Source organism: Anas acuta, chromosome 14 (assembly GCF_963932015.1).
Source record: "Anas acuta chromosome 14, bAnaAcu1.1, whole genome shotgun sequence".
Lineage (NCBI taxonomy): Eukaryota > Metazoa > Chordata > Aves > Anseriformes > Anatidae > Anas > Anas acuta.
The window spans coordinates 3583674-3655413 of record NC_088992.1 but is presented as its reverse complement, the minus strand read 5'-3'; the positions used below and the strand labels follow the sequence as shown (position 1 = coordinate 3655413).

At 46.7% G+C, this 71740-nt stretch overlaps 1 protein-coding gene across 1 annotated transcript; it reads left to right on the top strand.

Annotated features, from left to right (window-relative positions):
* The first annotated feature begins 53232 nt into the window (after nt 1-53232).
* On the top strand, nt 53233-61554 carry CXCL14 (C-X-C motif chemokine ligand 14). Its single transcript, XM_068698283.1, has 4 exons — nt 53233-53583; nt 54490-54595; nt 58657-58767; nt 60385-61554. The coding sequence occupies exons 1-4, from the start codon at nt 53520-53522 to the stop codon at nt 60398-60400; spliced, it is 297 nt and encodes a 98-aa protein (XP_068554384.1). The 5' UTR covers nt 53233-53519; the 3' UTR covers nt 60401-61554.
* Nucleotides 61555-71740: the final 10186 nt, after the last annotated feature.

Here is a 71740-nt window from a genome sequence, read left to right as displayed (position 1 = left end):
AATTCGATGCTTAAAACAGTCCAGAAATACCTCTTTTATTATTGCTTATACTTTACAGTCCTCACATCGCCAAAAGCCCACTGAACATGAAAATCCCACAGGAAGAGCCCAGAGGCATGAAATCACCCCAGGGCCACACGTGGCTGGTCCTCCACCTTCTTCACCAGTGTTACAGAGCCCATTTGAGGGACTCCCATCCAGCAACCACCAGCCAGAGAGACCCATTTGGAAGGATAAATTACAACAGAAATAGTAACAGAATCATACATTTTTTCATTTTCATACTAATCACTGCAAGACAGTGATAAGTACAAATTTGACTTTGCTGTGACCGAATAATGCTGCTTTCTTTGTTTTATAAATGTAGAAGGAAGCAGGGGAATGCTTCACTTGTGCCTTTCAAGGCACTTTCAAAAGCCATATATTTCCATACTTTAAATATATATATATATATGCTGTAAATATGTAGAAACAGACATCTACTTCCTGATAATTCACATTGAAATAGTTCTAATCTATTTTTTTCTCCATAAAGTTTTAAGATTTTTTTGCTAAGTGACAGCTGCCTTCTCTCTACTGTATCAGCGTGTATGTATTTCAGTGTTTAACTGGCAAGTGAAATAGAGTGGAGCACTTTCTCTGACAATACATTAAAAATCTCATAAATACCTGAGCAACTGAGAAATTCAGAATGAGACTCATTCCCGTATAGTGTTTGATCTATTTACCAAAATTCCAGAGCTCTAAAGCCCAGAGACGATTTTGAATGGGCTATATTATTATTCATCCCATTTATTATCCTTGTTGCTGCCTGCAGGAAAATGTGGTTTATTATAATGTGATTTCTCAACTGCATCAGGATGATATACCAGCAGCTAATGAAGTGTTCAGGCACCCAAAATCCCAGCTTCATTGAAATTCATTACCACAAAAATTCTGCCAGAACTAATTGCTGTCGGGGCTGCTTATGCATATGTCTTAGTTCCATTTCGCAAAATGACAGACCTAATGCTGGTACAAGCCAACACAAAAAATCATCAAAGGGGAGAGGAGCGGTCCCTTGGCTCCTGTGCCCGCAGCTGCCCCATTTGCGGCGCATACCCGTGCATGGTGTGGCTGGAGCATGGCAGGTTTTCCCAGTGAGCTGGCACTACTGCTGTGCCAAGAATAAGCCTGAGGACTTATTTATTTTTAATTGAAATACAGCACCTATGTGTAGAGAAAAATAAGAGAGAATAATGAGCATGGGAGGGTCTTAAGGGAAAAGTTTCTGCTGCCTCCAGCGCACCCCGAATCACCAGGCTGTGGGTACAGCATGGGTTGGGACAGAGAAGGACTCAAGTGCCTGGGATGTGAAGGCAGAAGGCAGGGGTAAGCACCGGCCCCCTGGTCCCCTTCCCTCACCCCCCCATACAAGACACAAATCCTCCCTATGCCCCCAAACTGATGCCCACGCCCTGGAAAACAGCCCCTCTGTCTGCACTGGGAATGCTCCTTTGCAAACTTGCCAGGAAGGAAGGGAGAGGAATCTGCGAGCACGGCTGAAGTCTGTGAACCCCGGGGCTGCTGGAGGAGTTGCTGCACAACTCAATTTACACGATGTTGGAGCATTCCAGTTTCAAAAGTCAGCCTAGGCGGATTTGCCTTGCCAAAATCCTTGGGACGGGGCCAAGGGAATGACCTTGACTGCTGCAGGTGGGTTATCGACCCCCTGAGAGGTGCCTGAGGTGTCGGGGAGTTCACTAATTACAGCTCATTACGGCTTTTAGGGGAAGGATGCTCTCAGCACGGTGAGGCACGGTGCTTGTAGCAGGACACCTTTTCAGATGCCTCCTGATGTGAGCAAGGTGAACAGGGTCATTTTGCCTTGCATTTTTGCTTTCTGGAGTCACATTTTGTTCCTGTGATCAGTGGGAGCAAAGCTGCCCTTTTGTGGAGCCTTTCAGCGTTTTCCGTAATGATTTCCCTCCAACTTCAGACCTCTGCGACTTGGCCAGTTCATTTCAACAAAGACAACTTTTATTATCTTACTGAAAAGCCTGGATGTGCTGCTATGTTGTGCTTGCTACATACACATTTTTAAGCATTAGTCATGCCATAACATCTGCTTTTTATTGGTAATTACACTATCCACATTTTAATAAGAGGTAATTCTTAAATTTCTCATAAAATATATATGACTCCAGGGAAAGAAGGTGAAAGGTTTCGCAAGCCTCTCACAGCCACAAGACCAAAATGAGTGGAAATAAATCCTTCCTGAGCAGAACTTGCACAGCCACTCATGACAGCACGTCCAGGGATGCTTGTGACTCGCCATCCCCATTCCTCCTAATTGTTCATGCTCTGCAGAGCAGACCTGCAAAGTCTGAGCGCCACAGCCCTTCTGGGTGCTATTAATGTGCTCAAAACCAGGGACCCGGTCCTAAAACTGCACGTCCACGGATACCCCCTCCTGGGTGTGACTTGACTGGAATTAATGTGAAGGGGGTTCTGTGAGCTCAGGTCCAAAGTGGGGACCAGTAAAAGTTTTAGGTCTGTTTCCAAGTGTTTTAGGCACTTCAGAATTGCAACTAGGTGTCCAGATTAATGGACCGTAGCTTGTTTTCCTTCTTATTTGTTGTAGATTCTGTATAAATTGAGTCAAAATGGTGTGCCTGAAAAATGAATCACAGCTAAAGCGGAAGACCAATATCCAGATAAAACATCATGAAAAAACCTTTCAGGGTCCATCAAAACCTCCCCGTTTCCTATTTCCCACTCTCTCCCTGCAGGTAAGTGCTGCTGGGCTGCTCTGCCCATGTGGGAATTTGTCTCTGTGATTCCACAACACATTTCTAGGGATTTTTTTTTTTCTGGAAAATTTGACATTTGACAAATGACACTTTTGCAAGGCCATCCTTAAAGCTTTGAAAAATGGGGAGCTTTCTCAGTTGCCCCTGCCCTTTGCTGAATGCCAGCAACCAAGCCCATATGGAGCATTGTGGTGCAAATGCACACAACTAGTTTTGATTAAAAGCAAAACGCAGAATTGACTCAAACTGCCTTTTTGTTTGAAAAGCTCGAAGCCTCTCATTATCATCAGGGTTTCTTTCAGGAAGGGAAATTGGAATTTCCATAAAATAATGCTGAAAGGCACAGGGCAAAGTCAAAGAACGATTATGTTCAAAACAAATGGAAGGATAAACAAGTACAACAAATTCGGGGACACTCAACTAAACATTTTGGAGCACGTTATGGCATGTGGATTGTTTAAATTATCCAATATCTATTAAGCAGCCACATAGACCAGCAGGACAAAGCGGTGGGCTTGAGAGGCCTTTTCCACGCACGCAGAAAATCACAGCTCTGCAGGATGTGATGATTGCACTGAATAGCCAAAAAGGGTTCGCGGCGTGGCGTGCCTGGATCACACAGATTTCATTTGAAAAAGGAGCTCGTTCCAGAGAGGAAAAAGACTTTGTGCAACCTCAAAGCTGTTCTGTGGTGTTTGGAAACGGGGGTGCCAGGAGGGACTCGCCGAGCACAGCCAGCATGCAGGTGGTCCGGCGCTGACCTTCCCGTCCATGCGATGGCCAGGCTGGTTGGAAAATCCTCGTGCCAAGGGAAACTGGAAAGCCACAACTGCTTTCTTCCCTCTTTCAGCACCAGGATGATTCTGGCCAGAAAGCGTCTTCATTTTTATGGGGGTTTAATTACAGCCAGGGCTGGCAGTGCTCCTCACAGCGCTTGGTGTTTCCCGGTATAAGACCTCATGCATGATGCTACAGGGTTTTTTTTAGTTTCTGCGAGGAAGGAAATAAAGGGAAGCACATTTTTGCCAAGAGCTATATTAAAAAGATGTATTGCAGTTACAAAGACAAGATCTCTGGAATTAGACAACCGGGGAATTTAAGTTGCTTTGTCCCTATTTCTCTGCATCCTTCCAGTGCAGACTTTAATGACAAAACCAGATATTTGCTTGTGTTTTCTGCCTGCCTTCCCAAGTCTGCAGCAAGCTCGTGGCACTCAGATTTCAGCTGTATTCAGTGGGGCTGGGGAGAAGGAGAAGGGGTGGTAAAGTGCAGTTTTGCAGAGGTTAACATGCCCATGAGTAGGAGATGGTCTGGCAGGCTTGTGGCTATTGCTTCACTCTGCTCACAGGTGGCATTACTGGAAAAGAAGTTGCTTTGAGATACTTGGGAGCTGGTGGCATGGTGCTGGGGAAGCCTTGTAGAAGAAAGCAATAACAGGACAGGAAAAAAAAAAAATCAGATTTCACTGTGATTTAAAAAAAAAAAAAAAAAAAAAAAAAAAAAAACACCACCTTCTGGTGGATTGGAAAAATACTGGAATAAATATTTTCTTCTGGTTGTTTTACTGCAAATATCACCATATCTGCGCAGGACAACCCCAAAAGAGGGAAAAGTATTACAGCTGGCAACATCTAGGAACTGTAAGAAGCCTAAGGCAGAGAGAAGAGAAGGAGGATGTGTCGGGGATTGGCACTTTAAGGCTTTCTTAAAACAAGCCTGACTCTGCCTTCACACTTGTAGGTGACAGCAGAAAGAAAACTCCATTTGTGTTTAAAAAACAGGTCATCTTCAAGAAACGTCATGGAAACTTTGGGTAGACATGAGCAAACATCCCTGAGGGGGTCATTTGTCTTTGCTGTCAAGAGGAAAATTAAGACTCCAGGGGACTCGGAGGCTGGGTTTGATGGATGCTTGCAGCAGAAGACAAGTGGGTCAGCGTTTCTGCCTGCCATGAAGTCACGTTCTTGCCCAGGAGAAAAGCAACTGCACAAAGTATAGACCTGTAGGGAGGAGAGAGGGGATGGGAAGATGAATGGTCAAAAGTCCCTAAAATGAAAAAACAAACAAACAAATAAAAATCTCTGATTGGTATTGACAGGAATGACCTTGCTTCGGAAAGGAGAACTGGCTAACCATGAGCTGGGTGCTTTCTATAGCCGGATGAGCATGTCTGTGGTTACTGACTACAACTGCATCTGTCCATGCTACGTGTTTTCAGGGGTTACCTGTCCCAGTACCAAGCATTTAGGTGAGCTGGAGCACATCACCTGGTCCAGTGTCCTCCGAAAGCCATCCAGTTCAACTCCATGGCACAAGCCAAATTGCTGCAAGTGGAGCTGATTGGGATGTTTGCTTCAAAATTCCTGATCCCTGTGACAACTACAATGTATACAATCCTGGATACAGTACCTGTGGGCTAGGAGAACATTCCTCAGCCTGGAGGGAAAAAATGTACAGTAAAATTGTGAAAGCCAGGTGGTGGTGGGTGGCTTTCACTGCTGTGCTGCTGGTCCAAAGGGACCTCTCCTGTCCTCTCCATCCTCTTGCCACCTATGAAAGTCCATGTCCTGTGACGGATGACACTGTGCAGCTGTGCAACCCCCAAAACATCCTGTATGAGACCCAGACCTCCAGAGGGAAATGAAAATGCAATTTCTGTTACAATTAAAATACAAGAAAATATTGTCCCTCTTATATCATTGTAGCTCTTCTAGATCCAGTACCTTGCCATCCTTTCAACACATTCACGTACACATGCACACACACAAAGGATATCTACTAATTAATTAATAGCCTGGATCCATTTTAAATGACACACACAAATTAATCAGCTCTGCAACACGTATATTTCTACCTGAAAACAACACTTGACTCCTGTAAGCATCCTATTTCAGCCAGTGAAGATGTGGCCATTCATGCTGTTAGTTTTACTGACTTTTTCTTTCTGTTTTCTAATCAGATTTATTTCAGCCATAAAACACAGATCCTGATGGTTAATGCTCAGCAGATTTCACCTGAGCAATACATGGGCTTGGAATACTAATATAAAAAGTAAAGTATCAAGTATTTTCTGATAATATCTCAATATTGATAACAGCCAACGCTGGAAAAAAAAGTCATAGACAGGCTCAGAATCTTGAGGATACTTTAAAAGTTGTTAAAGGTTTTCAACTTTTTAATTAAATTAGAGTTTCTCCATCTACTCTTTCTGCTACAGCACTGAGGCTGTACTGAGGTCTTTAAACAGACTTTTCTGGCAGTTCTCACATAATCACGGGCTGCGGGAGGGGGGCTGTATGGAAAGCACAACATCTAATGAGATGTGCTGGTAAGCTGCAGAGTTTGGCAGGCACGGAGCTCTCCAGGGAGACTCAAGGTGTTTATAGACATTTCAGCCGTGATAGATCAGAAGGACTTGGCTTTACAATCTCAGCATCTGCACCTGTTTCTGAGCAGGTAGAAAAGGAGAGGTGCTGGTACGCAGAGGTAGGACTGGACCTGAGAGCAGCCCCTAAACACAGCATCGCCTCCACCAGCTAATTCCTGGGGTGGGACGAGCCCCTGCCCAGCCAGAAGCCTCCTCACTACAGCATCCCTGGGAACACATCCAATTTCTGTCACATCCTTTGGCCTTGAAAGGGGAGGAAGAAAGAGAAATATTTTGGGTGTCCAGTGGTTCATGCTGATGGTCCAGTTAGCCATTCCATTTATTTTGGGGAATATATTTTTCATTTGGCATCTCCAACCAGTTCTGAACATCACCAGAGAATGGAACAACTCATGGGTGCAGCAGTTTTGTAGCTTTGCATTCACGTGAAGCTTTGGCTCTTTTGCCTCTGGCAAACTTGACGATGGAGCTGGAAAGCCAGTCCACAACTGCCTTGGTGCCTCTGGGAACATCTCACGCTGTGTTTTTTTTTTAGCACCAATGCCCAGTTCCTGCTCACTATTTACTGCAGCAGTGTCTGCAGACAGCTCAGCTCTTCCAAAAACTGGCTGCAAAGGTCTTTGCCCTCTGGTGCTGGTGCTTCTTCAAGCACCCCGTGCCTCCTGCAGAGTGCAGGCGGTGGATGCAGCGAGTGCAGGAAGCACATTCCCGGACCCTGACGGCACCTCCCGGGGGCTGGGGGCTACACGGGGAAGGAAGGACTGGGCTGGCTTTCAGGCTCCCCTCCTCGCTCGGGAGCCCAGCTCTGAATACATTTGCTAAAGCCACTTCTGTGTTTTTCCCAAATTCCCTGCTTAATACTTCCAGTATGATTCAGAAGGAAAATTAATGCTTAAGCAAGGGTTAGCGTGCAAACTGCTGGGAGATTGTGGCAGGGCCAGCAGAGCCGCCTGCCCCCCCGCCCACGTGTGTGCCCACATCTCCTTGGTCATGGTCACAGCAAGGGCAGGTGCAGCAGGACCAGAACACCCAGCATCATCTCAGCTGGATGGGCTTTGCCCAAAGTTGTGCTCAATTTTTATGGGATTAAGTTTGCCTGAAGAGGTGGCTTAAGGGAAAAAAAAAAATGAGTTCACCCACACAATGCTCAAGTGAAATTTGAATTCATTTTTCACAGTCTCCTTGATCCAGAAACCTGATTTCAATATTCGCACTTATCTGATCCAGGACTAGGAAAATCTGCCATTTGCTTTTCTCCAGTGAGCCGCGCAGGGCAACAAAACCAAACTCCTGAGTATTATAAAAAGGAGATTAATTGTTCTTAAGTCTCAGATACATCTGAACCCATATTAAAAGCAAATGACAAAATCACATATTGCTGGAGCCAAGGCAGACCTTGATCATGCTGGAATTAAGGTTTGGACACACACCTTCTGAAGAGAGGCAAGCTCCCCTGTGACGAAGGGCTTGCAAGCTTGCAGCAGTGCTCCGAGCCTGGAATTTGCTCTGAGGGAGCTGTGGTTGAGTTTCTTTTTGTCCCGGTTGTTTTGCAACGCCACAATAAGTGTTGGTGAATTTGCAAACCGTAAGAGCTTGAACCGCGGGTGGGTGCCTTCATCCAAGCACTAGAACAAACATTTTTGGTGTCAGCCCATTCCAGAGAGATTTTCAGGGTTATAAATTTAAAAATAATAGTAAAAAAAAAAAAAATACAAAAATATTTTTTAAAAAAAGCTAAACAAGCAACAGCTGTTTGGAAGCGGGCCCAAAACCCAAAGCATATAAATGGTGTTCAGACAAATGCTCAGAGACAGTGACAAGAAAATGCTCAGCGCAAGATCTGCAGGGAGATTTCTGGCTATTCTTCGCACATGCAGCCACAAGAAATTAACTATTCTCAGTGATGAGAGACACTTAACTTACAGATCCACTGCCACATCCATCTGGTGGGCTGGAGCTGTCCGAGCCCCCTGTGACGATGGGTGGCAGCTCTGGGACACGTCCCCAGTGACTTCACAGGGATGCGGCACAGCAGGTTAGGAAACCTTTAAAATCACTGAATTAGGAAACAGTACATAGAAATTCTAACATTGGTAATAACAAAGAAGAGATCAGAAGAAAATAAATATCACAAGAAACCACAGTGATGCTAGGCAGCCACTGATAGCATCCTATCAAGGAGCTGTAGACACACACGGTCCTCCAGCTGAATTATGTGTTAGCATGTTAGGAAAGGTATTTGCCCTTTGGACAGCCATATTTTTGTTTTGAGCTTCAGAAACATAAATTACAGTCATTTAAAGCCCAGGCTTACATTTTATTTCAATGACGTAAATGAGTTCCCAACTTTCAAAGGCCAGCTGTCCCTTACAGCAAGAGGTAGCAATTATATAAAATTCTTTTACTGCGCGGAGGTATTTTCAGTCCTTTAAGTTTATGTGCCCCAGGTGAAGCAATATAAACAAACTATAGCTGTCACAATCGTGTTAATAATGGAAACTGCATTTGGGAAGTTTTAGGGATAAAACCTATAACTTTATACTGCTAAGGTGTCAAACCTTTCAAATGTAAACCAGAAGTGCAGCTGCGGAAGGCTCTGGGAAGGGTTTTTGAAAAGCCAACGCTCACGGTCCCTCCAGATACACAAAGGCAGCGGCTTCCAAGCTGCGGTCATTAATAAGAATTGCTGGAAAAAAAAAAAAATAGGCTTAAGAATACATTTAAATGGCTCTGGATTTTTGGTAAACTTCAGATATGAGGTTAAATCCCCCCCTGATTCCAGCCCCACCAAAGTCCATCCTTACAGATGTGCGTGTGTGCACCAGCTCGGGTGCTGGTGCTTTCCACCGTGGATTTCTCATCCTTTGGCTTAAACTTCAAAAACCGACCACGCAAAGCGAATGTTTGAAATAGTACAGGTAGCTGGGTTTGCTTACTTTATTTTTTTCCCCTCCAACCCCTGTAGATGAATGCCCTTAACAGAGCTGTTTGAAGGTTGAATACCAACAAACCACATCAAAATGTGCCGGGTGGCTCTGGTTTGCTGCCCTGCCCACCCTGCGAGCATGGGAAGGGAAGGGAAGGGAAGGGAAGGGAAGGGAAGGGAAGGGAAGGGAAGGGAAGGGAAGGGAAGGGAAGGGAAGGGAAGGGAAGGGAAGGGAAGGGAAGGGAAGGGAAGGGAAGGGAAGGGAAGGGAAGGGAAGGGAAGGGAAGGGAAGGGAAGGGAAGGGAAGGGAAGGGAAGGGAAGGGAAGGGAAGGGAAGGGAAGGGAAGGGAAGGGAAGGGAAGGGAAGGGAAGGGAAGGGAAGGGAAGGGAAGGGAAGGGAAGGGAAGGGAATTCATATTCACCCTGCATTCAAATCTCAAGAACTGGTTTCGCATCGGGGTGGCAATCCAAGCTCTTCTCTCCTGCTGCCTTCCTGTACTTTCAGCTGCCACTTGCAGCAGCTATTTTTTAGCATTTAACATTTTCTGACCCCAAACCTTATCTCATGAAAAGGTCGGGGCTTTTACTGTAGCCTGTATTCCACCAGCTAAGGATTCAGCACGTTGGAGCTGCTGTGGGCTGATCAAAGCTCTCAGAGGTGCTGGGAAAGGACAAGGTGGAAATGCTGCAGAGCATTTGGGCAGCTGCTGGCAGGGCTGGGGCGGCGAGGTAAGGTGAGCTCTGCAAGGCAGGGCAGAGGCTTTGAGGCAGAGGGGGGAAGGCTTGGATGCAGCGCACGTCTCGTGCCTGGTGAGCTGACAAGGGGGAGAACCGAGCTTCAAAGGCCCCCATTGCACAGCTGATGACATTTAGGAAGAAAAGGAAAATCGTTGCTGTTCGAAGAGATTTACAAATGCCATCCGTGTCCATGGGTGTAATTTTCCATTAAGGAAAAAGAAGCAACATATGGACCATGCAGTAAAGATGTTACCATAGCGACCGGCCTCCTAAAAATCCCTATATATGTATACCGAAATCAAATGCATGTAATAATTATGGTTGCATGTCTAAAGTCAAATATAAGTCTCATCTTCCCGGCATTATTTTTTCCATTAAAAGTCTAATTCATGCTTCATGCAGCAGCTTACTGCGCTGCCTCTTGAACCCACAAAGTCGAAAGCATCATGAGCGACAGTCGGTGACAGCAGCCCAAAATCTAATTTAGCTAATTCAAAATATATGCTTTGTGCTTTAAGCCAAAAGAATGGCTATGGGACCAGAAAGAACTGAGCTCCGGGAATACAGCTGAGATGATGTTTAAGTTCAGAAAAATGTTAGATGATAAAAAGAAATAGATGAAAGGGTGTGAACCTCAGAAAAAATATATATATACATGTATATATAAAAAGTGATTTACCAGGGCATCCTGGAAATTTAGCAAAGATTGATGCAGCTGGCTGTGGGATGAAGGCTGTGAGGTGCCCCAGTGTTGTCTTCTGGATCCTGCTCTGAAGGATGCTGCAAGGAGCCATTTCACCCCTGCCCCTGGGGCACTCTCACGTTGTCTTGGCTGGCCAGACGTGGGGAGCATTCATCATTAATTAAAGGGAACTTTTGCAGGCTGGTGTCACGGTCTGACAATCCCTGTTAGTTGTAAAGCGGCGGTGATGAACGTCTGGCTGCAGCACCCCAAGCCCCAGGTGGGGCTCCGGCCCCATTTTGATTTATCTGCAGCCAGGAAACAAATCAATTGAATGCTAACGAATGGGTGGGCTCTCCCTGCCTCCTGGTGTCACAGAAAGACCCTCGGTGAGGTCCAGCACATGTTCTAACCTGGCAGAGCTGAGTCTGTTCTGTTAAAACCATCCCCTTCCATCACACCTCGCAGGTGGGAGCCGGCTCTGTGCGAGCTGTGCCAAAATCTGCGCTCCTGTTCGGGGGATGCTGCCTCCCCGGTGTGCAAACAAGGCTCGTGCTGTCACAGGAGCAGCCAGTTCTTTGGAAGACGCTGACATCCTTCTCAAAACAAATCATTTCAGGTGTCAGGCAAGTACCTGCTCAGTGCCGGGACATTTCGCAGCCCCTCCGCCCTGCAGCTGCTGCTCCTTTTCCTGCTCTGAGCACCGGCTGCGGCACACGCCACGCACAAGGAGATGAAACACAGCCTCTGACAGGTTTTGTGTGCGTTGCCTCCACATGCAGCCCTTTAAAGCACTTCCAACTGCTCGCTCCTTCACCATCTCAAGGCAAGTTGAGCAGTTGGAGAGAAGGCTGAGGAGGGAGAGGTCCAGAAATGTCTCTTCGGAGGGAACGTATGGCTAATGCTCTTAAACAGACATTTATCCGGCACCAAACAGTGACAGAAAGTTAATAAAAATCACATTCCTGAGTCCCCAGGGCACTTGTTCTTAATGAGAGCTATTTCCATCACAAGCTTCAGCTCTCTCCCTCTGGCTAATTTGTGGCAAAGCCACTCAAGACGAGACCCAGCCACCATTCCTCTTCCATGAGCAGTCTTATTTGTTCTCCCTGAGTGGGAAGCTGTGCTCTCAGAGACCCTACAGGAGACCTGGCTGAACTTAAATCCCTTCTGTAGTGTGGATGGGGTACACAGCAAGCTTGCTCTCAGGTATCATGTGGATATACACGATGTATGGGTTCTGCTAAATGTTTGCATGTCACAGCAAGGCCACGCCTGTCACTCACAAGGGGACCACAATTCCACCCTCGTCTCATGGGGAATTTGTGGTTTTATGGATGGCACGAAGTTATGCAAACGCTGCTTTGAAATGGCCATTCTTGCTCCTCGAAGGCATGCAAGTTTCCCAGTGCCTGGACACATAATACTTTTTCTTAATTATTCTTCTATTTAAAAAAAAATTAAAAAATTGTTTGACACAGAGGGCTCCACATGTCTTTAGGACTCAAAGTGAGTTTGAAAAATATGTATATCACTCCATCTCCTACTTTACTGTGAGACAGGAACCACGCAAAGGCACAAAGGTGCAGGAGTTGCTCAGATCCCTGTGACATGGAGCATATGGGCTGGAACAGGAGGGACCTTCTGCTCCTCAGGGAAATTGCTGCACACATGGAGACGGTGGGTTTTGTAAAGTCAGCTGCCTAAAGACAAGCTCCTCCATCTGCACGTAGCCTGCCAAAAGTCAGGCTTGAACATTTTGGTCCTGTCTGCTCTGTGTAGCCCACTTTCTCTCGCTGACGGGGAGCTTGCCAAGGCTGATGCTGTGACCTGCAGGTTGTACGCCTGGAGGGCAGTGCTCAGAACCTGCCTTCTCCTCCCGACCTGCTGGGCAGAGTCTGTCCAGCCCTGAAGCAGAGCACCCTGAGGCTACCACCAGGCTCCCTGCAGCACACGCCGTGCTCCTGCTCACCTCCCCAGCCGGGTCAGCGCAGCAATGCATGGCACCGTGCCTGGCCCCGCTCAGGGAAGAGCTCACACTCCTCTGAAACGAGATTTAAACACGTGCCCAGGTGCCTATCCTTGAGCAAAGACATCTGTGCCCATGGTGATGGAGAGGAGGTGGTACAGCTCCCCTGGCACAGACACCAAGAGGCAGGTTTCCGACAAGCTGCCATCGCATCCTCCTGGGGCCAGCACCGTGGTGCCCCAGATCCACAGATTTCCCCCTCAGGCTGAAAGAGAGGCCGTTCATGGGACACATTTCTGTGACCTTTCCAAAGCTTTCCCCAGGCTAGAGAAGCCAGGCTTAAAAAATAATAAAAATAAAAATAAAAATAAAAAAAGTCATTTGCCAAATGATTTCTTAATGTTTGTGTCTTTGGGTGAAATTTGTCATGCTTTTAATCTATTGCAGAAGAAAAGTGGTAACACAAAATGTTTTATGATTTTTTAAATGTTCTAACACTTATTTCAGTGCCTCAGTTTTTATTACAATTATGTTTGTGGCAGGGGAAGATTTTCAGGGCCAACGGCTAACATTGCTTTCAGCCTCTAACACATTTTATACATAATTAGTGTCAGGGAGCATTAAAACTCTCCTTTTGCTGCTGAAGCAGTGAAGAAAAGCCTCTGGTACCTGAATGCGCAGCACTTCCACTCCCTTTGGAAGCAAATGGTGGTGAGATACACCTTCTTTTTGTTATTGGTTTCCCTTTACACGGTTGTGATTTTCCTCAATTGTTTTTCTCTTGGGCTTACTTTCTCTCTGCAGGCTTCTTGGCGAGCATTTTGCAAGAGCCACTTAATTCTTTTCAGGGTGGTGGGTAAGAAAAAATCTGCTCTTTTCTGACCAGAAATGCTGGGTATGCATCTCTTGCGACAGCCACTCACATATCCATTTCTTCGAGCACATCTCTAAATGTCAGGTTCTCCACCAGCGTACATCAACGTAGCTCCAGTGTTGTTGGATGAACTGGATCTTGTTTCAAGGCTGCAAGTTCTTTCATATGACAATGAACCTCAAATAGAAAAATAATAATACAACCTCTTAATTCTTGAGCCTGGATGTTACGTTCTCCATCCCTAACATCTCTTCCTGATGGCTGGTTCCCTTTCCTGGCGGACAGAGCTCACGCCCTGGCTGAGGATGCTCCAACACATCTGCACATCTGCACGGGGCTTTCATCCCACCAGAGTCGGGTCGGGCAGCCCTGCCCTCCCCTTTCATCCTCCAAGGGGAGGCTCCGGAGAGCACGGATGTCAGCCTGGATGCACAACAGTCAGCACAGGGCAGGGAAACCCGCCAGTAAACAGCTTCTTCATGCTCTGTGATTACCTAGCAGGGGAGTATTTTGGTTGCCGATACTACAAATTTAGATGCGGCCGTGTAAAATGAAGCCAGTGCTTGTGGTGTTCTCAGAGATGCACAACGCAGACGCCACATCTTGATCGCATTAGGTAAGGCTCCGTGTCTGTACGGGGTGCAGTCGTTCACAGGCAGAAAGCTGGGAAGAAGCCTCCTGGACCAGGATGTGAGCTTTGCTACGAGCCTCTCTCGTGGTGCGGAGCCGCTATGTGTGTCCGGATGTGCTGGACTTGCTAAAGAAGTGTTTGTTGTTTTTTGTTTTTCCCAGGCATGAGGATTGGGATGGATGGTGGGAGGTGAAAACACCAAACGTCTTGCGTGATAAACTCGTCTTATCATATAGGTCAGGAACCTAGCGGCTGGGAGGGGGATAAAAACAGCAAGGCTCTGAAGACTAAACAGACAGGATGAGGAAAATGTATCTCATCCTGGCAGTGAGACAAACAGATTAATGTAAAAATGTAAGAAAGGCTGCAGTGGGCCAGACTGAAGGTGGAACTGTCCCAGGAGCCCGCGGCCAGCTGCAGCCAACACCACACACCCGAGGACCACAGGGACCAGACTACAGGGACAAGGCAAACCCATGCCCTGTGGTTTCTTTTCCCAGCTTAAAGGTTATTTTTTCTTATTTTAAAACTTCACACTTATTGTTCGGATTTATTCCTTTGCTCCCCAAAACCATCTAATCTCCTTCGTTCGCTGAAAACAAGTGACATTTTGGCACACAGTGGCCCCAAAAGGGAAAACCCCAGGTTGGTTATCAGCCTGACCTGGTTAAAAAAAAAAACCTGCACAGGGCAGCACATCGCATCCATGCAGTGTCCCCCATGGTCGGTCACAGAGGGAGGGAGCTGCGGGACTCGGGGATGGCAGCATTAGTCACCTCCATACCAAGGCCCCTGGAGCTGCTCTGTGTTTGTGAAATGTTTTGATGAGTGTTTGGTTTCTATTGGTGACATAAATCAATCTCCCTGCCATGGCGCCGCTTTTCCAGAACAAAGAATTCCCAGAAAAGGGGAACCCTGCTGCTGGGTTGTATAATACAAATGTAGGATCCTGCTGGCCACATGGTATTTCCTACACTGGATAGTTTTTCTTCTCCAGGATGCAACCAGGATGCTAATGAAAACAACACATGGAAGACCTCAGGATAAGCCCCAGTGTCTGGTGAGGAGTGCATAGCTCTGGTCTGGAGCCTAAAGCAAACACAGATGCATCGAAGACAATTATCAAAGATAAACAACATGTGCCTCGAGGAGGAAAGGAAGGTCTATACATGCCTGCAGACCGATTGCTGGCTGGTCTGGTCTGCTAAACTAACTTTCAGACTTCACATATGAAGAAGTCTAGCAAGAGGAACAGGAGCTGAACATACAAATGGCCACAAAGGGGGTGTTGGGAATGAGCTGACCACTCCTTCTGTGATGCTGGGTGGCTGTGCTCCTCTAGCCTGGGAGGGTTCCCTACATCCTGCCCCTAACTCTGCATGCCAAAACTCCCAACCAACAGGTAAACTCTGAGCAAAACAACCAAAAAAATTCAAGGCTCTGCTCCTCAAACTGGACCTCTTTTGGCTGGAGGCAATGAGGCAGAAACCTGTTAGTGCTGCGGGCAGCCCTGGGCTGAAGCCTCCACAGACACCATCAAAAGGTTTTGAAAACCTTTAAAGTGCAGTTTCTGCAGGGAAAAATTCCCTCTCCCAGGTTTGACTACAACAAATGGCCAACATTTTTCTCAGCTACAAAGGTGAATATTTTATGCAGCTCTTTGATGGGAAAATTTTGTTTTGATCACAGGTGATATATTACAAACACAGAAACGTGTCCAAGCAGATGGATGAGAAAAAAATGTGGCTGCTCTTTTTTTTTTTTTCTTTTTTTTTTTTTTTTCAGGCAATTCACTTGGAGGAACAGATGACTGAGCAGGAGAAAACTGCAAGAAGAAGCTGTAAAAGCAGGTCTGCAGCCTAGCAGAAACCTTTTAGAGCAGCTTCATGCTACTCAGTGTGCTGGATGGTACACCTACTGCTTGCTACGTGCTCTACAACAGTTTTCCCAAATTACTAATATGGGTCTAATTATATTTGTTGGGTTTGATTCCTGTAGTTTTTCAGTGGAAAGTACTAAGGAACTATAAGTGAATAGGAAATTATTTGGCTGGATGGCTGGGATCCTTTTTTTTTTTTCTTTATTTATTTCTTTTTTCTGTTTTTTTTTTTTTTTTTTATTTCTGTCTCAAAATATCTCTGGCAACATATAAAGGACTTTTCCAATGATATTGGCCATTCAGTAGGCTCTTATGAAATTTTGGTTTGCCTTGTGATATTTGTCAGTTTGCTCCATGGAAAAGTATATTTTTGGACAAGCTGTAGAAATACCCAAGAATTCTGAGCATAAATTTCAACATCCCCCCAGCTGGAGGAATTTCAGATTGACAGCAGATCTGTCCTCCTGTCTGCTCAGTGAGCTGAATCACCACCCTGCAGCTGGCATCTCCCTACCTCCACTCGTGTTTCTGACACAGCTATTTAGCAGAATTAAACTTCTGAAAAGAAATTAAGTGCTGGATTAATTGCTAGCACACTGGTGCCCAATTCACCGAATTTCCCCGAGCCCTGACCTGCTATGGCAGTGGCTGTGCTTTAAGGGAAATCCATTATCTTTGCTTGTTACACCAAAACTTTGGGTGCTGCCCATCATTCATCCAAATGCCGTGATCCTGCCACTTGTCCAGGCAGCTTCCCTCACCACATAAAACTCTTCTCCTCAAAGAACAGGGCTGGTGAGAAACCTGCTGGGCATCTGCATTTACCTGGGCTATGGCAGAGTGATGCATTCTGGCAAAATCCCTGCTTCCTCCCTTCCCATCTGCTCACCAGGAGACAGGTCTGGTGAGGAAATACCAAGGTGCTCAAGCAGCTACAGGTGGGTTTGGGATGAAGAGAGCCCAGGCTTTGGTTAACTTGGCTTTGGTGACTTGTTTTAGGTGACAATGAGAAGACCCTGTCCTTTCTGTGTAATCACATATCCAGCATATCTTCCCAGCCTAGCTTGGTCACTTGATTTCCATCCCACTGAGAGCTGCAGATATTTATATCAGTTATTGTTGTTTGCTTGTTTGTTACTCTTGTTTTGTTTTTGTTTTTAAAGCAGGGAAAGCTATGGTGCCTTCAGAAAACCCTCTGTATCTCTGATCTGTAGTGCCAAAGCTTTACACATCTGTTTACTCTTCTATTTCATGAAAACAGTGACCCCACCACATCTCACAGGGACTCTCATTTTCTTCAGAACTCAAAAAGAAACAAGTGGTTCTTCAAGAAGGCTGTAAACATACTGAATTAACAACATGCTTCAGAGTTTTTTCTGCTGCAGAAAGCTCTGAGTACTCCTGAATTAGCAAACCTGCAATAATTCATACCAAGTGTCATCTTATTTCCAAAGGGAAATCTGAAAAATGTGTACAAGCTCGTTCAAGTGCCATGTCAGATGCATACCCTTGAAATGATAAATTCTCATAAATTGCCTGCCTTCTGCATTGTATATTATTGCTGGATTTTATATGAAATGTAAAAAATAAAAATAAATAATAATAATAATAATAAAAGAAATCTTAATCACAACAGTGAGTGGAAAGAATATCTACAATCTACATTTGTTATTGTTGCTGGTTACAGGCAAAACAGAGAACAGTGTTGGTAAAGACCACCTCCAGCCTCCATGGTCACACTTTTTGTTGGTTGTTTGTAAGATTTCAAAGCCTCAGTTTTTGTGTTGAACATTTTCTGCATGGTGTGCCTGAGCTTTGGGGATGTTTTTCAGCTTCAGCAGAAATGGTTCAGACACAGGGTAGGACGAGAGCTCTGCTGCTGGTGGGCAACACCTTCTTGTGGAAAAAAAGTGGATTTTTTGAGGCTTCCAAAAGAGCCACTCCATCTAAATTCATGAGACTTAAGCATCCAAATCCCTGGGATTTGTTAATGCCTCAAGTGAAGACAATTTTTTCTGATGAGACTTTGAATATCTGAAATAACTAAACATGAAAGCAGGGAAGTGGATTGAATAGAGACATCCTAACCTCATAAAAAATCCCCCCCGTGTCTTTTCTACATGAGCTTTAGCACTGTATAGCTTTTCTTTTCTTTATACATATATATAAGTGTATATGTGTGTATGTGTATATATATATATGTATATCTGTTCCCATATTTAGGTTCCTCTCCTCCAGTGAATCATGCTCAGATGATTTTCAAGGACCTTTCATTCTCTCTCTGCCTCACACGTTAATCCAAATCTCCTTTCTTAATTAAACTTTTACTCTACAAGAGTCTGTAACCTCCGTTTCCAAGTGGCAAAATCAATTCCAGCTCTTCTTGATAAGGAAAACTCATTTCTGGTTGATTGACAAGTTTAATTAAATGCCAATATTTTCTTTTAATTGCTAGATTATTAGGAAGACAGCCACTTCAATGATCATTTCTTGTGCATAGGGAATGGTACCTAAAGCCCAAGCTGCACAGGTTTTTCCCATTCTCTAGTTTCCATTTCCAGCAGGGACTGCCGTCTTGGGCATGGTGCAGAGCAGCAGGACGTGGGCAGGCTCTGACCTTGGATCACACTGGAGAATCCTCAGCCATGGATCTTCCTGGGCATCCCTCTGAACGAGGTCTCTGGGTAGTCAGAAAGGCACGTCCAGAAGGTGATTCAGATCTCTGATGTCCTCAATTGCATTTGGAAGTGCCAAATTCTTTCTCCATATAGCACCTCGATGCAGATGTGGCTTTGAATTTCTGTGCTTCCACTACATGCACGAAGTTGAGCAGGATGAAGCTGAATTCTTATTTATTTCCCCACAAGGCTGCTGAAGCTTGCAGTTAACCTCACACTGAATTCAACAGCCTCCAGTTTAGGGAGGGAGTGTTTGCCGAAGTGCAGAACAGATCCTTGGCTGGTGCCGGGACCTGAAAGGACCAGGCAAGGACCTGCTCCCTCTCTCCCATCCTCCAAGCCAGCTGAAGGAATAGTCCTCACCTGGAAAAAGAGAAAATGTATACATATAGGATGCCCAGGAACAACCCCCTCTGTCCATCTGCCTGCCCATCCATCCATCCATCCATCCATCCATCCATCCATCCATCCATCCATCCATCCATCCCCAACTGCCTGCTATTGACAAGGTCAGAGACACGAACAGCCCCTTCAGCTCACCACAGCCCTCAGCCCCATCAGGCCTTCTGGTCATAGGGTTTTTAATTTGCTGAGACACAAGATGTAAGCAGCCAAGCCGTGCCAAGCCTTTTTCCATATATCTCTCTGTTTATGCTGAAAATCGCAATTAATAACCAAAAGATGGCAAGATGGAAACTGCATTATGAAAAACATCCCATCCACATTCCTGGGGCTTCTCCATGTTACAACACTCTGTGGTGTTGCAACACAGCCTGCGTTGCTGGAGAAAGTGGAAAAACCTGGTTATGGGTCTATTGCACCACTGAATGTGCCAATAGCCATTATCTTTCCAAAACCATCGAATGCCTAGAGAAAACAGTGTGGCCATCGCAAACCAGGGACTCTCTAATTAATTCAAACTTTATTCATGATGAATCACTGCTCATTTCAGTTGCAGTCTGCAAACAGGCCTAGGAATAACCATGTGCATATGCGAAACCACATTTTCAAGAATTTATTCTTGACACTGATTTTAACAAATAGGTGGTGAACAGTAAGAAACTGCAACTGTGTGGTTTTTGTTGGTGGTGTTTGCTGTTTGTGGTGTTTTGTTTTTTTTTCAGGTAAGTCCATTTTCTTTTGTTAGATTGCTACTACAGGAAACAATGAAATTATAACAGAACGTGGTTAATAGGTCTTTCCCCCACCACACAACTAAGCCCTTCTCCTGCTATAATAATGTTACTTGTGGGATATGAGTCAGACATTGGTTTTGCATGAAAAATAGAGAAAAGGAGCTGAATCACATGAAAGGTATCATGGTAATGATCTTGGTGACAGGATAGAGGTTCAAAAGCCAAGCCCGATAAACTTACCTAGGCAGAACTTCAACAGTCCTCCCTAAACCGTATAAAGCAGCTTCAGACAGCAGAGCTACCAAATAACTCCCTCAAAGAGCAATTACATCCCATGGCTCCCTATCTTGACAAAGATGTTGTCACGATGCCAAACCATTCATCATACCCTATTAAGATGTCAAAGCTGGAAATTCTTTTTAATTTGTTTATGCATCTTAGGAATCTGTTTATCATTTCCCATCTATTGAAGGAGCAGTATTTAATATGTATTAGCTGGGCTCTGGTTTTCATATGTTTTTACTGTAACTTTGATGGTATACGGAAATGAGGGATCCTGATCACTGATCAAAGAGACAGAGGGCCCTTGCTACCTTCCCTAGGCTCGTTTCTGACAGACATGCTGAAATTAAAACATCAAGCCACAAGTTCACCAAAGCAGGACCCGGGTGGTGAGTTCAAGATGACTTATGAATAAAACCAAAAGAGCTGCTCACCTTGTTCACCCTGCACAGTACTGGCAGAAAAGGGCAATGACATGTCCAAAAATATCATTTGGAGAGCCATTGCCCAACATAAACCTCCAAGATATACTTCATATTTTATGTTCTTATTTGAAGGATATCTTAGCCACAGATTTTCAGTTTTGATTCTCATTAAGCACCTTTATCCAACTTGCATCCACATGATGTTGACATATGATTATGATTAGCTTATTATTTCATCTAATCTTGCTTTTCACAATTAAACTTGATCTCAGTACTAGCAAACCATTCAGATATTACAAAGCTAAGAGGTTTACCTTTCTTCTGAAATCTTCTAAGGATTACCATGGCCTTGGGGTTATTCCTCCACATCAGTACACCCACAGTTCACTCCACATTATGTCATGCAAGCATCACAAGCCAAAAGTTTTCATGACCATATTCTTTCAAAGTTAAAAACAAAACCACTGACCACTAATAGTTCCCACAAAGAGTAACCTTGACACCCCGAGGAACATTTCCAAGGCAAAATAGGGGATTTCTGGTATAACAGTCCCATTAAAATTAACAAAAACTAAGAGACCCCTACATACATCCATCATCATGTCAGACTTCAAGATGATCCAGAGGCTCAAAATTCAGCTTTCAGTTTGGGTGATTTATTTTTTGACATGTTTCCCCATCCCATAGCTCCACTAATGTGCTGTTGGCTCTCTGTTTAACACGCGCTCTGGGCTGAGCTGTTCAGTATTTTAGAGCAAGAGCATACACGACACGAAATAGGGCAAGAGGGGTTATCCCCTCCGCGTCAGAGCAAACCCCGAGCTCTTGCTCAATACTGCAAGCGATGAGTTGTGTGAGAGCGGTATCGGATACACTAATTAGCGAAAATTGTTTCCTTTCCAACATCCTGTTATTTTACCCACACAGTGATTTACTGATGTTAGAAATTGGGTTTGGCAGGTGGAGTCCTCCTTGCTGCTGGTAACTGCCAGACAAGCAGGTGTCTTGTTTCAGGATTTAAGAGGCCTTTTGTTTTCCTTTGCCTGGATACATTTTTCTTTTTGAATATACCTTCCCCTCCTTCAAGGATTCTTTCTCTTCTTTGCAATGCATATCTTTTTTTTTTTTTTTTCTAATCTCTGATTTTGGACCATTTCCATATTTGACTGTCACTGGTATTTAAACAACTTCCTAATCTCGAGGATTTCCTTTCCTCTGTAAATCACCTTTAAAAACCCAGCAATCCCTTATTATTTCCTCTTTCATTTTCATTGTCTCTTCTATAACAAGTAACATTAAATCCAGAGAGCATTTAGGACTAATTTCAATTTCTCTATGAAAAAAAAAGTCTGAAGAAGGATTTTTGCCAGCGCAAATATTTGTTCTCTCTCTAGTAACAAGGTGACATGGTGCCAGTTCAGTCTAATTTCACATGGGGCCAGGAAAGATTCATTTAAATGACCGTAATATCCATTCAGTGCTTCTTTCAGAGTGGCCTAAATAATCTAAGAGCTGTGTGATGTCTGCTGAGTTGCTTCCTTCCTCCCAGGGAAATCGGAGGGCTGTGCTTCTTTCCACAGGTAGCAACAAAAGAGGCCATCTGCTTGGCTATTTTATAAGCAGCTTATTTATCTGCATGTGACCACTACAGGAGGCTCCAAGCATGCCCCCGAAGCTGATGGCCAGAGGGGAGCACTGGTGTCTGCATATTCTTTGGGACGAGACCAAAGTCCACCCCTGCATTTTCTACCCCATCAGTAGTCCCTTTGGCTACGCCTGTGTTTGATGGTATTTGCACACAACATTATCTGCAGAAGCTGGGCTGAGACTCAAAGCTACAACAGGTGGGGAGAAATCGGCCAAGTGGACATGGCAAGGGGATAGAAAGGGCAAGAGGGGGGTGGCAATTAGCTGTGTGCAGCCTTCATAGATGTAAGGAGCCCAGCGGTGTCAATAATTGCAGTAATCAAAGTGAATCATATCTTGCCACTTGCCTAGATGACATTTTTCTCTCTGCACATGACAACAGAGATGAATTTTCCGGTTGCATTTGAAGATGACGATTTCAGAGATTTTGCAAGAAGATTAGTTACACATTTCAGCTGGAAAAAGAGCTCATATGGAAAAGAGAAATTCAGAGCTTTTAGTAAGATTTTGAAGAGCGCTACGGAGATCTAGACGTAAGTCAGAGCAAAAACTGAACCTCATGACTGCATATCGGATTGTGGATATCCTTAAAAGAGCAATTGTGCTTTGAAGTACAATAGGAAAATAGAGATCTTTATCTCAATGAGGTATGATGATAATTGCACTCAGAAGCTTTAATCAGCATGCTTCAGATTTAGGCAGATGGATACGGAGGGCAAATCTGTGAAGGATGAATTATTTATTTTGGGCACACTAAAACTTTGTCTCTTAAAGGTCATCAAACTTTCAACAGAATTGACAAAGTCTGCTGCATATGTGAATACGATTAATCTTCTCATTAGCGAGAGGCAACATTTTCTTTTGAACTTGATATGCCTGGTAGGGGGACAAAAAAAAAATCAGAACAAAATCATTTATGGAAAAGTACAGCTGAAGTGCATCTGTTTGTCTTACATCAGTGATCCTGCTCAATTGCTTACCAAAAAATTAAACTGGAAACCTTAGGGCAGAATAATATGTTCTGTCCAGTAGGCATAAATATTTGATGGATGTATCATTTTTAATAGGATTATAAAATTAAAAGCCCCAAATCAGTGTTTATCAGTTAGCACGATACCTCTTTAGTGGCTGGCTAAGGGACTTCAGTGTCAAAGGCAATAGAAGTCATTTACACTCTGTACCAGAAATCAGCAGTGAATAAAGGAGAAAGCAATCCTATTGTTGATAATTGACTTTGAGACTGCTCGCATGGGTAAGCTTAAACACATGTGGGAATGGCTTTAAACGATTTACAATACTTTGCATTTAAATCAGGCATGGGTCAAAATCAGGCCCCCAGCTTGAGTTTGTCCATCTGGACCCTGAGCGGTGGGGAAAAATGTTTATTTTGGGGGTTGAGCTGTGTTTGAGACAACGTAGGGTCAATGTCTGCAGTGGGCAGGGGGCACAGTGAGGGAGCCAGCCCTAGCCCTGGTGGGTTTCTGGGGACCCCTGTATGAACAGAGGAGCCCCCAGGTGCCAGTGGGGTGCAGGCATCCCCACCAAACCTGGGGTCAGGCCCCATAGTGCTCAGGATCCTTGTCCTGTCAGTGTCCCAGTGACTGGGCAATTCTTGCTGCCTTTGCCCATGTGAAAAATAGGAAAATAATCTTTTCTTTTTTACAAAGCACTTTGAAATGTGCAGGAGATGCTCAAGGTAAGGTATGTGGCATGAGCTGTTCACATTGAAAATATACATATATATTATTTTTATTTATTAAAAAAAATAAATAAATAAATTCTTGAACAGACACTATTTCAAAAGCATTTTATATGATTTCTTTTGCATAAAACCCCTTTAATTCATTTGCAGCAGGCAGAGAGCCCTCTGTGATTTTTCAATCAAGCATCTCAATGAGCTAATTAGGGACAGGACAGGTATTATTCCGTCAGGCTTCTGAGCGCATTATAATAATCCCGACACTCAGCACATCTGACATTTGCAAATGCCTGAAGGAATCCTTCATGGAGGGAAGGAGGGCTGACAAAGGAGAGCTGCACACTTGTGACCATGGCTCTGCATGGAGTCTGGGGCTGGGAATTTGTTATCCTGCCCCGTAATGACCCAGCCGTGTGCCCTTGTGCCCTGCGTGCTGCAGGAGGTGCCACAACCTGGCAGAGTGCATCACTCGGTGCCCCAGGACATTCCCCTGCTATGTCCTGCAGGAAGAACCAAGTTGTATTTTATGGAAAGATATTACTCATTAAAAAACAGAGCCAGTGAACAAAAAGGAGTGTGAATTTCAATTTTATTTTCCTGCTTCATTACCCCAGAGATACAATGTTTAATCGCCAGACCCCGAAGCAGAGCTGACCTCCCCGTGTCCACCATCTCCTGCCAAACACCCACCAGCCACTGGTATGAAGGGAAAGATGAGGGCACACCATGGAATTCAGAAATGCAAACAGCACCTTCATGCTGCCGTCAAATCAAGGATGTTGTGTGACTACTGCACGTGAAGGGGGGCAATTAACTTAATCAAATAACTGAGAGCGCTTCGTAAAATTACATCTCTCCTCTTCATCTTCCCAGGTGAAAAATCAATAGGAAATTATAGCCTGATGTACCTGAATATTAAAACCTGGAAATTCATGTAGGATAGGGAAAAAAAAGCTGAGATCCTAGCAATTACTCAGATGACACAGTTATTGAATTAATGACACAGAGCTGGGATGATTTTTACTCTCAGAGTAGGGCAAGGATAATATTGATGCCTCCTTCTGTGGCTTCCATTCGTTGAGCTCAGCAAGAGGAAAACTTTTAGCCACGGGTACCTCTTTGTTCATGGCGTGGGCTGCAGCCTGCCCGCATGGAAGCACAGCACACGTGTTTCAGTGCAAGCTCCCCTCAGCTCAGGAAAGTGCTTCAAGATGCACAAAAGTACCTTTTTTGATCAAGAAGTGAGCAACATGAAAGGCCTTGGTGCTAACTTGCCTTTCATAAATAACTGCTCTGCAATGGGTCCTTAAGCACAAGAAGTGCTGCAGCTACTTTGAAAACTCTGCACCCAGCCTAAGTGCTTCCATAAAGGCAGCTTTGCCTGAAACCTGGCCTCCGAGGAGGAAAACCTCACAAAGTTTGTGGCCTTAGGCTTAAAGAAAACACTCTTGGGTGCTTTATTTGTGGTGCTAGGGTTCGTAGAGGGAACCAGGCCACAAAGCAGGGTGAGAGCGCAGCAGCCTGGGCTCGGGGCAGTCTGCTTGCAATGGGGCTGCTGGGCACCAGCTGAATCCTAGCAGTGCTCTGAGTTCAGCAGCGACACTCTTAATTTCCCCACTGTTTCTTCTTCGATTTCTTTTATTTCTTTTCCACCCTCTTTGGCAGTGCCTTGGCCACTGCGTTTTGCCACGCACCTCTGGCCACCCAGCAAGGTGCCCCCAGGGACCTGTCCATGGCTGTGTATATATCGTGGTGGCACAACCCCAGCGCAGGAACACCCAAAATTCAGCCCAGGGTGCTGTGCATCTACCAGGGACACGGTGGTGATTAAAAGTGAAAGAACTGCTGCCAGATATCCCAGCGTGGCATTATTGGCAGGGTGAGGGCTGAGCAAAGTAAGCTCCAGAGGTTATGTACTTTGAGAAGATTTTCTTTCGTAAGAGAAGGTTGTGATTAAACAGTCCTGGGAAGAAAAAGGCCTTTGAACAGCATACTTAATGAAGTACTAAATTTAAATTTAAACACACACACACACAAATCATTTCTGAATGTTTATTTCATTTCACAATGGGAAAATCCCCCTTCCTTTGGTTAGAATTATTACCTTTTAATGGGTACCAGAAGATTCGTTCATCGCCGTAATTTTTTCCAGGACTTTTCTTCCTTTGTGTGCCCACAGTGTTCCCTGCTTCCCTCTGTGCGGCGGTGCCAGGAACGTGCCCTGTGTTCAGTGGGACAAACAACGGGGTGGTTTCAGCATGCCTGAGATGTCCAGCCTGCTGCGGCAGGCAATCCACCCACAGATTTTATCCTGGAGTCTAGAACTAAAGCAGAGCAAAAAAAAAAAAAATAATGAAAGAAACAAATGCCAAAGTGCTGTTATAAACAACCTCTTGGTATAAGGTGCTGCACATAACAGGGAATGACTCCGTTATCTATCATGCGATTGGAGGTGCCACATCTGGGATGTCTGAACCTTCCAAAATAAATACAGGTTGGTGTGAGAGTTTGTGGGCTGGGGTGATGCACAGATGATGAATTTCAGCAACGTGCGGCGCTGCTGGGGTGAGCCTGCAGACCCCTGCATTGCAGAAGACTGGCAACAACCAGCCCCCGTCCCCGGGCTGTGAGCACGGCCACGTCCCCGCACCAGCGAGGGGCTGAGCATGAAGCCAGGCCGCCTTAATTTATTGCACGGAGGAGGTCTGGAAAGTGGAAAATTCCCCCGGGCTGAACAAAGAGGCTCGGCTGTAGGCAGGGGCGCACATCGAGCACCACCCAGGATGAGGGGCTGAGGGAAGAAGTGCTGCTGTACGGGGGAGCCAGCTCTGCTTTCACTGGGAAAGCGGCGTGGTTAAGGCAAGGATGGGCAGGAATTGAAGCTTTGGGTGATTTTAAGGAGAAGAAATAAGCTGCATGATGATTATCCTTCACAGCCCAAGAAGGGTTTGACCCCCGTGAATACTGCAATGCAAGGGTCAATAGGCTTGTATTTACGCACCATAAGGATGCCCAGATTTTACACAGCCCCGTAACTTTCTATAGGGAGGAAGAGCAGTAGAGAGAAGCATGTGCAGGTATGGGAAACCTGGTGTAGCAGCCAGGGCAACCTCTCCTTTCATTTAAATGAAATAATTAGCTTTCCTAAATCCCTTTCTCACCTATCTCCTGGCACAGAAAGGACATTGCCATTTATTCTGTGACACATCCAGCACGGTGATATAAAGAAAAACCAAGGATTTTTCAACATTTCAACAAAACATTTATTTTGTTGCCCCGGTCAACCCTACAGTTATAATAGGATTTTGTTGGATTGCTAAAACAATTTTATTTCTTGTTGGTAAACCAGACGTCCCTCCGCAGTTACCAGCTGTTTATCATCTGACACGGTATTTTTTCAATGAAACAATTCTTTCACAATCACTTCTTTATCACAGCTATCATTGTTTAAAAGCTGCAGTTTACAAACAGATTGTGATTACAAACACTTGGAAGTGGACAATGGGAGATTATTTATGCTCTGTAAAGGGTGAGTAAATGTATAGGAGCCTGTTAAAGCAATAGGAAATGAGGAACCATGAATACACACCCCGGCAGCATGCAGAAATTTGTACTACTCTCTTCCAGGTGGACACAAATCTGGATTTATGCAACTAAATTTGGGGCAAAGGAGGCATTCCCTGCCTGCACGAGCTCCATCCCCAAAACCAGGAGGGAAGCAGCCACCTGCACTCCAGTAGTCTGTGACCCAACGGTGAAACAGAAAAGGATAAATACAGCTTGTGTCCTGTCCGTGTGTGTTACAGGAAGGCAATAATCACATTATTTTTCTAGCTTAGCTGCTGAAGTTTTAATCATTGCTAGGAACTCAATTAGTCACTGGTTTAAACAGCAGACTGAATGTCAGAGTGGAAATATTTGACATTTTCTTAACAACTTGAAAAATTCCAAAACAAACCCTTTTGGGGTATATTATTCCTACTGAGTTGCCAAAATCTCTCAGCTATCGCAGATCTGCGGCAAGCGTCTGAGGGTTTGGGTAAGGGAATCTCAAACCCAAACACTGAAGAAAGTCCCACGTCATACCCAGGGAACCACAAAAGCCACGAACATTTGTAAGGTTTTCCACTTGCCAGAGGGTCTTGGGGTTCCAAGAGCTTAGGGAGCTCGTTCTTTGCTACCTTAGGGTGAGAGACTTACTGAGAAAATGGAAAAGCTGTTCTCAGCTCTGCCTTCTTGGGGCTGTAAGGGAAGCACCGAGCGCTGAGGGATTCCCAAAAAAAGTGAAGATCAAAGACCTGCACCGGCTGAATGAGGTGTTGAATACATGGGCTGTGCTGGCAGGGGGAGAGGGGAAAGCAAAAAGGCCCAAAGGGGCAGAGGGGCAGGGCTGGAAGTCCTGGGAACCACAGCACCCAGCCCTTGGAGAGTCAGCGTTGTTTCCCCAGCTGCATTTTTAGGAGAAACATCGCAAAAAACAGCAAGGACAGACGAGAAAAGGGAGAAACCTGCCACCTGCCCCAACCACAGGGATCTTCAGAAACACGTGCAGGCCAAGCATGGGATGCTCCTTGGCTGCGTGGCTCATAAATTCCTATTTTTTTTAATGGCCTAGGAGCTGCCTCACCTCGCAGGTTCCCTCCCCGTCCGTGGGACACGGCGTTCCCCCCACGGAGCCGGGTTTGCCAGCGCCTCGCAGAGCAGCTCGCAGCCCAGGCCGTCGGAGGAGGCGCGTTAGCGGAAGAGCTGCACTCAAAGCATATTTCCTGGAAAATGATGATTCCCACATGGTCCCGAGTGCCTGGAGGAGCTCCCACTCAAACCTTGCAGCCGTGCTCGGTGGCTTCAGCACGGGCAGTGTGGGATGCTGAGGTTCTGGTAGCACCCTGCAGGAGCAGGATGAGCCCAGGGAAAGGGCTGGTGAGGGGAAAATCAGGCTTCGGGGGTTCCTTTGAAGTGACCTCAGCTGAAAATGAGCATTTTTAGCTGAGAGGGAACCAAGGGGGAAGGTGGGAGGCAGCAGCGGGACCACACAGCCGAGAAGCCCACGCTCCTAGCACAGCTGCTGGGACGCCTCCTCGCCGGGAAGGTGACAGGGAGGAATCCGCAGCTGACACAAGCGTTTTTCTGCTGGAGGATTTCATGTCTTTTCTCAGGCACTGTGACTAATTATGCAAAGGAAAAAAAAAAAAAAAAAAAGGAGGAAAAAAAAAAGAAAATCGCAGATTTTGCCAGCAGACATTAGACTTTAAAAAAAGAACCCAGCAACCTACCAGGGGACAGTTCACATGACTGACCAGAAAAAAAATGGCAAACAGCTGTGCCTTAACATCTGTACTGCACGGTCGTGCTCCGCAAGAACGAGTAAATGGCCAGGAGAGAAATTGTTGAGAGCTCCGCTATACAAGCCCAGGTTTGGGGACAGGAGGGACTTAAACTCATGTGAAATGACACTGAGAAAAAGTCAAATTTCCAATCCAATCGCATTCGCAAAGAAGGATGCTGAATTGAAGTGCAGAACTTCAAGCTCTCCACCTCTCTGCTGATGGTCAGTCCTTGGGGACGTGGTGCTGGGAGCTGTAAGCAGAGCTGTGCCCGCTGCCCGGCCAGCCCAGCCTCCAGGCTGAGCATTCGTAATGGTTTTATTCTGAAATTACCTGGGGTGCTGGTTGATTCTCAGCCCCGATTGCAATGGTAGTTGCAATTCCCAAGAGCACATTGCAGGTGACAGCACAGGTCAGGACAGCAGCAGGGAGGCTGTGGTGCCACCTCTGTCCTGCACCCAGAAGGTCCCAGCTTGGCCAGCAGCTCTCAAAGGAAGGTACTTGCAAGCATCCAAAAGTCCCGAAGGCATATTTGTTCCCCACGCACCTTTTCTTTAATTACAGAAGTAATTAATGTCCTGCCTGTTGAGATGCACTAAGATAAATTTACTGAAAACTGCAACTTAAGCCTTTTTCAGGTGAGATGAATTAATTTAAATACTAAGTAAATCCAGGCAACAAACTCATACAGAATTCAACCGAAAGGGATGTGAAGCAGCCAGTGAAAGCCTTCTTGTTAGCAGCAGGAATAGTTTTCTTTGGTTGTTCCAAAAAGGTTTTCAAAGACAGATGAATATGTTCAAATAACATATTCATGTTCATTTGGCAATATTTCTAAAAAGAATTAAATGCATTTCCAAAATTGCCTACATATTTCAACATTTTCTAAAAGAAATAGATTACATTTTTATATGAAAAAATGCTGTTTCTTTTTTTTCTTTTCTTTTTGCAACTACTGAAAACTGGGGGAAGAGATTCTATCATTTGAAATGCCTGGAAATCATTTTTTTCAACAAGGTTTTAGATCACTCAGCTGGCTGGAAAAATTGTTATATCTTAGCTCTCTCTCTAGAGAATACACTTTGATTTCATTAATTAAAGAAAAGAGGATGAAAGACAGGCTATTGAGTTTGCCTCAGAACCCCAGCTTGCATAAATTGAAGGAGAGCCATAAAAAGGGACTCGATGGTTTACAAGAGCTGCAAATCTCTTCCATTTTTGCTACAAATATGAGCGTTGGAATGTCACGTACACTCTCACATGCTAATAGCAGAGTCGTATTAATGCTGTGAAATCACACTTGTGAGCTGCAGACTTAGATGTCACTTGGGTAAAAGGATTTCTGAACGGAGCACATAAGTTCCCCAAACTTGCTTTTGGCTGGAGGAGGAGGAAAGCGGACAGTCCCTTACACTTTTATTTTTGACTTCTCTGTCAATACCGACTAGCAGTGGCTTATCACATAATGCAGCTGGCACCCACCCAACACCGAGTGAAACCAACTGAGAAAATCGCCGTGAACATTTCTGGGCTGGAATGATGAGTTTTGGTAATGAATATTCTAAGCTCCTTTGACATTTGCAGCGCTTGATCCTGGGGCAGGGATGGATTTAAAAGACAAGTGGAGGATCCTGGAGGCTTCTGACGTCATTTGTGCGGCCGTGCTCAGCGAAACAATCTCATTACCTGGGTGCCAAAGTGGTGCACAACCACAGTCCCTGTAGGCTGGGTCCTGGGGGATGCCTCAGGTCTCTTCTTCAGATCATTTCTCGCTTTGTTTTTTGTCTGTAGTGCATTAGGCTCTATGTCTTGGTGTGCTTAATTAATTAATTACCTTAAGTGCTGCCAGATTCCCGCGGCAGGCAGAGCTGCACTGCCCTGTCCATGAGCGGTGGCAAGGCCACCAGCAGCGCTGCCCACAGGCATTGGCTTCCAGTGCATGGGGCAGCTCCTTAGGGTATGTTTTTTGGCTCTTTCTCATATTCCTTTGATCCACTGATGTACCAAGAGCAGTATTTGGACCTTGGACTTGTTCTCTCCTGCGGCATTGCCATTTGCCTTGGAAAACCTCCATTAGTCCTAAAAGGGAGACTTTTTTTGATATCCCATGGGCTTAGAGCCCAAAATTTTACCAACTGTGATTTTACATAATTTTAATTAAGGACTTTTTTTTTCCATTTGTGGTTTTGAAATTAGGCACCTGAATTTCTATAGTTTCCACATCAGTTCTCTCACCAAAAAAACAATGGCCAATGTGCCTCTACTCTCCACCTCTCTCTTGCCTTATCTGAGAGTGAAAGCAAAAGAGAAGGCAAGCAGCTATCTGTATAACAAAAGAAGGCTCAAGTAACTTTACCCTATCATCATAGACCCTTCCCCATATTGCACACCGTACCGTAACTGCCACGCTTGCATGGACTTCTCCATGCCAAACACCACACAGCCCCCAAGCCACAGGTCTGCTTGCTTATTTATGTATATAAAGCAGCAGGAAGCCTTTGGTACTTAGGCTGGTGATCCTGCCTGCTGTGTCCCCCAGAACCTGGAGCTCTGACTGGTTTGTCACAGCATGCCACCAAAATTAGCGACGGAAGAATTGGGAGTGGGCGAGGTGTTCATGTCTGCTGAGCCTTGAGCAAGGCCAAAAAAAGAAAATGAACTCGAAATAGAGCCGGAGGTGCTCCTCCCACAGAGATGGGAGATATTCCTCACTGCAGTGTGGGAATTGTTTGAGTGTGAAGAAGAGGTTCGGTATGAATCTTTAAGTTTGGAACTAATCTCATATTTCAGCTCTGTAATCTAGGACCATTAAATATTTATACTGTTGGGATCCACACAAAGAAAATTAATACCTGTTCAAATGAAAAGGATCAAGCTGGGAAGGAGGTTAAAAATAAAAGAGAACAAAATATCAAGTAGGATTTTCTTTCCAATTTTATTCTCAGCTCTCCTTCTGCTAATGTGTTATTTCACCCTCAATACCTCTGACAATACCAGCTGCTTTGATCCCAAAGGCTTATTTGCTCCCTAAGTCAGCAAGTTGGCAATAGCTTAAATAAACTCCTAGAGGTTCAAAGCCCAGTAGAGAGAGATAAAGCATACTTTAAAAAGACATGAAGTCAGGAAGGCATGTGTTTCTTAATGACTTTCCTGGAGGCTATCTCTCTTCTCCCCCCTCTCCTCCTCCTCATCTACCTTCCTTCTGTTTCCTGGCTTAAATTAGACTGTAAGATCTTCTGGATAGAGAATGCATCCTTCCTGTGTGTGAATGCAGTGGGCCATAATCTTCACTGGAGCCCCTGCTCGATACAGGGACTAATTTTCCATCTGTTGTCAAGGGCACCTCTTTGCTCCACTGACAAACAGCAAACCAAAGAAAGCAAAACAGGACAGTCCACACATAATGTGTTATTTCTCATCGTTGCTCGTTTCTCATCTCCAAAGGCTTCTTTTAAAATGCAAAGGGTATTTTGCTCTCGTGTTGATGCAGTGGGGAGGCTGTGGACAACCATAACAAGCCCAAACAAGTTATGGAAACTGGGAAGAGTGCTGTTATACACAGCGTAATTTATTACCTGCTGTGTTTTGCTAGTGGCAGGATTACATCTGTCTCTACCTAAAGGGAGGAATGAAGAGGTTCCAAACGGGTGAAATATCTCAAGAGTTACTGAGTGTCCTGAAGATGCAGCCTGCGGGGGGAAAAACACCTTGTCCTGAGTGTAGGTGTGGGGAAGGAGGCACAAATACAGCAGAGAGGATCAGTTTTCTTTGAACATAATGAGGATTTCTGTCTGTGACAGCACTGAGATCAAGGTTGGGCTTTGCACTGAGTGATGGGCATCCCCTTTTCAACATTCTTTTGGCTAGCAATACCAACGATGTTTCTTCCACACGCTGCCTGCTGCTGTCCTCAAGATGTTCTCAGAAGTCAAATGCTAAGGATGTAAAGAGCGAGCTGTGCTAGGCTCCCTGCAATTCAAACACCTCAGGTGAGGCCACAAGGTTTTAAAACATGGGGCTCTCCACCACTGCCAATCTGCAAAATGCCCCAGGAGGGATAACACTGCGAGAAAACTGGGACTGTAACTCCCCACTAAAAGAGGGAAAACAGAAGAGCTGAACGTGTTTGCTGCCAGTGCTTGAGCCTGCCTTAAGCTGCTCATCCCACTTTACCTCTTTCCTCAATCAGCAGTGCAATCCCTTCTGCTTCCCAAATCTGGGGAGTCTGGTCCTGATTAAAATAAACTCCGATGATTTTCCCATTGGCTAATCAAGGAGAGCTCTGCATTTTGTTCACCATCAAAACACGGATTATCAAATTGTAAGTGTTTGCATTTCGAGTAAATTGCTTTTATGGGGAACACTTGCTCGTGTTCCTGCAGGAGGGCAGCATCTTCCCTTCTCCTTCCCTACGTGACCGTGGGCAGTGACCGCAGGAGTCTCTGAGCCACCCCAGCTGGGGCCCAGAGCTTTGTGCTGCCCACACACCTTGCTGTTTACCACTCATCCCAACTCATTTCAAATGCAACTTCTGGTTGTTCAGTTTGCACGAAGGAAAAAACACGGAGGAACGAAGCTCTCTGGCTTTGCGAGGCGGGGGGAACAGCTGGGAGGCAAGGCTTCTACCACACAGATGGACGTGGGTAGGGTTATTTACTCCCAGCATGGTTTACAAAATGAAATCAACAGCCCCAGCCAACACCGACGCACACCTGGGACCAGGTACAGCACCAGCATCACCAGCTGGGAGGTATGAATGGGATATTGCCTGGGTATCTGCTTTCAAAAGGCTGAAACTTCATGCAGAGGTGTCTATTCCTGCTCCCCAATTACAAAGCAAGCTTAAAAACACCTCACTCAAATATAGGCTCTGCTTTTTGACTACCTGACTCCCACCCCAGTCCCCAGCTCAGGTGACAACTGCCCCCGTAACTGCTCTGTCCTCTTTGAAAATCTTTCCCTTGGCCTCTGTACTCTCTTGGTGCTCACAGGTCCCAGCAAAAGAGCATCCAGATGACAGCAGTCTGTTCGGAGTGACAAAACCCAGTCCGTTTCTGCACAGCTCCACTCAAAAGCTGCAGAAAAGTGGTTGTATTTGTTTATCCGTTTATACCCAACAAGGGAACAGTCACAAGTCATCTAAAGTCATTACCGCCACGTTCCTGTGTGCAACCTGAGTATTTCTAAGCTTCTTTAGCAAAACAGCCTCTGATCAACAACCATATAAAACCTTCTGCGTGTCAAACTCTGCCTAACTCTCTTCTTCTAGAAGCAACTTCGGTAGTTGATCCTAATCCAAGGCCTTCCAGCAGTAGAAAGTTATTGTGCATTAAAAACACATGTAAATCTTTGGTAGATTATGTCCAAAAATGCTGAGAACAACAAACATGCACATCTGACCAGTAGCCACCAGCTTTGCTGTAAATATTTATGTAGGAAAACAGGCACAAAATCTTTGTTTACTGCATAGCAGTAACACTCAAATTTAAGGAATTTTTAGGCACATACGCAGCATTCATTAGCTGAAAATCTGTAGTTGAATTTTGAGTGACAAGTCCTGGGTTTGGTTACAGTCAGCCACTTTGAGTCTCTGGCACTGGATTTGAGGCTCCAAATCTTTGGTAGCAGCAATGAGCAGCTCTCCTGGGCCATTCCCAGAGCTTCAGATCAGGCTGTAAGGTCCTCCTTGGGAAGGGTTTTTGAGATTTTTATGGGGTGTGGATGCATTAAATTAAATGTGGGCCATGCCATACCCTTGTTGCATGGAAGGGGGAAAATATCTGAGGAGGCAGCTTTTGGTTCCAGCTTTGCAGGTGAGCTGGAGATCAACCAGAGGAATGGCAGGACCTGGGTGCCTCACCAGAGACACACATACCAGAATAAATCCTCACCCATGTCTGTGGGCTTTGTTGGTTTCTCTCCTTTTTTCTCAGTCTGTTGGTAAGACAGAGAACTCTATCACGTGGGTGTTTTTTTACAGGATACCCAAGGAGCAATGACACGGGAAGACAGATGCAATCAGCTTGCCATCTATCAGCCTAGGGAGAACAAGGGTTGGATCTCACAGCTGATGGTTCCCTGTACCATCAACATTTTTCTTGTTATTTCTAGGATCCTTCCTACAGCAGGATGCTGTGGTAGCTCCCAGCTGTGCTTTCCCCAGCCACGGGTATGGGTGCCTGCTGAAGCAGGGAGGCGATGCCCCATGTGCCTGGGGGATGGGGATGTGCCCACAGCCACAGGCAGGGTAACCTCGGCCATGCCCTAGAGAAACAGATGAATCAAGATGTTAGACTTCAATGCATGCAAAATTAATGGGGAAGGGAACATATTTTAACATTTTATTTATAACCAGAGAGTGCCTTTTATTGAATGGGTTTCCCCTAAATACTTTTCCCAGGAAACAACCCAACTTGGAAAGAGAGGGGAAAGCACTGATGAACATCTGATCTCACATAGAGACGGGCTAAAAATATTAATCCTGTTTCCGATGGAGAAAACAATGAAATAATAAGAACTTAAAATAAGCTGCAGATGATCAATCCTGGAATATTTAATACTGTATGTAAGGAGACGCAGTTTGTTAACGGATTTAACATTTCCTCAGTACCCTGTCTGACAATTTTCTCTATTTCCTTTGGATTTCATAATCTTGATAATTTCCTATTTTGGATGCAAAGTAACAAGTAATAGTCACTTAGGGAAAAATGTATCGAACATAGGAGAGGATTTTTTTTTTTCATTTCTACTGCTTAATAACTTTAGGAATGTGTGTCAAACTATTTCTTTCTCTACTTCTATTACATTAGCGACACACAGAGATTTTAGAGAGAGCTCCATCCCCAGTGTTCCCCTCCATCTTTCTTTTTTAAATCACATAAAATTAAAATAAGTTTTTCTGGGATACCCCAAGCCAGTGTTGTGCAAAGGGATAGAGATACTGATCATGGCAGTCCAGGCACCCAATGGTGCTGTGCAGGATGGGAGCAAGGCATGGGCTGCCTGTCCTCTGAAGGTAGGGGAGAGCTGGATAGAGATCAGACCCCTTAAAAACATACTCAAAGATTAAATCCCATCCTCACAAGATATTGCTCTCTCTCTCCTTGTATCATGCTGCAACAAGCTTTTTCTACCAGGAATTCTTGGTAAATAATTCTCGGTATCTGCAGGCCAAAAGGTCACTGGAAGGGTAGAGGAAGTGCTTGTGGCTTTATAAAATGTCCCCCTTTTTCTCTGCTCTGCTTACAAACCTTGTGTTTCTTACAGATAGAAAGGGAAGTGTTCTTGCATTCCTGTTCCCCACAATTATTCCTCAGTTGAGTCAGAGTGGGAGCTCCAGAGGAACGCTCACTGCCTGCCTTCAAAGCAAAATTCACAGATACTGAGTAACTCAGTAACTCTTGGCCTAATCCCTGAGAAATGAGATCTGGCCTACTCCTGCTATGGTGGCAACAAGATGGTAATGAAAGCATCGTATCAACAGCTCTGGGGTTGTCTCCGTTATTTATACTAGAAGCTGGTGATAGATGCAATTACAGTAGATTAACTTTGGCTTAGCTTCAGCATGAAAACAATATACCAAGGCCAAATTTTATTCCAAATATAATCTCTCTATTGCCTTGCCTGAGTTTCTATTTGTTTGGTTTGGACTGACAAACTTTCATTCAAAGAATGTAATTACAACATAATTTGCCACTAGGATTTTCAGGACTATATTATTCATTTGAAGGGAAAGTAAGTTCACTTCTCATTGAGCTTAAATCTGAAGGTTAATTTTCTTTGAGGTAGAGGAGTTTGGTTTTGACTTGATTTCTATGTATTCGGGGCAGGCAGCACAGCTGTGAGAACATAATTGCTGTTAGAAATTTCGGGCTGCTCGTTCTCATTTTCAAAATTGCTCACTCTTTTGTGTGCTTCCCGAGTGCGAGCGGAGTGAAGCGGCGCTGATTACCCGCCGCAGGTGCCAGCCTGCTGGGCTCCTCGCTACCTCTGGCTCCAACGCTTCCAACCGCACTCTGCAGCACAAAAAATAGCCTAATTACAGACAAGAAGCTGACCCAACAAATTGGCAGAGGGGCCGGAAAGAGAAGCAGGGAAGCTTATTCGCCCCGTCAAAGTCAATAGGAATTTCACCCGCAGGCAGCCCCGGTGAGATGCTGAGGATGCTCAGCTCCCTGCACCCACTCCCCAGCTCCCGCCCCAGCGGTAGGATGGCTGGAGAGCTGCCTGCCAGAGCAGGGGGGTGAAAGAAGAGTAGAATCCCATGATGTATGACCCAGGAATGTAAATAACAAAAGTAGGTAGAGCAGCAGCATCTCTGGGACCTCACCTCTCAGCAGGCTCTGGACAGGATGGAGACTTCTCTGCAAATACACGGAGGTGAAGCAAAGCTCCCGTGCAAGCACCCATGTCCAGCAGGATGCACCAGTGAAGCACAGGGCAGTGTCCAGATCCACGGCTGTAATGAGCACATAAATTATCCCTAACGACCCCCTCCACGGACCGGCATGCATGTGGGGACAGAGAGCCCAGCCCACGCTCGCGGTGGCTGCTGGAGCAACGCGTCGGGTTGCAGGGAGCACAAATGGCTCTTTCACACGTCCCAGCAGATGTTATTCATTTGCTCCTCATCTGACTTTAGGATTTGGCTCCATTCTTTCGCTGCTCCCAAAGCCCAGCAGTTGTCCTAGAAACCTCTCCATGGGCAATAGGCTGACCGGGCTATGGCAGGCGCCATCCCACCCTCTAATTTCTCATCCCAATCACCTTTTTCTTCCCCATCAAAACCCATCCTGCCTACTGGCCCCTTCCACTGTTCCACTGCACATTATTTTATTCATCAAGGTGCTAAAATACCACACAACTCGTCCTTTCTGCACAGTGACAAGCACTCAAAAATGCTTAAGGACATCTGCAAAATTTGGATGGAGGACAGTCACAGCAAGCAGGACCTGATGCTCAGGGGGAAAGACAAAGGCTGCACCTTTATAGCACAGCATCCAAGGCTCAGACCTGGACCTCAAGGAACCCAAAGAGCAGCTGGGGAGACAGAAGAGCTCAGGGATGGGGTGCACGTGCAAGGGGCTGAAATGACTTCCAGAAGCACAAACAAAAGTGACCTGATTTGGGTGGGTTTGCCTGTGTGCACTAACAGAGCCTTTTTTTGTAGAAAGTGCCAGCCACAGAATACCCACTGCAGTAGATGACTTCCAGGTACTTAGTCCCATTGGAAACCTTGTTTTTCTGGAAAAAATAAACACTGTATTTAGCTCCCAGTCCCTTCTACTTCTTGGTTCCCCAGCTCTGCTTGAAAATCAAAACATCTCCTGCACAGCCCGGGCAGAGCGTGGGTCTTACTGCTTTGACTGAACAGTCATCCATGTGAGTAGGAGTCTGTAATTCACATGGTATCTTTCCATAAACTATCTTTTAATTTATTCTAAGGATCCCAGAGGAAGCTAAAAATCCTCAATAGGCACTTCAATTTCTTGCCATGTCAATAGTTTCAGCCGTATTGTGCTCTGAAAAGTAAAAAGATAATAGGACCAAATTCTCGGAAATGGATTGCTGACAATATGTGTGTATGTGTTTTTACTCAAATCTATAAACCAGTTGTGCATCACAAGACATACATGTCACTAACCAGTCCATAACTCAAGATAAATAACATTCCCCAAGGATCCTACCGGTTATATTAAGCACACAGATCACCCAAAGTCAGTTGTCACCGCCAGCAGGAACCGACCTAAAATAAATCACCAAAGAGATTGCAGTGCAACGACTGGAGCCAAGGGTTTGGGGGAAAGGGGCCGTTGAGGGAATCTGTGCCTCCTGCCCGGCTTTGTCCTTGGACTTCCCCACTCCAGGGTAGGGAGTATTCACAGGAAATGCAATTAAAATATAAACACTTGAGGAAACTCTCCATGCAAAATGTTTTACCCCAGATCTACATTGAGCAAAGCTGACTTTAGAAAAGCCTGGGGCAATAGAGCAGCAATATGACAGCAACCACCACCACCAGCTACTCAATATGTAACACAGGCTTGACATTAACATTGTCATATGGGTGGAGAAGCTAACCACATTGCTCAGGGGGATTTGCTACATGCTCATATGGATGAGAAAAAAATAAATCCAGAGTGGCTTCAGGTAATCAAACCTCAGCAGTTGGGGCTGAACGCTGCCTTGTCCAAAGCTGCAATTTGTTGTTGTCTGGGAGGAGATTTGTGGTGCTCTTCGGCACAAGAAATGTGCCCGTAAATGTCTGGATTTACGAGCATGCCTCTGGGCTGTCCAAAACCCCGCTGCCGCAAGCTGAGGGCAGCATGCACCATTTTCGTTCGGGAGGTACTTCAATAATTAAAACACCGAGCGATAAGCTGTGACGGTCATTGAAAAAAGACTTGTAAATATTTTGCAGGCAGCATGTTCGACCTTTGCCCTGCCGTTTTCTCTTCCACAACAAACTCAAACCATTTTGGCAAATGCCTTTGCCACCCTCTGCCACCACTCCCAGCCCCAAATGACACACACACACCAAAAAAAAAGTGAACCATTTCCCCAAACAGAGGACGGGGAGAATGGTCAGAAATTAATTAAAATCAAAACAAGTTTTCAGCAGGAAACAATGGAACAGATGTAAGAATATTTATTACTGGAAACTGCTAAACATGCCAATTAATTTTGAAGGGACTTAAATGGATTAAGCCATTTTTTACTGGAAAATGTGAACAAGTCATGAATCATAGTAGTACCTTCAGCAACCTAGATGGGTTTTCCTGGAAGCCTGTTCAGAAATCAAAGAAAAGAAATCTGAAACGTCCAAACTGGGCAATAATCCTTCTGTTGCATCAATTGCATCAATGCTCCTGTATCCCTAGAAATGACTCGGTTTTATCTCTCTGGGGAATGACACCAAGCATGAAAGCATGGCAGTTGCTCACAGCACCCCCAGGCCAGCAGACTCATCCTGGGTCTGCAACAGTCCAAGTGGTCAAAATCGCTCTTCCTTGGGGAAAATTCATGGAACAGAGCAGTCCCAAAGCTTGTGCAGATTTCTTTCCTGCCAGTGCAGACAGCCCCTTCCTAGGAATGCGAACTGAGAAGTGCTTTTCCAGTAAATCTAGAATATCCATTTAATTTTTCCAAAAGGAAATTAAAAGTACATCATGACACTGAAATTTGTCCTTTGTAAATGCTGATTTTGCAGAGGGGCATTTTCCTTCAGAAAACCATCCAGAGACACTCTGCTCAGCTCTACTCATTATCACTCCCTTCCCTTCCTCTCACATTTTATATAGCACTCCATGTTTTCCTATGCAAAATTGTCTTGTTCTTCCCAAAATAGTACTCTGTTTAGAGAGGTTAGAAGGAGGCACTAATAAAATTCTGGTTATTTAAAGAGTACAAGATAAATGTGAGACACTCACTCTGCTAAACAGAAAGCAGCTGGAAGAATACTAACAATGTCAGTGCTATGTGTAAACTCCATTTTCCTATCGAAAACTATGGAAACAGAAAAAGAACCCAGAAAAATTCAGCCTTTGCTTAAGCTGAGACTTATTGCTGCTGATTCTGGATGTAGCTGCTACACGAGACAGATTGCTTCGCGTTTCCAAGCTTTTCTATTCTGATCTCAGCAAGTTTCATTCTGATTTCCTTCCTAACACCTTAAAGACCAGAGAATTGTATTTTCTTTGGCAGATTCATAGCAATTGTGAAAATATTTTGTCCCTAAATGTGAGGAAGTTTTCTTTTCAACATAGCGACCTAAACCCCGGAGATTTTGACCCATTTATGCAGACTGAATAACACGCCTCCTACTTCTTGGTATTCGGTGGAAGCTTTGGCTTAGGAATAACCTAAGATGAGACTCTTTCAACAGGGGCACGGTGGTATTTGAGCAGTCCCTGCAGGTCCTTCAACAGGCTATGGGATGAGACAGACATGTCTGAAGCCCAGCCCCATCTCTGCTGGTGAGCGAAGACACCAGTGTGACTGCCCCAGCATCTGCTGTCAGCTCAGGGCAGCCAATTCCCACCACAGAAATCCTCAGGGAAAGGAGGGAAATGCTATAAATCCAGTCTGAGCCCTGCAGGAAGGCTCTTCCCCCTGTAACGCCAGCCCTAAATCCTAAGTGTTGCCGTCATACTGGAACCACAGGAGCCATCCTGGTGAAAAGGGTTAAAAAAAAAACCCTCAAGTAATGAAAAGCGAACAGCCTCAGGGCACTTCAGCTGCTGAAGCAGGTGTCACTTAGGGAAAGCTCCCAAAACACAACCTTTTCCCTACCACCGATGCTCAGGCCCGCAGGAATTGCTCTCACACTTAGGCCCAGGTGCTGCAATCAGCTGCGCTCGGCCAGTGGGGACGGACCCTCCACGTCTCGTGGGCTGGTTTGTCTCAGCTGTAGGACAGACAGAGCCAAATCACACTGCCGGGGACACCAATGCATGACCCTGCTCCAGGCCACACGGTCCTGCTGGAAGGGGACCGAGGATGAGGGGCAGGAACCAGCCGTCGGTCCTGTGCAGCAAGTGGGAGGCCTTGGGCCAGGCTGCTCTTATTTATGGGCTCCTCCTGCAGCCAGACCTGCTCAGCTGTAGCCCTTCCTTGATTATTAAATATTCAATTATGAAGTCTAAGTTCCTTGACAATTAGGACTTTTTTTTTTTTTCCAGCGTAGTTTGGGCACAGGAAAAAAACTCGCTGTGGCAAGTTGCTCACACTGTCTCCAGATGGATGGGTGAAGCCTCAAGCACGCAATGGAAGTGGCTTAAATAACAAATACTGCTACTCATGCTGTGTTCCTGGAAGTAATGCCACTGACGGATCAATTGTTTCATGCCTCCCAGGGCATTGCCACTTTGGCCAGCTCTGTCCCATGGGAAGCTCAGCTTCCATCCAGCCAACACCAGTGGTAGGCAATAACCCCATCCTCAGAGCTCTGCCAGCTCCTTTTCCAACCCGGTACTTGTACCCATTATTTATGCAGCTTCTCCTCACTGGATAGAGATACAAAACAGCAGATTTCAGAAGAATTGAAGAATGACTGGTTGAGAAGGGTAATGACATCCATCACCATAAGCTAAAGTTCAAATTGACGGTGGGGTAGAAACATTAAGGCACAAGGAGCTTCCAGCTCAGGTCTTTAAAATCAAACACACAACCATGAGCATGGTGAGGAGGAGGAGGAGCGGATGAAGGCTCCCATTCCTGCCATGGGATATCCACACAACATGTGCTAAGAGCTCTCTGTTCACACTGTCCCCTGTATCCACCCCAAAAACCTGTGTGTACGTGGCAGAAAAGCAAAGCAATGTGACACTCCTTTGGCTCAGCCCCCGGAGAGGTTGTGTTTTACTAAATTAATAATCTATTTAGATCTGTTCAGCTTCAGCTTCTTAAGAAACTAATCCAGACAAGCCCAAAAATACTAATAACATTTCAGTATGGGCTTGGAGAGAGATTAGGGAACGTTTGTTTAACTTCCAGTGTTTTCTGATTGCTCTCAACCTTTCCTTGCACAAGCACCTAAATGAGGAAATACGACCAAAAAGACTAAGTAGTAGGGTTTGTGTTGAATTAAATTCCACTAGAAAAAATAAAAATAAAAAACCTGAGGTAACCTCAGTAAAACTGATCCACTTAACATTCAGCAGAAGAAATGCAGAGGAACACACTTAGCTCTGCATGTAGAGAACTGGGGATTTATAGCTACATATTTTAAAACTACTTCAATGAACTCCTTCAACTGCAACTTAAATCTTATCTCCCAGATCACCTGCAACTCCCTGAAAGTTGTCGTACTTGAATTCTCCAGCTTTGATTTTTCTGATTTTTTTTTTATTTTTCTGGAGGGTGTTTGGTGTTGTTTTTTGTTTTTTTTTTTTCTTTTTTTTTTTTTTTTTGGCATCTTCAGCAGAAGCATGTTGATCCAGGTGACAGAGACAAGCACCTAATCCAGATTTTTTTATTCACAGAATTAAAGTCAACTTTCTCCTCAAGTTCCACCTTTGGCCCTTAAATATTTGCAGCATAAATATATCGAGGCAAGGCAGAGTGGGAAGGCTCCAAAGTGCAAATGTGGAATTCGGGTTGCTCTGCTCATGCCTGCAGATGGAAGGAGTGCGCAGAACATTTCATTACCTCCAGAATAGAGTAGGAAAAGAGGCTAGCTGAACAGGAAACATCTCAGGGTGAAAACAGCAGGTAGTAATGGCTGGGGAATAAAAATGAAGCCAGTTCATCTGGGGAGAGCTGGGGCAAGGTGTGTTTGCTGTAAGCATCACTGCAAAAAAATATTGGGCAGGGAGCACATCAGTCTGAGCCTGGGGAACCTGCAGCAGTGAACCCACCTGGCGAACTTGCTGGGATTTATTGGCTGATAAGTGGATCGTGCAGGTAGGTATGAAGCCGTAACAAGATTATCTGAGGATGATAAGGAGGTTATAGTCTGTAAGGAAGCACAACGCAACCCCTCTAAAAGGCTTTGATGATTGATGGCAGCAATATGCAACAGCAGTTTATACAAGGTTTGGCAGCTGGAAAACTGCAAAGGCCGGACGAGGTTGTGCTGGAGATGTGGAAATGGAGGCGTGGGGCCGGTTTCTCTCATTCTGCGGGAGAGAAAAGTGCCACCCATGGGCACCCACCCACCAGCCATGGGGTAGAAATGCTGCCAGGGCAGGGCCACAGCGTGCGTGGCTCCAGCAGCCAGGACAAGGATGCTCAAGAGGGCTAAGGCATTGATTATGCAAAATTCACCCTGCTTAAAGGAAATCAAACCTTAAAAAGACAATTTTGAAAAGGACTGGTCTCATGATTTTGCCTGTGCAAGCCCATGGTATGGGTTCTAGGGGTTCTTTGAATAGTTTACAATCTTTGCATGGCCATGAAGTCATTAACCCTCCCCTTGTTTCATTAGTTAATGGGCACTGCTGTTTTACAGTCAGGGAGAGTGGGACAAGGGCACAGCAAGTGATGTCCAGGCTCAGCCACAAGCTGGGGCTGGAGACCACAGCCCCGAGCCATGCCCCTGTCTACCCATGTCCCATTGCTGTGTGGCTCTGCGGCATCTCAGAGCAGCCAGGTACATGAGCTCAGAGTCACCAAATCGCCCTAAAGCACCCAGCCCCATCACTTACAACTCTTCCGAAATTGCCTGTGAGATATCAGCCCCCTGTTAGGCTGCACTGGAAATAGCTCGCAGGTTTAGATACTTCTTGTGGGAGGAGAGAGAGGCAGTGCAATCACACAGCTTCGTTTCCGTAAGAGACATGGCTAAAGCTGCTCACGTTATCAAGTTACTGAAATGTTGCTTTGGTGCAGGACGCCTTCATCATTCCTCAAATAATTGCATGTTTAATCTGCTCGAGAGAGGCAAAATTTATGGAGGCATTTAACATAGCTGACATCTGCCTTGCTGTATTATGAAGTGTTTTTTAATAAATCAAATTCTTCACCATAAGGCACAAGTTTTAACATGAGAAACGAAGAGCGGAGGAAAGGCACCCGCCCGGACCCAGGCTGAACATACATCAAACCCACGGGCTCCTGGGCAACAATAGCCAGAGCTATCAGCGACCTGCCCGTTTTCATAAATAACATCCTGACAAAAATGAAAGCAGAAGGTGATTTGTCAAGTTAGTTTTCCTTCACGGGTCAAAGTCGGGGTGATTTATAGCACGCATCTTGAACAAATTAGGGAAAAGACATGGGATCTGGCCACCGAGATGGTTAAAACTACACGCTGAAAAGAGCCAGATTGTTCCACAGCAGATCTGCTGATGGGACCGTGCTGCCTGACATGTCCTGAAGGCCTGATAGGTGCTTTATATTGTTTAAGGAATTCCCCAAATTCCATACTCTGTCAGTCCTGCCAGTCCTACATCCAGCAAACTCCACCATGGCAAGGCGCTGTGTCTTGGACATGGAAATGTTCAAGAACAATAAAGCATAATGCTGCAAAGCCAGAGCTGGGCCTGAAGAACACCAGGAGGAGCTTTTTGAGGAAGGAATACATTAAAATCCCAGCCTGCCCTGCCCTGTGTAGGGACGAGGGGCTGGGCTGCCCTACTGGGAAGTCTCCACCACGCTCCATTTATGACAGAAGCAGACCCTGGTTTTGCACTGGGATTGCTGTTCTTTGCACCACGATCATTGTGGTGCTTCTCTTCCCACCCTGACCTTGCCCAGTAGATGTTGGAACCACAGCTATCCACAGACCAGCTCTCATTTATACGCAACATGCACCGAACAATTTTGAACAGAAGTAAGCATTGACATACTGCAGAAAACGTCTGTTTTTTCCTTGGAGGTTGAAGAAAACAAAGCAAAGGGCATTAAGCTGAAGGCTGCTGGAAACATCTACTGGTCTCTTGCTCCTTTTTTTCCACAATTGCAGGGAATCTGAGAATTTGGACCTCATGTGTACCATGCCTGCCTCTGCTAGAGACAGGCTACATACAAAATCCAGGGGCCTCGCCCTGGAAATTGTCTCCCAGCAGCACAAAACAGAAGTTGAAGAATGTTAAAGATTGGCTTGTCTTATCATGCTCCAGCCCCAGATGGGTTTGTACAGACAGAGGCACAAATTATCCCTTAAAATAACGGGCTGACACTTGAGAAAACACTTACAGCACCTTTTTTCCCATTTGCCCTCACCAGCCAGATTCCCATCTCTGCAGCACCAAGCGTGACGCCGAGTGAATTGCACAAGAGGCCACAAAGAAGGAATGGGCTGGCACGGAAATCACGAACGTCAGTAATGCCCAGTGGACTGGGGCAGGCCCAGAGGTGTCTGAAAGTTAACATAATTGTCTTTAAATGCGACTTTAGGGTACTACATCCTTAGCTGTCTGTTGCTGCTGTGTCCAGAGTTCCAAAAAGAAATAAAGGGGAAATTTTGGAGAGTTTCAGCATAGCTGGAAATACCACTGTGCGTAGTCATGGGGGTGAAGAAGGGAAGGGGGGGAAATGTCTCCTTAGACTGAGATGGGCCATTTTAAGAGCTCCTTAAAGGAAAACAAGGCCACCCTGTCCTAGAAATACAATGACCAAATCAGTAATTGTGTTCTTGGCTGATGAAGTCCTTCTGACCAGCTAGCGTGACCACAGATAGAGCATCAGGCCAGCGCTGTGGGAAATCCAAACTTCTGCCTCCTTCCCTTCCTTGCAGCCAGCCTTATCTGATAGCTTCATTTGGAGCTATTTACGTGTTCAGGCCATTGCTCCGGGTACAAACATGCCTAAAGACTGTGTGGGCTGCTGCTCCCTCTCATAAAGCGCGCTTTGCTCTCCAGGAGCCAACCCAGCATCCCGTTTTTGCTTCCGGAGAGCGGCTCCCAGGCGACTTTCTTCCGCTGACCTTCTCCGGTGAGGAACATCAAGGGCCGCGGCGGACCTTTGAAGACAGGGCCAACATTCCCAGTGTCTCCTTGGCAGGAGCAGAGCCTGCAGGGCGGCCATCCCACCTGGCGCCCTCGGAGCCACGGGGTGGGCCGCGCACGGCGGGGGCGCAGGGCACAGCTGCGCTCGCCGCACAGCAGCCTTTTCCCAAGGCAGGCACAAAATGCAATTAGAGAAAGCAGGATATTCCGAGTGTAGGGTATCAAAACAACCCGCTCACATGCAGGAAGCAAGGCTCGGGACACGTGGAGCTGGCCTGCGTTGTGCTGGCACCGCTGCTTGCAGGCAGGGCGAGCAATTGCTGCTTAAAAGCTTTCTCGTGGTGTTCTCTGTGTTTCGGTTTTGGAGCCTGTTACTGCAATTGAGGTGTTCTTGTTGCTGGAATGTAGCTTGTAGGTCACCAAAGTGCCACTTCTGTGGAGATTTCAATATGGCAAGGGGAGAGGGTGCTTCAAGGCACAGCCAAAGGCATTGCGAAGTGGAAAGAAAAGCCCACCGAGATGAGATGCCTGCAAGGGAAACTGGTGCCTAACGTAGCTGATACCACCGGGAAACCACTGCCTAGTGTAGCTGATACCACCACGAACATGTGCAAAGCGCCGGAGATACAAATCCTGATGAAGAATTTATGAAGGCGAAGGAGTTAATTAGAGAGCCCTCAGTCTTAAGAAGCAGTGACAGCAGCACAGAGATAAATCATTCATTTCGGCCTCTGGCAGCACTTGCCTGCTGTCAGCCAGCTGGCACAGACCTCAGACCAGGGGCTGTGTGTCAGGGCAGGGGCAAAGCCCAACTGCTGGAGCACCGGCAGAGAGGAGGTGGTTTTGGCAGCATCAGGTCACTGCAAAAACCCTGAGCCTTTGCTCACGGGAGGCTGGGCACCAGCCGCTGGCTGCTGGTACCAAAAGGACGGGGTGATCACACCAGCCTATGAACACAGCAATTATTTTTGCAGCTTCCACGAGCCCAGGGCAGCGTCTATCAGCACCCCACTGTTTCGTCTGAGATGGGCCATTGCCTGCCCAGCCCCTGCAGGGGATCAGCCTCTGTCACGGGTTTCGTCCTTGCAGTCATGTCTTACCCAGCTCTGCTAAAAATATAAGAGAATATTTGATCTCCTACAGGGAAAATTTCCCAAATTCGCCATATGAAATAACCCGTAAAGCAGCATTTCCTTTGATTTCTCATTTCCTTTTATTTTTCCATTGGTCTCATCACATTCTCTTGTTGTCTCATCTTATAGAGCGAGGCAAGAGGACAGCTAATCTGTTTTCCCTCTGCCCTTCTTAATGTCTTCTTGATTGAAATTCACGTTAACTCTTAGGTCCCCTGGTCTCAGAGAACATCCATAAATCCACATCTTGAGGAAGCTCCCATGGCCTGGCTGTCACCTGTAGGGGCTGGGACCAAGATGCAGCAGCTCTGTCTCATTTCACTGAGTTTCTCTGAAATCTTCCTGGGGACAAAGCGATGCCCTAGCACATGGGGTGAAGGGAAAGAGGAAGGCTGACTGCCCACCCAGCCCCTCCTCGGAAAGCTGAACCACTAGCACAAAGCCAGACCCATCCACACCGGGGACAGCCTTGGGCACAGCCCTCTCCCGCAGCATTAGGGCTCCATTCTGCTTCCAAATTCCTTTAGCAACAACTGCCTGCCTTTTCAGAGACAGCCAACTGCCAGGAAAGGCTGCCAAAGAAAGGCCTTTGGAAAGGATCGTGAGCTGGACATATTTTTGTCCCCAAGAGTGAAGGCAGTGGAGCCCTGAGTTTGGGGCAGACACCTCGGGCAGCTGGCAGAGCTTTGCAAGCCCTGTCCCGGTCCCACTGCCGATGTGCAGCCCCACAACATCGTTGTGTTCAACATTTACACACTTTATCATCCCCGCCTTGTTCTCGAGCTGATTCCTCATTTAATTTCAGCAGCTAACACCCGTGCTTCTTCACCACGTCGGCTCTCCAGTGTGCCATCCTTGTGTGATTTTATGATTGATTACAGCCTACTAATCTTCCGTCAAATTTTCAAAGTCTGCATCGTTAGGTCATTCATTTTGTTTATTTTTAAAGATGTTACATATGTTTTCTATCCCAAGGGGAGGTGGAAATCAGTCTATGAAAAATACCCATCATTACCAACACACAGCTCAGCAGAAAAAGAACAGAGATGGGGAGCACCTATCCTGGCTGCAGCAGATGGGGGCTTAATTAAGGGCTTGCAAGGGCTTTAAATTATGGGGATTTTTGTTTAATAACTCTAACTCTTGATTCTGGGGAGTATCATTGCTGTGATTACAGGGCAAGAGCAAACAGATCTCAGCTACCCCTGGAGCAAGCTTTAAAAGAAACCCTCAGTGTGCAGGGGGTTACATGCTGCAGCCACACAACCACTGAATTTGGGGGTGGGTGGTTTTGTGTTTGGTGCTTCTGCACCTCTGAATCTCCCTAAGAGCTCACCTGGGACTGGGTTAGAGACTTGTTCAGCACTGATCTCATTTGGACATGTCCTGTTGAGAAAATGAAACACCTTGCGGTTCGCTTTTTGGATTCCCCAGGGCTTTGAATGTGTATGGGCTACCTGAGGAGCCAGTTCCTTTTCAGAGAATTGGCATTAATCAGTGTAGAAGGGGCTGCCTATAGCTTATGACATCCAGCAGCACTTTAGGGATAGGGACGCCCTTTAAGGACAACCACACAGCATCCTTGCCTGAGCGTTCACAGTCCAACACCAAGGATTAAAACCACTTAGGAAAGAGAGAAGGCAGCAGGGTCCTGGTGTCATCCTGAATCATATAAAAGCAGTCGCCTTGCTTGCCTTGGCTTTGTTCCCCTACAATGCAGCAGGTGCCAGGGTGGGTAACAAAACAATGATCCAACTCGTTGCGTCATCCCATGCAAAATAAATACCTGCAGTGACTCTCGGCTTAGATGCCTATTGAGAAGACGGCATGAAGTGCAAACTGTGCTTGCACGTGAAAACAAACGGTGAGTTGTAGCACGCAAGGAAGTGAGTCAGTAGAAAATTAAACACAACTTACTATTTTCTCAACAGAAAAAGCCACGGGCGGGATTAAACCTTTTGTGTGTCTCCAAAGGTGATTCTCGGATCACCCACACAAAGTGTCAGGTCTCCGTTTTGCCATGCTATTGCAGCCCCTTTTAATGATTCATGATGACAAGCTTCAAAGGGCTCCCACACATGACAGCAGCCCCAGATCAGACCTACTCATTCTGATCTCAGAGAAAAAAAAAAAAAAAAAAAAAAACTGCTCGGTGAATAATTTAGGCCTGTGAAGAGAGCGGTCTTAAAACTGTTCCCAAGAGAAGGAGCGGAGTCTAGAGTTTAATCTCATAATGGAAATAAAAATAAAAAGAAAATATCAAAAGAAAGCAGTGACTGCAAAAACAATACGCGGCTTATTTTGCAGAACTCATCCGTTGTGAAACTCCGCAGAAGGGAACACAGCTGTTTTCCCTGAATTATGTTTCATGTTTCCCGAGACAAAAGGCGAAATCCAAAGCCTTGACTTACAACCGACGATAGACAAACACACGCAGGGATGACACAACTACTGTTCATGGCTTTTGGGGAAAGGAAAAGGCCGTTTGGAGCTAAAGGTGAAAACACAGCCTTGACCACAGCCCTTAGCACGTCCGCCGATGACCGAGGAGGGCACAGCAGGAGCAGACTTGCAACACAATCCCAAAATCTGAGGCAATTCCCCCACTCACTCCCATCTGGGGCTGGTTCTGTGGTGAAGCTGAGGGCCCGTGAGCCCCAGGAGGCTCACACCACCTCGCCCACACCACCCGTCGGATCTGATGCCAAACACAGACTGCTTGAGGAGCCAAAAAGGCTCGAAGAGCGAACTGCACCACCCAGGAAAAGTGCTGCGTACAGCACACAACACGTCTCTGCGCCTCCACCTCATTTCTGCATTTTTTTAGCGAGCGTTTAAGTCTAATTCCTGCCCCGAGTTCCTGACAGGAGCTGCAGGGATTATGTCACGTCACTGCAAGTGCTTAATCTTCTCCTCACCGGGCTGGTTGGGATATTCTTATACATTAAACACAGAGGAGCCAGTCACATCAGTTTGCTTCCCTGGCAATAAATAAGTTTTTTGTTTCATGGCCATTTTGCCAAGGTTTCCCACAATGGCAGCATCTTCATCTTCCTGGTACGAAGTTCTGAAGGACAGTTAATCCAAGCTGTACTCGAAATAACCAGCACTTAATGTGATGAAATGACAGACCTTTCACAGGGAACAATGTCTTTCTAATTAGCTAGATGAGGCAGGTGATGTGCTGCACACACCGTGGTGCTCCCCTGGGGACAGGCACGGCTCTCTGAGCACATCCCATCTGCAGGACCGAGGGCAGTGACCAGACCTCAGTGACTGTGGTCCTAAAAGTTCCTTTTGTGGGGGAAAAAACAGGCTTTGGAGATCTCCTGGAGACGCTGCAGGCACACGAGGTATCAGTGTGTGGTGATCAGCTCAGTGTGTGCTTGCACAAAGGAAATACACCTGGATGAGCGGGGCTTCTTTAGGGTCAGACTGGTGAATTCCCTACACCTCTCCTTTCCCTCAAATCCTTCGCCAGAACTCCTTCCTCCTCTGTGACCATCCTTCTGAGACTGAGCAGGTGTCTGGGCAGCCATACGTGGCTACCAAAATCTGTCCCAGCAGGCCAAAGAAGCGTTTGAGCTCTCAGAAATAATTATTGTCAAAGCCAGCACTTGGCACACAGGCACCAAACTGCCCGGGCACACAGGGTGTATTTTCCGTACCCACACATGTCACACAAATCCATTTCCCCACGTAAACTGGAGCTAAAGCAGCCCTTTGCTTACCAAACATCACACGAGCTTGGCTCTTTCACCACTAACAAGAATCACATAAGACGAGGGGATTCGCTTTTTGGAAAGCTCAAGAATTTCCTTCGTTTTTTCTCCAGCCTGGACACGAGTTTCCCGGTTTGGGGGAAGTTCAAATTGCCGACAGCTAAAGCTGCACCCAAATTTTTATTAGCAGAGGGGGAGGGAAAAAAAAAAAAAAAAAAGAGCTTGTTCTTCCCACAGCCCCCCTCTGTGCAGGATGAGCACAGCCTGGGGCTGCTCCTGTGCATGGAGGGCGAGGTGCAGGGGGCAGGATGGAGCCCTGGGACGGGATGGGGGTGACCTGATGCTGAGTGTCCCCAGTGCCCTGCCACCATCCCCCCCTACTCTGAACCCAGTTTTTTCCCCTCCAGCTTTTTCTCTTCCCCGCGGAAGCAGCTGGATACCGGCAGCACCTTTCAGAGGTTTGAGCTGAGCTCCCCCCAATGCCTCAGGTGATTGTTTTTATCACCAGGCTATGGAACAACAACAACAACAAAAAAAATCTCTTTAACATTTAACAGCACACGGAGCACCACATCCCCAGCAGACTTCAACGGGAGACTCAGAGCTGGCGGAGAGCTGTGCAGCACAAACACCCAGAGCCCAGCAAAAACCGCCTCCCCCCGCCCCATCACACCGGTAGCAGCTGCGCAACCCTACCCACAAATGGGTTTTTCACCCCAAAAGCCCCCAAAAGCCACGTCCGCCGCCCCCCCAGGCCTCAGTCCCGGCGCAGGCTGTTCCCTGCGTGTCGGCACGTCCCGCATGAAGCCCAGGGCCGGGAACAAGGCGTTTGCCTCCACCGCCTGCGTGCAACGTGCAGGCTGTGTGTGGTAGGGCTGTACTCACTGCCTGCCAACACCCCAGCAGGGAACGCCGCGGGAAGGCCGCTGCCAATGGGAGCCGGCAGGAAAAAAGCCAGGGGGGGAAACTTAAAACGCTGCCGGGGCCAGGAGAGCATGGAGGGGGCTCCCCAGCCACCCCCAGGGATGGGTTTGGGGTTTGGGTCGCTCGTGGGGTCTGTGGGTACGTGAGGTGGGTAAAATGTGCTGGGAGAAGGGCTGACATGGAGTGGGGATGGGCAGCAGCATTTGTTAGCAATATATTTCGGATGCATTTCAACAAAGGAGATCAGACCTGAGTGATCTTTGACAATTTCTGCCCCACAGGCAGAGATCTGGAGTGGGGGTTTTAAGGATGCTCTGTTCGCTGTGAGCGGAGTCGGCACCAGGAGAGGAGAGGGAAGGAGCATCTGCATCCACGGGGCTTCTGCCTCTTGTCACCTTGCTCCTCACAGAGTGGAATAGAGCTTGTGCATTTGTTAAAGCAACCCTAAACGGATCGGATTTCCTAAAATACTCCATAAACCAAGCCCACCTAACACTGCTCTTAGGAGATTTTCTTTTTTTTTTTTTTTTTTGTTCTTGTTGGGTTTTGTTTGTTTGTTCGTTCGTTTTGTTGTTTTGTTGTTTCTTTGTTTGTTTTGCCAATGATTTCAACAAATTTTCCTCTAAGTTTGAAAGCAGCCCTAGGTGACCCTGCAGGCAGGTGAGACCTCCCAAATTCTCCTTCTGTGTCTGGATGCCCCGCTGCCCTTCTCCCATCACCCCACCACCCTGCTCCCACCTCCACGCTGCCCTGCTCCCACTGCCCAGCAGAAGCATGCAGGGCACCCATCCCACCCCACCCCACCCCACCCCACCCCACCCCACCCCATCCCATCCCATCCCATCCCATCCCATCCCATCCCATCCCATCCCATCCCATCCCATCCCATGTGCTGTACCATCCTGCCCCATCCTGCCCTATCCCTTCCCACCCCATCCCATCCCACCCCATTCCCATCCCCTCCCCTCCCTCTCTCTCTCTCGCCCCCTCCCCGCCGCCCGCCCTCTCTCCCGGGGCCGGGAAGCGGAGGGAGCCGCGCGGTCGCTCTGCATATTAATGAGCCGGCAGCTTTAAATGAGCCCTTTTAAAAGAGGACACGCGGGGGAAAGCGGCAGAGCTCGGGCAGCAGCACCGCCCGCAGCCGCTCCTTCCCCTGCCCGCAGCCGCCCCGGGGACAGGGACCGGGACAGAGACTGGGATAGGGACAGTGACCGGGACCGGGACCCGGCGAGGGGACAAATTAACCCCCCCGGCGCTTTTGAGGCACCCGCTGGCTCACCATGAAGCTCCTGACAGCGGCTTTGCTCCTCTTGTTCATCGCGATGTGCTTAGCCAGCGCGGAAGGTAAGGGTCTGTTTTTTTGTGTGTTTTTTTTTTTTTTTTTTCTGCCTATTCCTATTTAAACTTCTCTCCGGGGGTTGCTTCTCCGCTATTTTTCGATTCGTTTCCTGAGACCTCCGAGGAGGGTCTGGCGGTCCCCTGCATGTCGGGAAGGTGATGCACGGAAAGGTGTAAGGCAGCTGTGGGTGTCCCCAAAAGTGGAAACAGCGGGGAAGTGCAAACGGCAAAGTTGGGGCTTCCCTGCAAGCCGAACAGCCCCCGGTGCTGAGCACCAAGATGTGCCCCTGGTCATTCAGGAACACACCTCCAATATCTCCTGAAAACGCACGGTGGCTCGCACGGGGAAGACAGAGCCGGGTTTGACGTGGTGGCACGAATTGCACCGAGGCTGCCAGCGTGCCGCTTTCTGCTGCGCACAAAAACCCCAGTTAAAAAAAAAAAAAAAAAATGCTCAGCTTTTTTTTTTTGTCTGGCTGCGAATGCGTCGGAGCACCCGGGAGAGGCAAAAGGACTGAAAGTCCCACAAAGTCTGGGCGAGACACGAGTGCAGTGAGAACCTCACCGAGAACTGCGTTTGCTTATTCAGCTCTAAGCGAGTCCCGGCTCTTTCATTTCCTCCTGTTAAATGCAATCACATTTAATCACAGCAGGTGCACTTTAAAAAGCTCCCCTATTTCCCGAGCCCCAGAACACACGTAGTGCTCCGAAGTCCATTTCTCAGGGAGCCGCTACCTTTCCGTGGGACGTAGCAAAGGAAGCATTACCCTTTTTAAGCTCAACAGCGTTACAAAATTCAGCTTTTTCCACTGAGGCTTGCAAGACCGAGCTGGAGTTTGCAGGGGCACACAGGCTGTGGGCAGGGACGCTTGGTATGCAGGAGGCTCTGCAGTTAAATGCCTTCTCTTCCAGGCGTAAAGTGCAAATGTTCCAGAAAAGGTCCTAAGATCAGATTCTCTAATGTACGGAAGCTGGAAATAAAGCCGAGGTACCCGTTTTGCGTGGAGGAGATGATTATGTAAGTTTTCCTTCATTTCTTGCCCTGTTTCCCTGTCACTGAGTTGCTTTGCTTTACCCTGCAAGTTCCCTCTTTGTTCTCTGCTTTCATTGTGCCGTGGCACTCCCAGGAACAGTCATTTGCTGTAACAGATGCAGTCAAATTTGTAACTCTGATCAAAACCCCAGCTATCAGTTTCTGACAGTTGTCTGCTCAAAGGATTCGTTCCTGAGCAGGCAGCGAGGAGAGGAGAATCGTTAGTCTGAGTGGAAACAGGGACAGACACGACCGTGAGCTGTTGCTGTAAGACCCAGAACTATTCACTCAAGTTTCTTTGGATGAGCAGAGTAAGAACAAGAGCAGAATCTGGTCCGCGGTGCCTTCTGCAAGGAGTTGTTATCCCAGACAGAGCCTGATTTTTTTTTTTTTTTTGCCTGCCTCGGCCGGCGGCGATCGATCCCCCCGTGCCCGGTGGGAGCACCCCGGGTGTCAGCGGGTGCTTCCCTCCAACCCTCACTGCCAGCTGTGAACAATGCTGCCGGGATCCCAAAGCAATGCCCTCATGAATTAAACCAAGGCAGGTACAGGGATTTTTGAGATCTCTGATGGCTGGATCAAGAGGAGGTGTTTTTTCCCCCTCATTTTAAGTACGGGTGGTTTGTGGGTTTTTTCTGTCCTGTTTTGTATAAATTTACAATGCCCCACAAAGCACCAGCACATGGGGCTGGATAACAACAGAGGGGCAGGTTAACAGAAAAGACTGCAATGAGCTCCTGTCACCTAACAGGGGGAAAAAAGGATCCTGAGAGCAGCCGCACACCCCAAAAAGCCACGGACTGATTTACTCCAGCGTTCACAACACAGCATCTCAGAAAGCTGCTGTAACAGGACCTCAGCACCCTGCCCCACCACGCTGCACTTTGTAACATCCCCAGGGCCAAATCCTGCCCACGGGACCGGCACAATCACAGCAAGACACCAGAAGCCACAGAAATGGCTGGCGAGGCTCCACAGAGGCTACGGAGGAGGGACGGAGCATCCACACCGGGCTTCTCCGGATTTACACCAGCATCTCCGTGAGCAAGGCACAGCTCAGGGACCTTCAGCCCCAATCCTCTGAAGCCAGGATGAGCTAACGGCACGTGAAGAGGAGCATCGCTGCCCAAATCAGCTCCTTGAAGTTTTACTTTCTTTGCATCGACCTTCGAGCAGCATTAGCGTGGTGCAGGGGAGCGCTCCTTGCTCCCACCCCAGCAGCCCACGAGCGGCAGGGCCAGGCTCAGCAGCCAGCAGGGAGGGGAGCACCCGGGTGAGGAAATACAGCTCATTGATACAACTTCTCGCTTGAAAAAGAAAGCTGGGAAATCAGCAAACTCACACGAGCAGGCTGGTTGATGCTATTCAAGCCCAGAGGCTCGCAGCAGCTCTGGGACAGAGCCATCCCAACCCATCTCTCTCCCGTGTTCCTGGGGACACCCCCGGGGCCAGCTGACGTGCTGCCACCACTGCCCTTCCAGCCACCCCAACAAAGCCTGAGGTCCATGTCGAAACCAAGCTTGAATTAATATTTAGAGAGCCAATTTGTCAGGAGTCTCCGGACAAGGCACGGAAGAGCTGAATTCCTGCACCCCCGTGTTTGTTGCTGTGGTGATTGTTTGAAATGAGTCGGGGAAGCTGGTTCCCCTCCTGCCCTCCTCAAAATCTCTTGTGTCTTCTCACGTGAGAGGAACGTGATGTTCGTGGTGTTTTGCAGATTAAACGTGGGTGTCTGGACGCAGTTTAGGAAGGAATGTGTCTTTGGCCACACACCCTCCAGCAGAGCTGTGGCACAGCGTAAGAGAGAGCCAAACCGAGTCCTCAGCCCGGTCAAAACCCCTCAGGACTCAAACCAGGACCCTGATGGCCTGGGGACAGGGTTCTCATAGGCAGAGCTGCAGAAAAGATGTGTGGGGCATGAAGCTCTGGGGTGTCACATGCTGACCCAGGGGTGCTCGTCCCAGTGCTGGAGGGATGGACACATCAGGAGGATTTGGGCTCAGGGACCTTCAGATCCCCAAATCCCACCTGAAGGAGCTCATAAAGGTGTAAGACATCTTTATGTAAGAAAGGAGCTTCAGCCAACTCCTTGCCCAGAGTATCAGCTCTTGTAGTGCCCTTTAATGTCCCCTTACACCTGCCAAAAAACTCTTGCAGCACACCTGCACCCTAAGGGGGCATCACCAGGAGACCAGAGCAGGGCCAGGTTAGCTCAGGGTGCCCCAAAATGCCACCACCCAAGGCTGTGTCCTCAGCACCAGGGAACGCACAGGAATCACTGGGGACCACGGGGACATCTCAGGGATGTCCCCTCTGCCATCCCACCTCCAGAAGAGAAAACCTACACCCAGCATCAGAGCAAAGTGTCTGTGAGAAAAGCCTCGGTCATTCCCCGAGAGGCGCACACACCATGGATCTCCTCCTCACTGCTCTGATCATCCCCGAGCTGCCCTCCTTCACTCCTGGTGCACAACTGGGACTTGCTGGTTTCCAGAGCTGCTCCTGCTCCTCTCCTCACGAGATTTAGCCTGTCCATCACTTTCTGGAAATACCTCCTGTGCTCTGTCATACGGGAAACTCAAGCCAAGGTCTGACATCAGGCAGCGCTGACGGCACGGCCAGGAAGGTGGCTGCTGGATGGAGAAACGTCACGCTAACCTCGAGTCCCTTAAACCTTGCATGTCTCGTGCCTTCAGGGAGCTCCTGGATTTGCTCTCCTCCTCTTCAATATACTGATCCCCTCAGGGCTGGCTGAGTGCCCTTAGAGCAGAAACAGACCCTAGATTTCAGCAGAGACCCTGCCCTTCTGTTGTCTGCAGCCCCAGAGGCTCTCCGAGGCCATCAGCTGTTTTGCTATGCATTTGGGAAGGGCCAAGTCCTGGCAACAAATCACCCAAAAATTGCCCTGTTCTGATGAATTCAGCTTGTACCTGTTGGACGTCGAGTGGAGACAGCAAGCAGGGAAGGAGATTAGCTGGATGGGAAGAAGAGATTGAGCCCAGTGTCCGACACTGACCTAGGAAACGTGATGAACCCCTCAGCTGGGCTGAGAGGCAACCTGCAGAGTTTTATGTTGAGTGAGGGCTGCCCTCTCTGCACCAGGAGGGGAGCTGGGAAAGCCTGCAGGGGCTTCTTGTTGGGCTGGGGGAGATACAGCTCCTTTCGGAACCGGACCACGCTAGAATCCCATCGATATACATGGATATCTCTGGGTTTCTGCCATTGTTCTGCTCGTGCTTCTAGCAGTGTTTAACTAATTCCATTACAATATTTTGGTTAGATTGAAAACCATTTTACAGAAAATGGAAAAAAAAAAAAAAAAAAGAAAGAAAATGAAAAATTAAAAAAAAAATCCAACAGAAATTGTAGGGTTTTTAATCACAAAAACGAGTAACAAAAATGGAAAACCACTTGACTTTGATTCCTGAGATATGGTAGCAGTCTTAATGGCTCTGGAGAGCCACCCTTTTGGGAAGCAGCTCCGGGTCTGCCACATCACTTCGGCTGTGGCAGACTGACCAGGAGGGCTTCGCTGAGTGCCCTGGGCTCAGAGCTCACCCTCTGGGTGGGCACCCTGCCATCTGCAAGTGTTTAAATATTGCTGACTGGGGAGGGCTGGGGGGGGATCGATGATCCAGGTCTGATCATTTCCCTTTCATGCAATGCTGTTGAGCCTAAGGGAACCCTCTCCTGCAAGGACCTTGCGGCTGCCTGACTGAACCCTAATTAAGTCAGCTATTAACCTCAAAAGCAAATATCCAGCAGACAGGCAGAGCAAGCTCCCTGATTAAAAATACCGGGTATGTCTTCATCTGGTACGACTTAGCCTAGCGCTGCGGACAGGGCTGACACGCGCTGATTGATAACAGCTGAAGATCCGCTCCAGCCTTTTTACAACTCAGATGCCTGCCATAAAACTCAGCGGGAAAACCCTGCCGTTGCCTGCCTGGGTGAACGCTCTGAGGGATGTGGGCATTTCCTGGAGGGTGAGCAGCGGGCAGGGCTTGCTGCGGTGCCCCTATAACCCCTGCTGGCTTCCCTTGCAGCGTGACCCTGTGGACGCGGGTCAGAGGCGAGCAGCAGCACTGCCTGAACCCCAAACGCCAAAACACGGTGAGGCTGCTGAAGTGGTACAGAGTATGGAAGGAGAAAGGCAGGTAAGCGTGAGTTTGCTCCGCAGGTGGAAATTTCGGGGGCGAGCAGTGGTGCACAGGCACGCACTGCGACCGCTGCATCCGTCACGGAGGAGGCATTTCATTTCCAAACCTACAAATATCTGCGGATGCTCGATGCGATTTCTTTCCTGCCACATGCACTCCTCCCTTCTATTTTAGGATTAGGCTCTTACAGCTATAAATAGTCTTTGTTTTCTGTTAAACTATTTGTCAGCTGATGTCCTCAGCTACGTACGTGCGCTCACCTCCTTTTTACGGGTAAAAAGCCAAGATGAAAAGCTAAATTACTTCCACACAGTCACAAGGAAAGCAGTCAGCCGTGCAGGGAAGAGACTGCCCCACTTCATGTCACACACACCAGAACTTACACCTTCTAATGCCACAAATCTGTGCCAATTTTAACTACTGCATCATTCCCAGGGAAAAGTGGCTTGCTGGTAGAATGCACCACCACCTTCTCCTTTGCAAGGAGGATTTAATTTCTTTTTTTGCAAGCTGTCTGTTCTAGATAGACGAGAAGGAGAGAAACAAATGCCTGATGGTTGGTGTTATAACCCCTAGCCATAATGAAGGGAATGGCCAAACTCCTGTTGCAGCCAGGAAAGAGCCTCTGTGTGCAGCACAGTCCCCCCAAAGCTTGACCCTTCTTACCCTCTGGGGAATTCACTCCCCAAGCCAAATCTAAGTGCAGACAGCGAGCTGCAAGCCCCATCTCCTGCAGAGATGAGCAAGGGCTCACCGAGCTCTGGTGCAGCTACACGGGGCCTGGATGATGAACACAGCATCAACAATTTTTAACACATTTAAACACTTAAAAAAAAAAAAAAAAAAAAAAGCATAGTTAAAATGACAGAGGATGCTCAGCCCCAAGCTGTGTGCTCAGGAGAGGCGCAGGCTCCCCCTCTGCTGCTCGCCGTCTCCTCCAGAGCCCAAAGCAAAGCAGCCGAGCTGGGCTGCAGCCGAAGCAGCATCAAGTGGATGTGTCAGACGTAAAGGGCCTGATTTAAACCAAAGCTCCGTAATAAGTAAACAATTTGTCAGTGCCTTTGGGCCAGCTGCACCAAGCCCACTGAATTACTCCCCAGGGAAGGCAGGGAATTTGAAGTCAGGCATGAATGTTTTCCCCAAAGCAGCATTGCCCCTGGTTTTTCCCATTCCTTTTTCCTGGATTTCCCCTTCCTTTTGCCAAGGAAGACTGCTTCCACCTAAAGACTTTGCAAGAGAGGGATTTTTCATCAAACAGCTCTGCCAGATCTTCTCCTCAGGTTGTAAACTTAAAAAAAATAAAACGCAGTCGGCTGTTATTGCAAACATGACAGGTACTGTTAATTTATTATCCATTCTAGTGCAAATATACAACTCGTGATGTACTTCATACGTGGGTATGTGGGACGGATTCTCCAGCGGTTAATGAGTATTATAGGGTGGGGATTTCCTCATCTTACATGTCCCCATAGCTGTGGCAGAGCACATCAATAACTCGCTTCCCAATTTACTTAAGCAGAGGCTAAAAGGCTGGCTTCTGGTTTTTAATTATTTGGAAGGGAGCTGCTTCATTCATGGTTTAAATACTTCGCTCTTGGCTTTCCTCCTGTCCAGGGTTTATGAAGAATAAGAGGAAGTGGCATGAGGAATGGAAAGGACTCCCTTGGCTGGTGTAGGACTGGGCTCTGCAGAAGATTATTCCTCTCTCACAGACACAAGACAAATTCTATATTATTATAAAGCACTTTTTACCAAGGGTCAGTTTTTACATTTTATAGCCGCGTGCAAAAGGCTTCCAGATTTCACGAGCATCTGTTGCACTTCAGATTTCACACCTGTCTGCTTTGTACTGAGGTCGGGAAAACTCATGCTTTGCATTTCAAAGAGTTTGTTGGTTTTTTTTTTGTTGTTCTGTTTTGTTGTTTTTTGTTTTTTTTTTTTGTTTTTTTTTTTTAAATGTTATTCATTCATACTTCACTATGATTGCAATCGAGCTTTATAAGCTCATTAGGCAAACAGCAAGGTTTGTACAGGTATTTTACAGCCGCGTCCCTCACCCTTTTGCTCTGGGAAGGCGGTGGTGCCTGTCGGGGCATCGCCTTCATCCCAGGACGAAGAGGAGGGTGCCACCGAGATGCCACCCGGCCTGACGTGAGGTCCCTCGGCTTGTCATCAAGTGCGTGTGACCATCCTGTGTGTACCTCTTCTCTTACGGACTCGGGGTCTGGCTACGAGGCAAAGCGAACCACACATCCCCGCACCAGAAAGCATTTCCAGCTCGGTTGGTTGGTTTTTTCTATTACCAATAAGGAAATTGTTTTTGTTTTTTCCCGCCTGAAGTTCTTACGGGAAGTTTGTGGCTTCAGTACTGAGACATTTTAAGCTTCGAGACTATTGTGTATGATTTCCTAGATTTGTAGCAAAAAAAAAAAAAAAAAAGCCTTTAAAAGGTACCTTTTTATGAAAAATATGATAGGGCAAACATATAAATACCTATATATGTTTTAGTCACAATACAACATATTCATTATTTTGAATGTAATACTTCAATGTTAAGCAGTGCATTCCTCTTTTTAAAATAAAATAACAAAACTACCTTTTCATTTGTAAATACACTATAGGAAGTCTCCCTATATTATCTTTCTGTATAATGTACTGTACTGCTAAATTATCATATGCTATTTAAATGTTTGAAATATTTAGAAGGTTGCATGCAGATTTCATATTTCTTTCTAAGACAAACGGGAAAAAAAAAGTAATAAAAAATATATTTAAAAAAGCTGATGATTGCTCTTAAATTTCCTTAAACCACCAGGGAACTCCGGCCATTTCTAATAACATTTTTAGTGGGAAATTTGCTTTGGGAAAAACACTAAATCAGGGAGGGTGATTTAGAGTCAGGGCAACTTGATGACACTGGGATTAGAAAACATTATTCTGGTCCTGTTTAATTCCCTTTCTCATTTTAGGATTTGGATTTTACTTAAATACTGAGGAATCCAGCTACACAAGCAATGGCTCTGCCTTGTGCCTACAGCCACTGCTCTAGGGTTACACTAAATAAACATAAACCAACCACCCCAGGTGTATATTAAAATAAATAAAAGGCAGTGAGTTAGAAGAGGCTTTGGCTAGGTGAGGGCAGGTTATACAGGGAAAGTCAGGTGAACCTGTGAGCCCGAACTGCTTTTACTCTTGGAGCTTCTGCCCTTGCCCAAAGGGACAGATTTTGAACCCAATAAATGGCCCACCCAGCTCATACACAGCTCCCACCTCTCGTGACGTTCCTGCTAGATCTTAACTGGGTTTTGATGCACAACAGATTGAAATTCCTCATGCCCTGAGCAGCTGAAAAGAAAAGCAGCAGAAAGAAACAGTAAAGGCAGCAAGAGTTTCACAGCAGAAAGGCAGCCGGAGTCCCCAGGCAGCCCTGCTGCCCTCGCTCGCCTGCTCCGTTGCTGAGATCGGTGTAATTCCTGCCGTGGAGATCCATGCTGTCCAGGCTGGACACTCCTCTGGGCTATATCAAGGCAGTGCCTGGCTTCAGCTCAAGAGGTTCCTCCAGTTTGGATAGAAAATAAAACATGCACACGCATTATGTACCCATACACTGTGCAGAGCTGCAGAAGGAGCTGTTAGATTTCAATTTTTCCTGCCCTGCACAAGGAAGCAGCTACACACTTCAGATTCCTATTAGTAGCATGCTTGAGAAAAATCTCAGAGTATGTAAGGAATAAAAACAAAACCTCTGGGGACATTAACCACAAGGCGCTGCTTCGGGCCGAGCATCTGACACCAATCTATGCGCAAACCCAGGCCTGGGGGCTCTCGAGCTGCCCCTCGCATTCCTTGAGTCACATTTTAGTGAAACCAGTAGTTTTTTTCCTTGAGGAGGCTGGATTTCAACATGCCGACAAACTTCAAGAAAGAGTTTGTGCTGATTTAACAACTACTAGGCGATGAATCTGCTGGAGAAGCACCAGCGCAGTTGCACAAGAGGTGCCGTGCACCACCGGGTGCCCAGACGTGCCGCAGTGATTCACACTTCACAGGACAGAGCCTGTACGAGCAAATCTTAGCCCGGGGTTGGTCTAACATACCGAAGACACTGGAGAAAATTTGACACAGAGGAAAAATGTAAGTATTTTTCCCCCTCTGATACAATGGGAGTCTAGAGAAAACGGGTTGTTCAGTTCAATATGTTTAAGCTGAAATCCATCAGGATTTTAGGATAAAGCCACTCTCTGAAATGCTGTTCAAAGCCAAGGAAAGGAAAATCTGCTGCTCTGAGCTGGTCGTTGCATGCCTGTTAGACCACAGCTCTGGGCAGGTTGGGTGAGGCCCCACAAACAGGAGCAGCTCCCCGCTGCGCTCCCCGCTACTGCAAGGGGAAATAACGCGCAGGAATAATGGCTGCACATGGGAGATGCCAGCTGATTCCCTTCACACCGAAGCAGCTTTGCTAAAACATAAATAAATAAATAAATAATAAAAATTAAAATAAAATAAATAAATAAAAAATGTAGGCACCTCCCCCAGCTAGGTTTGGTGGCAACCTCAGGGTTCGCCTTTGTTTCCCCCAGCAGATTTGCAGGTCGCGAGGCCACGGGAGCCCTGTCCATCCCCCTCCCCTATACATAAGCCACATATTTGCCCTTCAGGACTGAAAAATAAAGCCCTGTCATCCCCACCTTGGGGACAGGGACCTCCCCGGTGCCCCTGTCCCTCCCTGCCCTCTGCCGTGGGTGTCTCCGGTTGAGGAGCAGCACTCTCAGGTTTTATTTCAATAAAAGCAGGAGGGTGAAGCAAGCAGCTGCGGGGAGAGGACACAATAGCAGCGGGACCTGCCTGGCCTTTTCAGCGAGTGCACTACACGGGATTAGTAATGTTATACAGATCCTTTCACCACTTGCCTTTCACTTGCTCATATACGCTCTGGGTCAGCAATAGCCAAAAAGTTTATTGAGGGGATAGCTGGCTGATGTGCACAGGACGGCACGGTCTCTGGGCTGGTCCCGTTCCTGCTGTGCCCCCACCCCTGAGCTCCTCAATTTGTGGGAACAGGAGCAAATGGGAATGAAATCCACCACCCCCAGGACTCAGCATCCTGCTGATATTCTTTTCCCCTCCAAGGCCAGCTCCTAAAAATGAGGCATCTCAACCCAGACGCACGCAGCGTCTGAAGACCTCACCGACACCAAGTTGCTCAGCACCTCTGGAAACAGGGAAACTGTTTCTGGATGAGTTTGGGTTCAGGATCCAGGAGGCTGGGCAGCCTGCTTCAAAGCCTCAGCCGCACTGACTTCATTTCAGGGTGGCTCTCACTTTCAGCACTCTGTAAATTTTCTGTCGGAGCACTCGTGCTGGGATTTCTGCTTGTTCAGTCTGTTCCCTTCAGTGGGAGGCATGTTGTAGAAGTATTTTAGGGGTCTGTAGCTCTCACTTTCCCTGTGTTTGCTCTATCAGGAACACTCCATCTGTCATTCACTGGTTTCCCTCTCATCCCAAACTGCAAAGAGCCGAGTGACCATCCTTGGGCCATCACCTCAATCAGTGGTGTTCAGGCAGCGATGCCATAGCAGTGCCCAGGTCACACTAGAGGTGCTGAAGTGTTTATACCCAGCACAAACCCAGAGATTGGCTCTGGGGTTCTTTCCAAAAACCCCCATTCCTGTGAGCCTGTAGTACCCAGCACTGTGCAAGACCCAAGGGATGTTTGCGAAGGGGCTCAGCCCTGCTTTTTCTTGGGCCAGAAGCTGGAGGAAAGAGGAAAGCAGGGCTGAAAGGACATCTAGTGGCAGCCCTGAGCTTTCTCAGCCAGCCTGAGGACACCTCCAGCCTTGGGGTTGCTCAGAGGATGCTTACACACAGGTGTGTTCGCCTGCTGTGCATGCTAAGGATGCTGTGGCCCAGAGGACAAGTGGCTGTCACCACACCTGCAGGACCACAGCCACCACACCTGCACAGGGTGCTGCTTCACTGCACAGCCCTGGGAAGACTCACTCCCAAACAGCCTGCCCCAAATCCTCCAAGAGACCCACAGTTTCTGTCCCATGGGCCAAGTCCCATGGCTTCGTGCCGGCTTTGACATCTCTCCCCCTGCTGCTGCCTCCTCCCTAGCGAGCCCAGGACCCAGCAGAGCTGATATTCCCCAGGTGCTGCATCCACTCCATGTCCTCACACCTGACTGCCCAACTTCCCAACAGTTAAAGAAAGGGAAAAAAAAAATAAATCATGCTATCACCTTGAATGCCTAAAGAGGACGACTTGCTCCTTCTTGCTGGGTATAAGCACACCTTCAGCCAACCATCAAAATAAAGCCAAGATCCCTGGAGGAAATGTTTTATAGACGTGCACTAACATTTATCTTAGAAAGGATGAGTGACAGGTGGATTTCTGGTGCTCCTGCTGACCTCTGTGAAGCACTCATCTCCCCTTTGATTTGCCTCTCATCTTCTGCCTGTTTCTACTACCGGCTCCTTGGGCAGAGGCTGCTCTGGTGACACAGGTGGAGGGCACCCAGCCCAGCAGGAGCTGTGCAGGACACGACACAACACGACACGACACGAAGTGACAGGGAGGCAGGCGGCCAAAGCCTGGGAAAAATCACCACGCCCGTGTTTTTGTTTTTCTTCCCACAAAACAAAAGAGGTCGGTGAATTCCTTTTGGATGGGTTTCAGAACCTCAAAAAAAAAAAAAAAAAAAAAAAAGCCTGCTGCTGTTTGCTTAAGGCTGATAATTACAGGAGTAATTATGATTTATTCCCATCATAAATCTTCGAGCAAGAAAAGGATTTTGAGGCTTGCAAGATTTGCTGGATGACAGAAGCAAAACGCAGCTCTAATTGCCCTTCTTTGTTGTGTTTAATTAAGGATTCTGAAGCAACTGATCCCTGTGTCTTTTCATGGTTAGAAACCTGCAAGGAAAAGGAGCCCTCGCTGCAGAGCCACCACTCGGAGCTTTGTTGGGTTACTAGGCGCCCTCAGTCCTACATCTGAACACTCGGGACTCCCAGCAAAGGAAGCTTATTAAAGGAGAAGAAATGTTACAGTAGTTTTGGGGGTTTGTTTTTGGTAGACTTTGGCAATTTTGAGCTCGCTTCTAATCCCGGAAGAAATGCCTTTTGTCTTTATCCCTCAGCATTTCTGCCTTATTCCTGCCCATTCCATTGTGCTGCATAAAAACTCTTCTCTAGTACCCTCAGAATTGCACCATTTACAGTTTTTTCTTGGGGTTCACTTAAGCTTCTTCTCTGACTCGGGGAGACCTAGCACTTCTGCAAATACCCCAGGAAAAATGAGTGAACCTGGAGTTGCCCGGCTCCCTTCTTCCACCAGTAATTCCCAGTCAGGCACCGCTCCTCCCCAGCAGGAACCAGTTTGCCAAGTGCTACTTCTCCAGTTCAATGTGTAAGTGACTGGCAGGGTGTTCCCTCTCTTTTTTTTGTGCAACAGCTAAAGGAAAGCTGCCAGGGAAATCCAGCTCTTTGCTGCAGGAATCCCTGTGAAGTTGTCACACGTGGCCCTGAGCAGTGCCACCCAGCCACTGCCTCCTGCCCAGGCTCTGCAAAGCTAAGGGGTGAGGCAGCAGGACCTCCTCGGGATGCCTTCTGAGTCTCAAGGCACTTGGGGTGAGTTTTGGCAGAAAGCACTTGCACCTGATAAGCAGGGCAGAGCCCGGGCCATGGGCAGGACCACTACCCAAGGGAGCACATGCAAGGAATCAAGAAAAAAAAAAAAAAAAAAGCAATCCAACAATATAGAAAAGGTGTCAAATTGAACTTTTTTTTTTCCAAAAAAAAAAAAAAAAAAGTAAATAATAAAATAAAATAAAAGCTTCTTGGGTTTATCATGCCTGGGAAGCTTCTTCTAATATGAGGGGGGAAAAAGGATGGGATGAAGGAGGACAAAACCAGCACAGTGCTCAAAAAAATAAATAAATAAAAAAAAATCAGCATCATTACCGATCAGAGCAACAGGATCTGACCTCAGCTCATTCGTTTTGACCATGGTGCCAGTGCACTGGGTCCCACTCCCAGCCCAAAAGCCCTCCAGGTGCTACTGGCAGTGCCCTGGTGTCTTGGCATGGCCAGGTGCCAAGGGCCATTGCCTGGGGACTTAATTGTTTTTATCTTAATTAGCCACAGAACCCGGAAAGGATCAGACTCAAAAATCTGGAGTTGAGAAATAAAGTGAAAGGTGTTGTTTCCCTGTAGAAAAAAAAAAAAAAAAAAAGCTTTTCCTGTTTTCCTAGAATTTCATCCCTGCGCTCTGCAGTGACTTGCTTCTCACAGAGATGAGGCATGGAATTCTTTTTATTTTTTTTTTTGGATAATCCTTCCTAGAATTCACTACAAGCAACGACAAGAATTTGGCAGAAGAAGTTGTTCAATGTAATAGAAATCAAAGGGATTAAAAAAAAAAAAAAATGGTCCTAAAGCAAAGAGTGGTCAAATAAAATAAAATAAAATAAAATAAAATAAAATAAAATAAAATAAAATAAAATAAAATAAAATAAAATAAAATAAAAATGAAAAAAATTCCCATGCTCTGAGAAGCCGCAGAGGGCTCCCCGCCCTTACTGGAAGCAGGCACCGGACTCGCCCCGCAGCCCCGCGGCTTGGTAGGGGCTGCCCCCTCCTGGCCGCATCCATCACCTGCAAGCCCGGGGATCCCCTGGGGTCACTGACAGGTTGATCACATAACACCAAAGGGTGGAAAAATATAAAATAAAATAAAATAAAATAAAATAAAATAAAATAAAATAAAATAAAATAAAATAAAATAAAATAAAATAAAATAAAATAAAATAAAATAAAATAAAATAAAATAAAATAAAATAAAATAAAAAATAAAATAAATAAAAATGCTCTATTTATTTCTGGGGGAAAAAAAAGGCACCTCTTTGGGATAGTGACCACCTGTACATACAAAAAAATATACAAGTAATAAAGAAGAGATCTTGTAAAGGACATCTCTATAATTTCGCAGCCCCATCTGGGTCCCCTCTGCAGTTTGCACAGTGGGCTAGGAGGTTCGGAGCCTTTCCTACCTCTGGCAGCCGTTTTAGAGAAGTTTGGCTGCGCTGACTGCAGAGGAGTTATCTCTAATTCTCACCAGAATAAATGGAAATGGGATCAAGATCTGCAGTGCATTAATCCTGCTCTGAAAGAAAAATCAGTCCTCTGGGCCTTTCTCCAGGAGGGTTAAAACCAAAGAAAGGCCATAGTCTCCAGTGCTACATTCAAGTTCAAGCAAGAACTGAAGATCCTTAAATCTGTATTTTTGTCCCTGAAGAATGGGAATATTAAAAGATACTCTGCACATCTCATACTAAGGTAGTGAACAGCAAAGCAGCCCTGTTAAATGGCCGTTTAAGTCAATGCAAAGCACTCCTTTACCTTCTAGAAAGCAGAGCAGATCTCCAAATTGTTCACCGTTTGCTTTTGACCAAGTTTAATGAAATTTGTTTGAAAAGCAATAAGACATCCTTCAAAAAGATGTGTTTGCATAGAAAAAAAAAAAAAAAGTGAGTTACTTTAAAAGCTGTTGGTGCATCCTTTTCACTGTGCTGTCGCTGAAGCATCCTCCTTCAGAAACAACCAAGTATTTCATCCTGACATTTTCTAAAACTCACGTTTGGTTTGCTCCTGCACTGCAATGTTCACACTTGATGCTGTATTTTCTCAGAGCCAGAGACAGCTTCCAGCGGGACATGCACTGCAGGCTGACACAGCCTGTTGGACATTACATGCACAGGGAGGTATTCACAAAAAAAAGCACTTCTAAGTCAATTTTTCTCACTCTGAAGATTTTATGCTTGCACTCAAAGCCACATAAAAATTTTACTGAGATAATAATTATAAAAACAGAGAGAGATGATTATTTTTAGAGGCAAATCTTTCCTACCTGAAATGAGAGGGTGGATGTATTTGAAAACCACTCAATATAAAAACATTTCTTTTTTTTTTTTTACTATTTCCTTTTTAATGTATGTGTGCTCTAATTGAGAGAGCACAGCAAGGACTTAAGTGTGATACGAAAATTTCATCAGGACCCCACGAGACCACCTGTAGCTTGACTTTCCTCTCCCATTTTGTGAGCAAAATGCATGTGAGCAAAAAGTACAGACCACATCACTGCTCTCAGGCTATGGCCAGAGGCAGGGAGTGAAAAAAAAAACCCTCAGAGGCTGTGGGATGCAGCTGCTGGATCCTTTTTTTTGGGGTGTTTTTTGGCCCTTTGGTCCTTCCTGGCTTTCCTGCTGTGGAAGGGGGGAATTAGGATTGTGCAGCCCCTCCGTGCCCTGCTCATCCCACTTCACTGCTGTGCCCATGCACCTGCGTGCCCGTGTTCACACGGGTGTGCACGCACACGTGGGGATGCACACGGGTGTGCTGTGCTCCTGTGTGTGCACAGAGGGTGCAGGCATGCACAGGGGGGGGCTCCAAGCCCGGCCCCCCCCGCCCTGAACCCCGGGGAAGGAAGCCGGCAATTCTCTGCGGGCGCAGCCCGTGTCGGTACAATGCCAGGGAGGGGATTATGCCGGGATTAACATTTTAAACTCCCTCTCCAGACCTTTCCGACTCCAAGATCCTCAGGCCAGCAATCGTCCTGCTGCCTCCGGGTTGTGGCATTCCGGGATTCAAACCCCGCTGCCAGGTGAAGTGGGGAGAGCTGCCCGCAGCCCCCAAAAACCCCAGCTTTGTTTTTTTTTTTTTTCTCCTTGTCTTTAGCCATTCTCTCAGTTTCCCCCGCTGCGGCCGGGAGAAGACCCCACGAGCGCTTTTCTTGTCGCCTGCCTCCTCCTAATTCCTGGTAATTTATCCCGTATTAAAACTCCCTTAAGGAAGAAAGGCCCGGGACCCAACACCTGCTATGCAAATGGCAGCAAATCCCCCGGCCCCCCCCGGCGGGCAGTGGGGACCCGCGGGCTGCCGGTGGTCCCGGAGCATCCTCCCCAACCCCAGAGCCCAGGCTTGATTCCACCCAGCAGCCACAGCACTTTTTTTTTTTTTTTCTCCCCCATTTATCTTTTCTGTAATAAAAATTAAAAATAAATAAATAAAAAATAAAGAACAAAAAATATAAAAAAAAATAAAGGAAAAGCCAAATTTTCTCCTAAACAGAATTGTTGATGTGAAAGGTGTAAAAGAAAACCCGAGCATCCCAGCATGTATTAATCTTGCTGCTTTGCACATCGCCGGGGGGATTTCATCCGCACCGCGGTCAGTGAATTTTGTCCCTTTCTTTTAGGATAAGTGTTCGAGCTTCAATTAACAAAATACAGATCCACAAAAGAGGGGGACTTGTGGGCGGGGGAAAGTGGACGGGGGGGAGAAAAGAGAAGAAAAACCTCTGGCACAATGAGGTGGGGGGAAGAAAAGGGCTCGTTTCTCGGGGGTGACATCCTAATCTCATTTTTCCCAGCTAATGTGGTAGCCGGGAGGCTGGGGAGGGCCAGGAGGGGAGCGTGCCCCGGCAGCACGCCCGCACCACCAGGGTCCGGCCCTTTTCCTCTGGGATCACTGGGACCCCAGATTAGGGCTGTTGGAGCTCAGGACCACGCTGGGTACAGCCTGGGGGTGCCCCTGCCAAAAGGGGGGGAGCACCAGGGTCCCGGGCTGAGCCCTGCAGCCCCACGCTTTCTTCCCATCTCCCGTTAGGATGATCATATATTTCCCAGCGCCGGGCGCTTGACTGACATTTGGGCTATTATTCGGGGAGATAGATTGTTTGGCCCGAAGATGCATTGTTTGGGCTCCTCATAAAAGAAACGAGTTAAATGCCGCAGCTACCACACACAAAAATGATTCCTTCTGGCCATAAAACCAGTGGGACAAGGAAGTGGTTGTAGGAGTCAAACATAATTGATGCCCCGAAAGATGTTATAAATAATCTGCGCCGAGTCCTCTCTCATGTGCCTCAAAACCACAGAAAGTAGGGCTTTTTTTTTTTTTTTTTCTTTATCTCCCCTTGAATTCAGGAGCATAATACACCGTGAGCACCAATAATTGATGTATGTTATAATTCTTCATTACCCTATCAGTAGTCTGGGAAAACTGGAAGAAAAGAAAATGCCAGAAAGTTATGGTAAAACTTAAGATGCGACAGAAGTAGCTTTCTTTGCTCATGCTGTGAGTGTTTGAATAAGAAGAATGTCCCTGCACTGTAACAAGCTAAAAGAATGAGGAAGACAAAGGATTTCACGAAAAAGGTTTAGATAGAAGACAAGGCAAGTGAAACTGAAAGGAAGGGAAAAAAACCATTTACAATGGAACAATGCATGTACTAATCGCTTTGATATATTATACAAACCCAAAGACCCAAAACATTGTGTAATTATTTATAAATGACTTCTCCACTCCTGTGTATAATACCGGAGAAAGAATAAAACTGCAGGCTACTCTCTAAACTATTTCTAAATAGACCTAGCTCAAAAGGAAGCAGAAGTGTTTGAAAAAAAATAATTAATGGTTGATTTTATGGTTGTCTCATTAAAACATTTTAATTACAACAAACAAAATACATTTGTGCTTGCAGGGAACAATCGCTTACCTACTACCCCCCCTTCCAAAAAAAAAAAAAAAAAAAAAAAAAAAAAGGAAGAAGATGAAGAAGAAGAAGCTGGATCACACGTTTGAAACCTGCAGACAGAGCATCCCCACTATTTCTGCAGAGCCCTCAGAAGGGGCCGAGCCCCTTGTGTAGGATTTTGGTATGGAGCCGGCTGTGCTGTGCCAGGACCCCCAGCACCCAGTGCCCTTCCTGCAGTGCCCCCAGCACATGGCCTGAAGCCTCACGCTGGTGGGGCAGGTAAGGAAAGAGGCTAAATAAAACCTCGGGAAGAGCCTTGGAGCTGCTCCCAGGGCTGTTCCTCACCTATAGAAGCAGCCGCAGCTGCAGCAGGGGTTAATGTCACCTCCTGAGACCCTTCCAGCACAGGCTGGCAGGGCTCTGCAGCAAGGGT

Coding starts and splice junctions, on each gene's coding strand:
- CXCL14 (XM_068698283.1), top strand. CDS start 53,520: ATGAAGCTCCTGACAGCGGCTTTGCTCCTCTTGTTCATCGCGATGTGC. Junction 53,584..54,489: donor GTGCTTAGCCAGCGCGGAAG/GTAAGGGTCTGT, acceptor CTTCTCTTCCAG/GCGTAAAGTGCAAATGTTCC. Junction 54,596..58,656: donor TGCGTGGAGGAGATGATTAT/GTAAGTTTTCCT, acceptor CTTCCCTTGCAG/CGTGACCCTGTGGACGCGGG.